Source organism: Humulus lupulus, chromosome X, assembly GCF_963169125.1.
Source record: "Humulus lupulus chromosome X, drHumLupu1.1, whole genome shotgun sequence".
NCBI classification, from domain to species: Eukaryota; Viridiplantae; Streptophyta; class Magnoliopsida; order Rosales; family Cannabaceae; genus Humulus; species Humulus lupulus.
Genome location: NC_084802.1, coordinates 22,557,528 through 22,629,616, shown reverse-complemented (window position 1 = coordinate 22,629,616; position 72,089 = coordinate 22,557,528). Strand labels below are relative to the sequence as shown.

Here is a 72,089-nt window from a genome sequence, read left to right as displayed (position 1 = left end):
TGAATAGAATATTCCTTTCCCACAACATCGAGCTGGGGAGGGGCGCCCTGATTGCCCGACCTCCTGCGGAAGGTGAGCGGAGCTGCGCGCCGCTCGACGAGGAGTTTGCGGCCTGGAGTGACGAGCACTTCAAGGTTGGGGCCTTCCTCCCGCTGGACCAATACTTTGCCAACTTCCTCAACTACGTGAGGTTGGCTCCTTTCCAGCTCCCCCCCAACTCCTACCGTTTGTTGGCGGGGTTGAGATATCTGTTCTTGAAACAGGAGTGGGAGGTCCCCACTCCGGCAGATATCCTATATTTTTTCTACCTCAAGGCTAGCCCGAAGCAGCGGGGGCGAGGCGACGGGTTCTATTACTTGACCCGATTCCCAAACACGGCTGCAGTCATCGAGCTGCCCAGCCACCCCAAAGACTTCAAAGACCAGTTCTTTATGTCCAAGGGGTTTCGCAACTGCGAACTGCACTACTTCAACCGTCCTCGTAAGTACCTTTTTCTCTTAGCTCGTAAGTTAAGTATTGGTTAGCTCCCCCCTTTATCCATTTCTGACTTAGAATAATTATGCAGCCATTTTCGCGAGGACAGACAAGTCTGTGATTCTCGGGAGTCAGTACGAGACACTGGCGGGTTTGCCCCCCAGTGAAAAGGACTACCGCCAGCTCGTAATAGACGAGACGATGTTGGCGTGCAAACTGATCTCTCCGGGCCAGACTTTGCCCCTAAGGAGACCCCGGGGGCTTCCCCCAGCTCGCGAGATGAGGCCCATCCCCGAGGAGGAGGCCGTGGGGGATGAGGACGAGGAGGACAAGGTGCCCTTCCTAAGGACGAGGAGGAAGCGGGCACTGGAGGTCGCCCAAAGAAAGGACGAGGAGAGGATCCGGTCCGGAGCAGTCGCAAGTCCCTCTGGGCAAGGTAATCCTTACATGTTCAGGGGCTTAGATAGGGCCACCACCGATCCTCGGTTAGCTAGGTTTAATTCCAACACCATCGAAACAACCCCGACCTCGACGTAACCCTACTCCAGTGTGTCGACTGGCTCGTGCTGGATTACGAGAGTAGCAGCCCTAGGGGTACCGTAGTCGTAGACAACACTTTAGCCTTTAGGTCGACCTTATTTGAGGAGTATGGGACCAATCTTCGGTCATGGCCCTCGCTCCGGGAGGGTATCGTAGCTCCGGGTCTTAGGCAATACGTAGAAGAGTCTAGTCCTGAGCCAGTTTCGGAGCCAGAACCTGTGCCAGCCCGCGAAGTCATTGTCTTAGATTCCCCCGCAGAAGCTCCGGGGCCGATGGTCGTGACCATAGATTCCTCTTCTAGCTCGGGGGGTAGGATCCCTTTCAATATATATACTTGAGTTCTGCTTTTCCCCCCTTATTTTTGTTCTTGCGTGAATGCTTACTTGTATATTAATGTTGTCTTTGTTTTGCCAGAGGAAATGTCTCAGCCCGGGAATAGAGACTTGCGAGCTATGTTCGCCGGAGGGAACTCCTCGGCTGGGGCCTCTGGGCCCAAAATGAAGAAGCTCCGGGTGGCGAAGAAGGCCGATGGGACCCCAACCAAGGCCCCTACAGAGGGGTAAGACCAGACCCCAGCTGCCCAGGCCAAGGTACCTCCACCTCCTGCCGCAGTGGAGAAGATGCCCCCGCCCCCTCCACGAGCTCCAGCCTTTGTTCGGGATTTGGGGGCGGAGCCCGGGATTTTGGCAATCGCAGCCCCCGAGGTGCGCATTCCGGTGGACCCCCAGGCCCTGGAGAAAATTCCCGACATCTTTCGGGGGACGGTGTACGAGACGGCGACCTACACCGTCGACCACTACTATGGCGCCACCGAAAGGGACCTGCGGGCGATCGAAACAAGGAGCCCAGAGAGTGTGATGGAGTCTTCACTGGGAATGGCTCTAACGGTAAGCTGGCATTACACTTTGTACACTTTGGTTTCCATACATCGTACGTTCCTTCTTTTTTCTTTTCTAAGGCAGTTGCCTCCTTGCTTTGCAGGGTGCCTTGGCTCTTCACCGGAGCATATCCAGGTCCAAGGCTCGCCTCGAGGACATGAGGGGCGAGCATCAGGCTGTTTTGGTCACCCAACAAACTACTTTGGCCGCCCTGAAGACTGCCCAAAAGCAGGAACAGGAGGCCAAGGATGCCTTGGCGGCCGCGCGGGCCGAGTTGGAAGCGTCCCGCCCCAAGTTGGAAGAGGTCGAGGCTAACAAGGTCGCCCTAGCTGCTGTAACGGCCGAACTCGAGGAGGCCAGGAATACCCGGGCCGCCCTGGACACCGCAAAAGCCGAGGCCAAGGAGGCTAACGCCACCCTTGAAAAACAGAAGGCGGCCTCCAGCTCCGCCATGGAGGACATGTTATACCACTGCTGGGTCTTCAACCCTGATGGCGATTTTTCCTTCCTAGGAGCGAAAGTCTGGGAGCCCTTCCTGGAGGGGTTCAAAGCTCGTCTTTAGCGAGAGGTGCCCTCTGAGACCGGGGAGACCTTCACAGCGGCCGAGCAGGAGGGCGAGACGGCAACCTCAACAGAGCAGCCCAGTGGAGCCTAGAGCCTTTCTTTTTCGCACCCACATTATTATTATTTTTTTTTGTAACTTTTGTATGAGGTTTTTCCACCTCGAGACATTTGGCTTTATCAATTTTTGCATTTAATTGGTTTATTTCCTTTTGCCTCTACGTATTTTGGTCATTGCTTTGAAAAACTTAGTCCGTGTTAATTCTTGACTAATATTTTGTGCTTTTTAAGAAAAACACCAATTAATCAATTTGAATTAACTTCTAAGCTTTATGACCTGGTTATGTCCAGGACGTTAGTTTGAAAACTTAGTTCGCGTTAATTTTTATCAATATCTCGTGCTTTTTAAGAAAAACAACGATCAATCAATTTGAATTAACTTCTAAGTTTTATGACCTGGTTATGTCCAGGACGTTAGTTTGAAAACTTAGTTTGCGTTAATTTTTATCAATATCTCGTGCTTTTTAAGAAAAACAACGATCAATCAATTTGAATTAACTTCTAAGTTTTATGACCTGGTTATGTCCAGGACGTTAGTTTGAAAACTTAGTTCGTGTTAATTTTTATCAATATCTCGTGCTTTTTAAGAAAAACAACGATCAATCAATTTGAATTAACTTCTAAGTTTTGAGCCGACTTGGTTATATCCAGGATAGGACTTATTTCGCGTTAATCCTTTATCAATATCTTGTGTTTTTTAAGAAAAACAACAATCAACCAATTTGAATCAACTTCTAAGCCTTTAAGGCGACCTGGTTATATCCAGGATAGGACTTAGTTCGCGTTAATCCTTTATCAATATCTTGTGTTTTTTAAGAAAAACAACGATCAATCAATTTGAATCAACTTCTAAGCCTTTAAGGCGACCTGGTTATATCCAGGCACCATATGCCCCCCAAGTAACTAGGAAATGGTCTTTCGTGGTTACTTGAGATTACACCCACAAATATACACAATAATAAACAAAGATTTAGTTCTCATTTCTTAACAAAAAGTGGCCTTTAAGCCTTACAAGGGTGCTACTGATAATATTTCTTCAAATGAATGGCATTCTAAGTTCATGGGACTGCCCCTCCATTGAGTCGAGCTATTTTATAAGTTCCTTCCTTAATGACCTCGGTGATTTGATATGGCCCTTCCCAGTTCGGTCCCAATACTCCATCTTTGGGATCCTTACCAGCCAAGAAGACCCTCCTGAGGACCAGGTCGCCAATGCTAAAGGCGCGCTTTTTGACCTTTGAGTTGAAATAACGAGTGATTTTTGCTGGTAATGCGCGAGCTGAAGCTGCGAATTTTCTCGTCTTTCATCAATCAGGTCGAGGGAGGCGCAAAGTAGTTCGTGGTTGCGGTCCTGGTCATATGCCTGGACTCGATGCGAAGATACCTTAATCTCGACAGGGAGGACTGCCTCACTCCCAAAAGTCAGAGAGAAAGAAGTATGACCCGTAGGAGTCCGATGCGAGGTCCGGTATGCCCACAGAACCTGGGGGAGCTGTTCTGGCCAGACCCCCTTGGCTTCGTCTAGTCTTTTCTTAAGGCTCACCCTTAGCGTCTTATTGACAGCTTCGACCTGGCCGTTCGCCTAAGGATAGGCCACGGAGGAGAAACTTTCCACGATTCCGTACCTTTCACAAAATTTGGTGAAGAGGTCGCTGTCGAACTGAGTCCCATTGTCGGATACAATTTTCTTCGGTAGCCCGAACCGGTGGATAATGCTCTTGACTATGAATTCGAGAACTTTCTTGGAAGCTATTGTTGCCAAAGGTTCTACCTCAGCCCACTTCGTGAAGTAGTCGATGGCCACCACAGCGTAGCGGACCCCGCCCTTTCTAGTAGGGAGGGCGCCAACCAAGTCGATTCCCCAGACTGCAAATGGCCACGGGGACGAGATCATCTTTAGCTCGACTAGGGGAGCTCGGACAACTGTGGCGAATCACTGGCACTTGTCACATTTCTTGACGTATGAGATCGAGTCCTTTGACAGAGTGGGCCAGTAATACCCTTGCCTTAAGACTTTTAGGGCCAGGCTTTGCCCCCCAGTGTGATCCCCGCAAAAACCTTCGTGCACTTCCTACAAGATGGCCTTTACTTCGCCTAGTAGAAAACATCATAGGAGAGGTAGGGAATGCCCACGTCAGTACAACACCCCATCTACCATCGTATACCTTGGAGCCTGGTACAGTACCCGCCGTGCGTCATTACGTCCTTCGGGTAACTTCCCTTTTGTGAGGTACTTGAGGATGGGAGTCATCCAGGTCGGTCTGGCATCAATCATCTCGACCTCCGCCCCGACCTCTTCTATACTTGGTTTTTCCAGGAATTCCACCGGTACTAACCCCAGCGTCTCCTTCTCCCCGGAGGTAGCGAGCTTGTCGAGGGCGTCTGCGTTAGCGTTATGCTCTCGAGGTATCTGCTCGATTGAGCCTCGCTCAAATGCGGACAGTTCGACTTTTACCTTGGCCAGGTAAGCAGCCATCTTGGCTCCTCATGCTTGATATTCACCTAGCACCTGGTTTACCATGAGCTGGGAATCGCTGAAGCACTGAACGGAGCTGGCCTTCAGCTCCTGGTCTATCCTTAGCCCAGCCAGCAAAGCTTCGTATTCGGCCTCGTTGTTGGAGGCCTTGAATCCGAATCTCAACGTCGAGTGGAATCTATGTCCCTCTGGGGATATCAAAATGATTCCATCCCCTGAGCCGTTCTCATTGGATGAGCCGTCCACGAAGATCTTCCAAGACGTCTGGGCCGAGGTGACCTGGGGTGAGTCTTCCACAAGATCCTCCCTGAATCTTGTGCACTCTGCCACAAAATCGGCCAGGGCCTGACTTTTTATAGCAGTTCGTGGGGTGTACAAAATCTCGAACTGATTGAGTTCGATAGCCCACTTTAACAAGCGTCCCGATGCTTCAGGTTTTTGCAAAACCTGCCTTAAAGGCTTATCGGTCATGACGTGTATTGAGTGGGATTGGAAATACGGCCTGAGCTTTCGGGAGGCCGTGATAAGACAGAACGCCAATTTTTCCATCAACGGGTATCGAGACTCAGCCCCGAGAAGTCTCTTGCTGATGTAGTAGACCGGTTTCTGAACCCGGTCTTCTTCTCGGACCAATACGGCATTAGCTGCATCCTCTGTGACAGCTAGGTAGAGGAAAATGGGCTCTCCTGCCTTTGGTTTGGACAATACGGGCGGCTCGGCCAGATGTGCCTTCAGGTCGAGGAAAGCTCTTTCTCACTCCTCTGTCCATTGGAATTTCTTGTTTCCTCGGAGCAGGTTGTAGAATGGCAGGCACTTGTCGGTGGATTTTGAAATAAACCGATTTAGGGCTGCCACCCTTCCTGTCAGGCCTTGGACGTCTTTACGCGACCTAGGTGAGGGAAGCTCGAGCAATGACCTGATCTTATCGGGGTTAGCCTCGATTCCTCTAGTGTTGACAATGAAACCCAGAAATTTTCCAAACGCGACCCCGAAAGTGCACTTTTGAGGGTTAAGCTTCATGCCGTATTCTCTTAGTATCTTGAAGCATTCTTCCAGGTCGGAAACATGGTTATCGGCAGTCTTTGACTTAACCAGCATGTCATCAACGTACACTTCCATGTTCTTCCCGATTTGGTTGGCAAACATTCTATTCACTAATCTCTGGTATGTAGCACCGGCGTTCTTCAGCCCGAACGGCATGACCTTGTAACAATAGACGTTAGTCGGGGTCATGAAGCTGGTATGCTCCTGGTCCGCCGGATTCATGGCGATCTGACTATAGCCTGAGTACGCATCCATAAAGGACATAAGCTCGTGCCCCACAGTGGCATCCACCAATTGATCAATCCTTGGGAAGGGAAAACCATCTTTGGGACAGGCTTTATTCAGGTCGGAGAAGTTGATGCAGGTCCGCCATTTCCCGTTGGGCTTCGGGACCAGCACGGGGTTGGCAACCTAAACCGGAAACTTGGCTTCACAGATAAAGCCGCATTTCTTGAGCTGGACTACTTCTTCTTCTAAAGCCTCAGCCCGAGTTGTTCCCAGGCGCCTTTGCTTCTGGGACTTTGCAGGAACGCTCTTATCCAAATGAAGGGTGTGCATGATGACATTTGGACTGACTCCCACCATGTCCTCGTGTGACCATGCAAACACATCCAGGTTATCCTGCAAAAACTTGATCAGCTTCACTTTCCTCTTGCCACAGAGGTTTTTCCCTAGCTTGACCATTCGTGAAGGATTTTGTGGATCGATGTTCACTTCCTCGAACTCTTCAATAGCTTGGAGCTCGGACTTGTCCTCACCTATTCGGGGGTCAATATCCTCACTTAGGATGATACTTTCCCCTCGGTGCTCTGAGGTTTTTCAATCTCAGGATTAGTCAAAGGTTCTTGAGATTCCTCTCCTCCACCTTGGATAGCCATCGTTAGCTGCCCGGGTTTCGATTTTCCCTTCATGGAAATGTTGTAGCATTCCCTGGTAGCGAGCTGATCGCCACGCACCGTGCATATTAGGGCTGAGCATTGGGTGGGTTGGTCGAGTTACAAGGCATTTTTACCCGTCCAATGTCATAATCGGGTTAGCAAAAGTGACCCGTAACTTGCCCAATTAAGAAAAAAAAAAAATTTAACCCGTCCAATAATTTGGGCGGGTTGGTCGGGTTAACCCGTCCAAACCGAAATTGTATTTTTTTTTGGGTGGGTTGGTCGGGTCAACCCACCCAAACAAAAGTGGTATTTTTTGTTTTTTTTACATTTTTGTAATTTTTTTCTTTTAAATACTAGTACTAATAATGTGAAGTTTATCTTTTTAAGCTTAAAACAATATTTTAAATTTATAGTAAAAAAATTAAAACAAAACTTAATTAATTTATATATTTATTTGAATATATTAAAAATAATAAATTCTTAATTGGGCGGGTTGGGTTATATTGGGCGGGTTGATAATTATTTTCAACCCACCCAATGTAACAATTGGGCGGTTTAAATTTTGGTCGGTTTATTCGGGTTGCGTTTTTTGGCGGTTTTTTCGGGTTGGTTTGGGCGGATTGTAAAAATTTCTGCACAGCCCTAGTGCATATTCCCGTGGAAGAAGGGAATTTCAGCGCGAGGTGGCAAACATAGGGGATGGCTTCAAAAGCTATAAGTGTGGGTCGGCCCAAAATAGCATTGTATGCGGCGAGGCAGTCGATAACCACGAACTCGAGGAGTTTTGAGACTGTCCGAGGTCCCTCTCCTAAGGTGATCACCAGCTCGATCGTCCCTATAGCCGCTGATCCTTCTCCCGAAAAACCATACAACATCATGGAGGTCGCCTTCAGCTCGGCAACAGTCAAACCCATCTTCTCCAGCGTGGACCGGAATAGAAGGTTTACCGAGCTCCCATTATCGATCAGCACTCTCCTAACCCTCCGATTAGCGAGCTGCACTGTTACGACCAGAGGGTCGTTATGAGGGAATTGAACGTGGCCAACATCTTCTTCAGTAAAGATGATTGGTTGCCTCTCCAATCGCTGCTGCTTTGGCAGATGTTGCTCCGGGATGAACTCTACTCCATTATGCGCCTTGAGCTCGTTTATGTACCTTTTTTGGGCACCCCGGTTCGTACCAGCCAAATGCGGACCTCCCGAGATTGTGGATATCTCTCCTCCTATCACTGAAGGAAGGACGTCTTGATCGACCCGAGACCCCGGGGGTTAACTGATCGGGGCTTCCGGAGCAGGTCGGCCTGTTGGAACCCTATTCCGCGCGTACTAAGCCAAGGGGCCGGCTCTGATGAGAGTTTCGATCTCATCTTTCAAATGCCTACAATCATCAGTATTGTGGCCAACGTCGTTGTGGAAACGGCAAAACTTTGAGGTGTCTCTCTTCCCCTTCTGGTGCTTTAACGGCTCCGGCTTCTTCCAGGGGAGACGAGTAGAGTTTGCTAGGAAGATGTTCTCCATAGAGTGGTTGAGCTCTGTATAGGTCGTGTAGACTGGCTTAAATTTTTCTACGGACTTATTCTTCTTTGGGCCGTGCTGGTTACCCTCGCCGTTACCCTTTATTTTGCCTCCACCGAACTGGTTATTCTGTGTAACATTCTGGGTCGGTGTCACAACCTCCGTTCCCACTCCAGCGGGCTGATCAGGGACCTGGATGGTTCCTGCAGCTGAGGCTTGTGCTTCCTCCAAGTTGATCCATCCTTGGGCCCTATTCAGGAATTCATTTACTGAGCTGACTCCCTTCCTTTGTATTTCATTCCAGAGTCTCCCTCCGACAAGGATTCCAGTTCTCAAAGCCATGAGCTTGGAGCTGTCATCTGCGTCTCTGGCCCGAGCAGCGATGTTCGTGAACCTGCTCAGGTAAGCCTTCAAAGGCTCATCGAGTTGTTGCCTCACGTTAGCCAGGGAGTCGGCCTTGACGCGGGCGGCCTGGGAGGCTCGGAATGCCCTTTTGAAGTCAGCAGAGAAAGTTTTCCAGGAGCTGATTGATTGTTTCTTGCTTTGTTTGAACCACTGTCTGGCTGGTCCAGTCAGTGTGGAGGGAAATATCAGACACCTCAGCTCAGGGCCAATGTTGTGGGCCATCATCAGGGTATTGAACATCCCCAGATGATCCGACGGATCTCCGTCTCTGTTGAATTTGGATAGGTGTGGCATACGGAAACCGGGTGGGTATGTCGTTGCTACTATGCTTGGGGCGAAGAGCTCAAGCTCGCCCTCCAAATCATATTCGTCTTTCTCTTTCTCCGACAAGAGCTTCCTCATTAGCTCCTCCATCTGAGTCAGGCGCTCAAGGGTTTTGTCCTGATCTCCTTGGTTACTCCGGGGCTGTTCAACAGCTCCGGATCCATTGTATACGTTTGGTGGGTTATTGCCCCTCCTATCTTGAGATAGGTTATTTGGGGCATTCCCACCGTTACGTACCTCGGACAGGTCTCCCCCTGAGCGAGCATGGCTGCCACCTCCTACCGGGTCCCCCCTATGAGAGTTAAGGCGATCTCGTAGGTCGCCCCTTGGGGTGGCCTGAGGACTTTGCGCTGAGCTTAAGCGTTGACACAGGTCTCCGCCAGAAAGGTCACTCTGGCGACTGCCGGTCCAGTAGCTCCCGTTAGAGAAGCTCGGAGTCCGCCTCTGGGGGTGAGGATCCGGGCTCCCTCTGGGCGCCCTGCTACGACGGGAAGGTCCTGCGGATGGCGGGTTTCTCCTGCTGCTTCCATAAGCTGAAATATCTCGGATAGGCCGAGGAGGAGAGGGATATCTTATTGGTGATGGAGGATGTCTGACCGGGGATGCAATCCTGGTTCCGTCAGGGCGGATCAAGTTAGGTGGGGGCCTTTCGGCCCTACCAACCTGCGGGCCCCGCGCCTGGCGATCTGGACGAGGCGCAGGACAGCTGGCGGGGACGGGTTGGTGCTGTGAGCCCTCCCCGGATCTCCTTCTAGAATTCCCTCGAGCCCTCCTGGGCGCGCTCGAGGCTGGCTGGGAGTTGAAGTTCAGACCAAGCGACTATACTGTTGCTTGGCTCTGGGTATTTCTTCGAAGTTTGCTTCTCGGCGGTGCGATGAAGGAGTAGAGTTGGACGTCGGAGGTCTGTCCGAGCGGCTAGGCCTGGACCGATTTCCCCGGCGAGACTTACGAGTCTCGCCTTGCCTCTTTCCGACGTTATCGTCGGTTGTAAGAGGGGGTAGCCGGGCCAACACCTCCTTAATCTGCTGACTAGCTTTCGCCAGTTGGCTCCTCAGCTGAGCGTTTTCCATCTCTACCGCCGTGTGAAAATCCGGGTTCGGATTAGGTGGCCAGGGTGCCGAACTTCCAGTGTCATCCTGGCCTATCGGATGCTTGCCCGGCCGCTGCTGGACTTCAAGATTTTGCTCACCGAAGATGGCGGCATGATGAGCCTCCTGCCCATCATGTTGTTTCGCCTCGTTACCGTGTCTTGATCGAGTGGTCACCATAGTTGGATGTTTGCGATAACACCAATCTAACTAACTCTCAACGAAAGCACCAAACTGTTGACGCGGTTCTTCGCCAACAGGTAATTAAGAAAATAAGAGAAAGAGATTAGTGCTTAATAATGAACCGAAACAGATGAATGATCTTTTAATGGACTGATGACACAACTACGTTTTTAGGTGGTTCAAAGATTAAAATCCTTCCACTCCACCAACCAATATTATTGCTATATTTCTGGTATTCTTTACAGGATACTTTGTTACATAATAGAATCCAACCCTTTGCAACTCCCAGGGTCTCCATATTTATAGGAGAGGGTACCTGGAAGTTGGTAAGGGGGGTCATCCCGTGACCTTCTTACCCATCATGTCACTTCTGTGACATTCATGATTAATTCCTAAACCCTGAAAAATGAAGTGTGGTCTAATCAACAGGTAAGGGGGATAATGGGCTGCACGACCCAACCCAGTCGTGGGTGCCTGAATACGCACGTTCATGCTGCGTGTCCGAGAATTCAGGGATATATCACACATGTGATATCTGATATATGCACGTTTACATTGCGTGGTTGACTTTATGAAAGGTCATAGCTTCCAACTCCAGTTCGTATCCCGAGCTGGATGTCTTCTCGACCTGCGACCTTCATAGTCCTGACTCGGCCCTTGAGTAATCTTGATGAACATTTGGTTACCTTGAGCTAAAGAGGTAGGACCTGACGACGGCAGCTCCGGTCATGGGGTATCCACGTGGCTGATATAATTAGGCCATATCTCAGCTCGCTAATAGCCAATTGGAAAATCAGGGCGTACATGGTATCTTTTATATCTTTTCATTTTTATATGTCAATGTTTTTCAAATTTACATTAAAATTAATTTATTAATTTTACTTCTACGTTTTCTTCTTTGTTGTCTCACTCACCTACTGTTTTTCCTTTTACTTTTTCTTGAAAAAAATATTTTATTCTTTTCTTTTATCATATTTATATATTTATAGAAAAAGAACATTTTGTTATTAGTTGGCTTTCATTCGCATGGATACTTATTCTAAATAGCTGACTTTGGACACTTTTCTTGCAATGACAATTTTGCCTATTTTGAAGGTGAAGCTAATGTCTGCCATTTTTTTTTTTGTATCTTTTTCCCTATATTAATTTATATAGATATTTATATACTCATGATTTCATTTAAGAAAGATATTTACAACATCTAATGGTGAATTCTGTAATATATATTAATGAGTTTTTAGTATTCTCACAAAAATAAATTGATTTATAGGTAAGCCATCCAAACTAGTTAGAATTTGATTTACAAGTTATTCATCGTATAGAATAATTATTATAATCTCAACTTTTTTAGATTTATGTTATTCTCTTTATCCTTAAGAATTCTTTATTACTGGTTAGAAAGCATGCCATGCCATCTTAAAACAATCCTTATAGTCTATTTTTAATTATTTAGTGGTAAATTTTGAATTTTTCCTTACTTTAAAAAATAAATTAGAAACTTAAAAATTCATATGATAATTTCATTCTCATGCAACTCACGCAACCCACTATAACTTTAAATGTAAGCCTAGTGCAACTCAATGTAACCTAAAACAACTTTAAAAAACTCATTTGCAAATTTATATCATTGTGCAACTAATACAACTTACTGCAACTTCAAATGTAAGCCCAATGCAACTTAAAATAACCTACACTTCAAATGCAAGGTCATGCAACTCATGACAACCTTAAAACTCATATTCTAATTTCATTCTTATGTAACTCATGCAACTCATTGCAACCTCAAATGCAACTCAATGCAACGCCATGTAAACTTAAAAATTCATATGCTAACTTTATTTTTATGCAACTACAAGCTCTTGCAACCTCATAAAAACTTAAAAAATCATATGCTCATTTCATTCTTATGCAACCTCAAATGCAAGTCCAGGCAACCCAATGCAATTTAATAACTCATATGCTAATTTCATCCTTATGTAATTAATACAACCTCAAATACAAGCCCATACAGCCCAATCAATAACAGAGTCAGCAAAAAAAAGTCCTGGGGTCCACCATATGAAGTTATATATAATTTATAAAAAAACTAAAAAGAAAGACAAGAGCTTGGGGGAGGTCACGTCCACCACTAATCCTGTTAGTGAACCCAATGCAACTCATGACAACTTAAAAACTAAAATGCTAATTTCATCCTCATACAACTAATACAATCCATTGCAACCTCAAATCAACAGAAAATGAACATATTATTCTCTTATGCAACTTAAGAAACCTAATATGTAACTAAAGAATTTTAAGCAATCTCATTTGTAACTAAAACAACTTAAAAGAATTATATGCAAATGAAAGAATGCTAAGCAACCTCATTTGCAACCTAAAACAAGTTAAAGAAACTCATTTGAATGTTTTTGGAACTTAACCAACTATAGCATCATCATTATGCAAATTAATTATTCTTAAACAATCCATGCAATCAATATCAACTTATAAAATCTTATTTTGCAAATTAAACACTTGACCTACCTTTACTTATTGGCATTGCCTTTTTCTTAACATTATAACTCCTTTTTTTTTGCTAAGCTTTTTGTTGTATGATTACCAATAAATTAAAATTTGAGTTAGTACATGTAATTAATTGTTATCTTTACTGTAGGGAACTAATTTATTCTTTCATGTAGTTAGAAGATATTTCTAACTTTATTTTTGTACTTTCTTGGGTTTTGATGAGCCTTTGAATATAGTGTTGCTTACGACATTAAAGATCATAACAAGGATGCTAATATATAAAGATTTTCAAATCAAAACTAAAGACTAATGCTTACTTTAGATTTTGAAATATTTGGAAAGGGTACAACAATTGATACACCAACTTATGTTTTGAACATTTATATTCATGTTTGTGGATAATAAAGGATACTAGTGGAATTCTTGAAGTTCTCACAAGGTCATATAGATGCACCCTCATCACCCTTGGTTAACACCATGACAGAATATGAGAGCTAGAGATCCTTTTGTTTATGAAATTGTAAATTTGTATCCACTATTCAATTACAATTTTGTCTTGAGAAGATAATTAAAGAGATCTCACATCATGACAAAATTGTCCAACATTCAAATGGGTAAGCTATAAATGCCTACAAAGAACTAATATCAAAATTACATGAGAAGATAATCAAAGATATCTCACATATCTAATTCTTGTAGTGCAGACCGCAATTTAAAAAATAAAAAAATAGGTTATATATTAATGAAATAACTTTTTTGCTTATAGCATAAATGAAACAAAAATTTCCTATAAATGTATTAATAAAAAAAAACCCTTAACTAAATAATATATACTTTTTTATTGGATTTAAATTTTTTAAATTAAATAATTAAAATTTGATTAAATAAAATTTTTAAATTCATAGTTTTAATTTATAAATTTTTAATATTTTATTACATTGAATATTTTTTCTAATAGAAAAAAAATATTTAATTTTAAAACTAGAATCACTATATATAATATATAAATCAAAATATAAAAAATACAAAATTTAAATTATTATGAACGCTAAAATTCAAACTAATAAACATCATCAAATAATTTACTTTAAAATTAGAATGCACCATATTTCTATATGTAAAAAGTGTATATCTAATATATTCTTAGTTTAAAGATATTTTAAAAATAAATTAAAAATTATCATATTTGTGAGAAGTATGTGTGCACATATATATCGTTACTATTTATATATATATTTGTTATTTTAACTTTTGTTTCTCCCTAAGAGCTAAACAATACACATAAACATAATATAAGATAAGAAGTAGAATAAAGAAAAGAACTCTATAAAATACCCTAGTGTTTTTATCTCTCGTTTTTGAGAGTGTTTTTGTCTCTCGTTTTTGAGAGTGTGTTTTTACTTTTTGTCTGATCTTGTCTTTGTGAATTCGACCTTGTACGCTTCTTCTCTATTGCCACTCTTTTTGGTTTCTATGGCTTCCAGTAGTAGTGTTGATGCCCTATTGTCCAAGCAATGGGCTGATATATGCTTGGATGAGGAAGAAGACCAGGAAGCGATCTTTGATGAGGAAAATGCAGGGGAGGGTGAACCCGAATTTGACGATAGATGGTGCCTAGTTGGCCGTTTGTTAACTGGAAAGGTTTCAGATTTCCAAATCTTTTTAAAACATCATGGCAGACCTATGGAAACCGGGAAAAGGCATGTATGTTAAGGTTCTTGAACAAAATCGTTTTTTATTCCAATTCTATCATGAGATAGATATTCAAAGGGTGATCACCGGTAGTCCATGGACTTATGATTGAAAGCAACTCATTATTGAGCGGATGAAACCAGGCGATAACCCAAGATCGATTATCATGAATAAATTGGACATGTGGGTTCAGATCCATGATTTGCAAACGGGCTTTAAAACAGACCGGGCTGTTCGTGAGGCCGCGCATTATATCGGCGAGTATATGGAATCAGATCCAAATAATTTCCAAGGTGTTTGGCGTGAGTATTTACGTGTCCGTGTGCGTGTTAACGTCGAATTGCCACTGGAAAGAAGGATGAAATTCAGACGACGGGGCGGCGAACCATTCTATGCGAACTTCAAGTATGAAAAAGTTCCCCCATTTTGCTTTATTTGTGGGATCATGGGCCACACCGAAAGGTTCTGCGGGAAGCTCTATGATACACCCCTTGATCAAATCGTCAAACCTTATAGTATTCAAATGAAAGCACCGACCAGACGTCAAAACTTTTTACTCGCCTCTCCATGGCTGCGTTCCGGTAAGGTTGAGATTCATGCCGGCGGTGATGGGAAGGAGTTTGACTTACGTGAAGTTAATGCCACTCCACAAGTTTTGTCTATATCAGGGGATGCTCTTGATTCTGAAAGATTGCCAGCTGTTACCAATGAGAATGTGGCTAATCCACATCGTGAATATGCGAAAAAAGATACTGTCTTCAATGAGCAAGTTATTGTGGTCAATGATAGTGCATCTACGTTTTCCACAGATGTGGTTTTAGAAATAACTAAATTAAAAAGAAAGAGGTTGGGCTTAGATTCTCTTCATGGGCCTTCAGTTTCAACAAGTGAGTCCATGGACACTGATATAGTAACTAATAATTTTTCCTCCAAGGATGTTGTTGAGTTACCAAAAAACGGGAAGAAGATGGGTCTTGGTGTCCAGGCCCACCAAGCATTATGAGCACTATTAGCTGGAATTGTCGTGGGCTTGGGAACCCACGGGCCCAACAATTCCTTGAAGACATTTGTGTCCAAAAGAAACCCAAGTTTTTATTTTTATGTGAAACATTATGTAAAAGAGATGTAGTGGATCGTGTTAAGACCCGTTTGGGCTTTGAAAATTGTTTTTCGGTAGATGCCCAGGGCAGAAAGGGTGGCTTAGCTCTTCTTTGGAGAGTTTCTGACGAGGCCCACCTTCTAAGCGACTCCCACAACCATATTGATATTGAAGTCAGAATCCCAGGTATGGTAAAATGGCGTCTCACTGGTTTTTATGGAGAACCAAATCGGAGCCTTCGAGAGCGAACGTGGAACCTCCTTCGCACTCTTTTCTCGGACTCAAACCTTCCGTGGTGTATTATTGGAGATTTCAACAACATTGCAAGTCAGGAGGAGAAAAAAGGAGGGCGCCCGTACCCGTCGTCCCTCATCTCTGGTTTTCAAGCAGTCATCAATGGCTGCCAGCTTCATGATCTGGAATTGCGAGGTTATCCCTTCACTTGGGAACGGAGCATGGGAACGAACAAAAGTGTGGAGATCAGACTTGACAAAGCTCTCACATCTCAAAGTTGGCTAGACAAATTTCAAGAGGTAATTCTTACAAATCTGGCTTTCTCTTCCTCCGACCATTCACCCATTCTTTTGGAGCCTGAACCTCATTGTCGTGGTACTGTGGTCAATCATTTTCGGTACGAAAACGCCTGGTCCCGTGAGCCTTTATGTGCCCAGATTGTCTTGAACTGCTGGGATCTACACAGCCAGCTTTCCATTGTCGAAAAAATTAAGATTTGTAGTTCAAAACTTGCAACTTGGGGCCGAACACTTATTGGCAATTTCAAGCAGCGCATCACAAAGAGTAAGAAGCTGATGGCTGAGCTGAAAAGTTCTAATGTCCCTCTTGATTATCCTATCTTTGCTTCCAAAAAGAATAACTACTTCGAGATTTTGGCACAACAGGAAATCTACTGGAAACAGAGGTCGAAACAATACTGGTTACATGCGGGAGATAAGAATAACAAATATTTCCATGCTATGGCTAGTGCTCGGAAAAGGTCTAATCAGATACAACAATTGCAAGATGAAGATGGTAATTGGAAGAATTGGGATTCTGGCATCGATCAAGTAATTATTGATTATTTCTCTGGTATTTTTCAAGCCAATGCTACTTCTTGGTCCTCGGTGGTAAGTGGTATTAGGTGCTCTGTCAATAATTTCCACAATGAGGAGCTGTTGAAACCAATTCTTGAAGATGAGGTTAAGGTTGCCCTATTTCAAATGCACCCCGACAAGGCACCTGGTCCTGATGGTATGGGCCCCGGTTTCTTTCAACATCATTGGGGTATTGTGGGAACCGATATTGTGAATATGGTCAAAGACTTTTTCGTCTCTGGGACATTGCCTATTGGTCTCAATGATACAAACCTTGTTTTGATCCCAAAAAAGAAGAATTTTTCAACAATGAGTGACCTTCGGCCCATTGCACTTTGCAACGTCCTGTATAGAGTAATTTCGAAAGTGCTTGCAAACCGTATGTGTGGCCTTATTGATCAGATTATATCTGACACTCAAAGCGCTTTTATACCGGGTCGTCTTATTTCAGATAATGTGATGGTTGCTTTTGAGGTAATGCACTACCTAAAGCGGAAAAGGAAAGGCAAGAAAGGTTTTATGGCCCTAAAACTCGATATGAGCAAAGCCTACGATCGTGTAGAGTGGGGTTATCTCCGGGCTGTCATGGTTCGTATGGGTTTTCATGAGAAGTGGGTTGATCTCATTATGACTTGTGTTACCTCTGTGCGGTACAAGATTATACATGGTGGCCATGTTATGGGTCCTATCTGTCCTTCGCGAGGGATTCGGCAAGGTGATCCTCTATCCACCTATCTTTTCATTATTTGTGCTGAAGGATTGTCCTCCCTAATTCATAAATTTGAAGCTACTCGGGTTCTTCAAGGCTGCCGTGTGGCTCAACAAGCCCCTTCAATTACTCATATGTTTTTTGCCGACGACAGCTATTTATTTTGTCAAGCAACGAGGGGTGCTGCTGAAAGTGTGCTTACCCTGCTTCACCTGTTCGAGAATGCCTCTGGTCAAAAGGTGAATACATCTAAGTCCTCAATTTTCTTCAGTCCCAATACTGACACTTCTTCCCGGACTCAGATCTGCTCTATTCTTGGCATGACCGAAGCAACTGAAGGCAGTCTTTATCTTGGCTTGCCTAACATTATTGGGCGTAATAAGAATGCAATTCTTGGGTTCATCAAGAACAAGGTCATATCTAGGATTAAAGGTTGGGAGGGGAAGTTTCTTTCTCGAGCTGGTAAAGAAATACTCCTCAAAACTGTTATACAATCTTTGCCTACATATGCAATGAGTGTTTTCCTCCTACCCATCGGCACCTGTAATGATATTGAAAAACTTATGGCTAGTTTTTGGTGGAAGACAAACTCAAGTAAAGGTCGTGGCATTATCTGGATGTCTTGGGATCGTTTGGCCGCGCCTAAGGACGAGGGCGGTATGGGTTTCCGACATCTTCATGATTTTAATCTTGCTATGCTTGCAAAACAAGGTTGGAGAATGTTGTGCAAACCCGATTCTCTTGTGGGGAGAGTCCTTAAAGCCAGGTACTTCCCTAATTCAGATTTCCTTTCAGCTAATCTTGGTCAAAATCCAAGCTTTGTTTGGCGCAGTATTTGGGGTGCTCAAGACTTGGTTCGTTTGGGAGTTGTTCGCACTATTGGCAACGGTGATAACACTAGTATTACTGGCCATCCGTGGCTGCTAGATTCGGACAACAGATTTGCTTCTTCTACTCACCCTGGACTGCTCAATCAAGCTGTCAGCTCCTTATTCGAAGTTGGGCGTCGTTGCTGGGATCATGAAGTCGTCCATGATCTATTCTCAGCTCGGGATGCCGGCCTGATTTTAGGAATTCCTCTGAGTGACAACGCTGATTCCGATTTCTGGTCTTGGTCAGGAGATCGATCAGGCCTATTCACAGTCCGTAGTGCCTACACTCTGTTGCAACTCCAAAAGCCTAACCAACCAGGTTCCAACAACTCTGGATTCTGGCGAAAACTATGGCACTTGAAGATCCCACCTAAAGTTACAAATTTTTTGTGGCGTGCCATTGCTGAATGCTTACCAACATGCTTCCACCTTGTCACAAAACAAGTGCAAATCTCAGCAATGTGTCCTGTCTGTAATAACCATGTTGAGACCACCACACATGCCTTGCTCACATGTGATTTCGCCAGCTCTTGTTGGTCTTCTTTCGAGGCATATTCTAGCATGGCCACACTGTCCACTTTTGGTAACTGGTTTGAGTATATACAGCAGACTTTCGATGCTGAGGAGGTTTGTCGTGCTGCTATGGTTTGTTGGGCGGTTTGGAAAGCCCGAAATGAAACTGTTTGGAAAAGAAAAACCTCCTCTGTCGAAGAGGTTATTGCATCAGCTTCTGTCACTCTTGATCATTGGCGAAAGGCTCAGGATAAAACAATCTTATTATCACTGTCTCTTGAAAACAATGATGCTAGGTCTGAGTCTTGGATTAAACCAGGAACGAATCAAATCAAGATAAATGTTGATGCAGTGCTTTTTCAACGAGAATGTTCGTATGGTTTTGGATTAGTGGCGAGGGATAGCTCGGGCAGACTTATTGAAGCAAAGACTTGCTATCAAGGAGGATTTTTTCCAGCTGAGGTTGTTGAAGCGATGGGAATTAAGGAAGCTCTTAGTTGGATCAAGAGCAAGAACTGGCATAATGTAGAGATTGAGACCGATAGTATGCTTTCTGTTCAGAGCATTCGTAGTAATCAAATCATGTCTTCTATTTTTGGTTTGCTTATTCAGGATTGTCAAATTTTGTTATCTTCTCTACATAATGTGCATTTACGTTTTATTAAGCGATCAGCAAATCGAGTAGCACATGCTGTTGCTAGACACTCTCGATTTCTTTCTGGTTGTAGCATTTTTGAGCATAATGTTTGGGCTGATTTACAAGCTCTTTTGTATTCAGAATGCTAATATTTCAATGAAGTTGCTATTTCATTTTCAAAAAAAAAAAAAAAAAACTTTGTTTCTCCAAGTCTCTGACTTAAATTTATTGTACTTGTTTGATATAGCTGTTACTTTTACTAGAACTAAGCCATAATTACTTGTTCGGATAGTCTATTTTAGAATATATTTCCTAATCACAAAAATATGTTTTAATATAATTAATTAGAATAAAGATAAAATAGAAAATTTATTATTAAAAAAATACATAAAATAGAACTTCCAAAAACAAAAAGTATATTTAAAAAAAATTAATCTATCGAGTCCCAAAATAGCTTTTAAAAAATTAATCTATCGAGTCTCAAAGTAGCTTTTAAACCTTACAAATATTTTCAATGGCATGCCAAACATGCTTATTGTATATTTGTTGGAATAAGATTTGAGAAAAATGAATATATACATAGGGAACAATTATGGTGTTAAAAAAAATTGGTTTCGACATGCGTATAGTTATAAATTCTATTATTTTATTATAATAGTGTATATTGTAGTCATTTAGAACTTTCCATAAAGTTTCAAGAAATTTTAAATAATTTATGGTGCAGAAAACAATGTTCTAATAGCTTCTTGCACACGTTCACTCAAAAGCAGGTATAAGTGTAAAATTCAACTGTTTGAACCTTGTATTTTGCACCGTAAATTATTCGGAATTTCTTGAAAATTTGTGGGATATTCTAAATGACTACAATATACACTGTATATGCTAAAACCAACTTTTGTCAACACCGGTGTTGACAAAACACCGTAGTCGTTCCCTGTATATATAACTAAAATTTATTATTTTAATTGCTATTGACATCATGAAAAAGGAGATCAAACTTTTATAAAGAGAGAGAGAGGTATAGGACCACTAGTTTATATTTATGATTATATAAGTTAATATTTATGTTTAGTATTTGACCAAATGACTTACTTTTTATAATTATTTTGCACAATAGTCTTGTTTCGAAATTTTTTTATAAAATAACTTTCTACACGCCCCAACACTCTATTAGGATTCCAAATGCCATGTAAAAAATTCCAAACCGTATTGTCAAAAAAATTTCATATATTGCTGAAAATCCCCAACATGCAGTGTTTAGAATCCACAAAAATCATTTTGCAAACAATTATTAAAAGAATGACATTGTAAAAAAATCTATTTTCACCAATCATTTTTTATTTTTTTGATCAAAAAGGAAAATTTATTGATCAACCAATAGATTACAAACAAAGGCCTGAGCAAAAATAAAACAATCTATAATATATTTTTTTGGTGGGATGATTTGTCCAAAATCATATCAAATTAAACTGACAAAAAAAAAGGCTTTACTTCACCCAAATTCATCAAATGACATATATATTGTTCTATGACTTGTGAGAAGTTGTCAAATTTTCATAATGAAATATTATGTTAGGGTTTAGTAGTTGAACCGCATTTTTACACTTGTATTTCATGTTTTTCAATGTTTTCATATCAATCAAAACGGACACTTTACAATTTTTACCAGAACATAGATACTAACATAATTTCATGTTCTTATTACAGTACTCTTTAAAATATTGTAAGAAATCAAAGAGAAATAATGTTTCAACTAACATATTTTACCCCCTTTTTTAATATTTCCTCTTCGAAACAGCCACAAGTTTCCACAAAAAATTTCTCACATCTACAAGGGTCAATAATATTGAGATTATAAATATTTATATCCCAATTGGATATGTTTTATTTATTACATAGAAAACATTACATGTACAATAAGCCGGCAAAAAAGAACATTTAAAATAGTTTCTCTTCCTACATTCTTATTTCCAAAAAAATTATGAAACTTGAGAAAGAAAAGAAAAAAGAGCTCATCTCTTTAGAATAACCTAAAATCCAGGCAACACTGAAAGATCAGCAATGCCTCTAGGAAGGTCAGCAATTTTGTTGAGCACGGCAAGCCTGTTGTTCCGAATTCTTTCGTCCTCCTGTTCATAAATTATGTTAACAACGGAGTTGTTTGGTAACACTTAAAAAAAATAATTTTTTATTTAATTAATTAGAAATTTAGAAATTAAACATAAAATGTGTTTGATAACTCTATTTTTATTTATTATTTTTTTTAAATTTTAACTAAAATTTATTAAATTTTGAAAATAAAAAAATTTCACTTTCAAATTTTTTTTAAATAGTTTTCATTTTTTCCATTCATTTTTTCTTCTTTTCTTCAAATCACCTTATATTGTTAAACAAAAAAATAAGAATAGAAATTATCAAACTCGTTTATTATTTTTTGTTTTTAAAAACAAAAAACAAAAATAGTTACCAAACATATTTTTATTTTTTAAAAATAAAAAAACAAAAATAAAATAATTTCAAAAACAAAAATTTTAACAAACACAACCAACGTTTTTCATTTTCATTCATAACTTGAAAGATGCAGCTTTCTAAGTGTGCCACAAAGTTTGTTTTTGCAACAAATTCTAACTAAATAATTGATGCCAAAATATATAAATTTCGTAAGAGAATTAAAAAACAGAAATCATAATTGCATAATCATTTTCTTTCTCATTTTATTACATAGGAATGAATGATATCAGTGTTGTAACTGGCAAGATAAGTGTTAATTCTGATTACCAATAGTGAAACACTATCAAATCCCACACGCCCAAATTTGTAAAATCAACATGAGATGCACAAATCAAAGCTTTGAATCTTTACTTCAAAATCCAGCAATGTGAATCTTGTTAATTTCTCCTTTTAGGAAAGCCTAACAAAGATGATTTTGATAGCATGCTATTGAGGGAGTGATGGGGATAAAAGTGACCTAGCTACTTTGAGTAGCAGTTTAGTTTGTACATTGGATGTTTATCTTAAAATAATAGATTATGCTCTTCTATTTTTATATAATTTTTTTTAACAATGTAAACTTTTTCAGACTATGTTATGATATTGAAGATCAGGTTTTCTCTCCCTCTTATATGTACAAAATAAACAAGTTGACAGAGACGTACCACCATTACAAAGACGTTATTGAAGAAATCCTCAAGTGGTTGAAGAAGCTCTGATGATGCATCAATAAAGTCATCGACATCAACACCTGTTAGACAAGAGAAGTAAAATATTAAGGTTACTCATATTGCCAGCATTATTTTGTTACCTGATGAGCTTCGAAACAAAATTTCACTATGAAAAGTTGAAAACCTAAATTACAAAACTGAAAGTACCCGAATTTATTTTGCTTCTAACTGATAGGAAAGCGTTCCATAGAGCTTTCTCCTCTTTTGTCTCAAAGATAGCCTCGTCCACCTGACAAATATTTTGAACAAACCGAAAGAATAATTAAGAAAACATAAACATTGTGACCCATTAAAATTATGAGATACAACATATATTTATCAATCTAATTATTTTAGACAAGCAGTAATTGTTGAAACTAGATGAGCAATTAGTAAACCATATTTACTCAATACATTTTGTTTTTCTTTCAGAACAATTTAGATAACATGTGGAGCAGAGGAAAAGAAAATCAAGATTGTAGACTCGTTCTAAAAATTTAATAGAATTAGGAGATCCAAATATGCTTGGGATGATGATGTAAAGCAATACTTTGTACTCGACACATCTCTAGAGAACGAAGTTGTTTTTAATCAATTAAGAATAAACCAAAAACAAGCTAAAAACACGCATGGACATAACTTCTAAACACATAATACAAGAAATCTATTCATATAATCTGAAATAGTACCTCAACTTCAGAGTCTGCATTCTTTCCACGAACAATTCTGGTGGGACGAGAATATGCTTCTATTACCTTAGGAAAAAGCTTCCCTTTTGACAAGGTATCCATCTACAACCAATAATTGTGGACTAGATTAGATTAAGAATACACAAGATTATACATTGTGCACCAAAGAATGTAAGATTATTAACCATAGAATTTGTCTATGTATGCACGGGGACAATCTATGAAATTCTATTGACACAAACAATCTGAACAATAGTATTGAATAATTGAGTACACCCCAAAATCTCATCCCACACTTCGATCTTTGCCGCAGTCGTCACAAAAGTCAAGAAATATGAATCTCTTGCAGAACATGAAATGCATGGCATCAGTCTTCACAAAAGTCAAAATCTGATTCTACACTATGATCTTTGCCGCAGTCTTTACAAAAGTCAAGAAATATAGAATCTCTTGCAGAACATGAAATGCATGGCATCAGTCCCTTCAGGTACAAATGGGACACTAAAGTTCTCTCAGTGGAGAACTTACTTAGTCCATACAAGGACCTATTAACAATAAAAATTCAGTAGCCAAGGAGTTTTAGAAGTGATTAGGTGTGGTGCAATGCAGATGTCAACATTTTATAATACCAAAGCTTAGAAAGCTTTAACAGCATAAAGATATTGAATTCTTGCGGAAAACAGTAACAGATTCAACAGCAGTGAAATAACTACCTTCACGATAAGGGAAAAAAAGTTACAGACATTAATCAGTGCATATACTAATAGTTAGCACAAAATCTAGAATACACATGTGGCTGCTGTCATTCAACAAAAGCTTCCTGTAGGTTCAGCAAGTAATTACAAAAGGAAAAAAAATAGGAGGCAAACATAGTCACTCACTTTAATTGCAGACTTTGCTGCCAGAGAAGGAATGTTGGCTCGCTCTGCGAGGATAGAACGAACCACTTCAGAACTTGTACCCTTGTCAACCTGTATCCAAAAGGTAAACATGTGCATGTAAATGATTTCATGGTCCAAATAATACTCATTACCCAGAATGCATCTATACACTAAATTGGAGAGTGAATAGAAAGCAACTTTCCAATCAAAAATCATAATTTGATAAATACTTCATGGTTTGTATCAATTTTAGAATGAGGAGGGGAGGGGGGAATTAGACAGAGGCAACGGAAGATTGGTATAAGTTGTTCAGCTTTAAGACACATCATCAAATAACCGGGGAATTTTAACTTATTTGGTTTTGGTTTGAAATGGGGTAGCCTATCAGAAGCAAGTAAGAAATTTCTGAGCTCCAAAACCATACTTGATCAGTCACTGCCATAGACTATGATAAGATTTTTTGTTTTAAGAAACAAATCTTAGGTCATTAATATGTAATTTTAACAAAACATGCATTATGTTCAGATATTAACGATGGGGCTCTCACACAGCAAAAATATACAATGGTAAAACGTGAGGGAAAAAAAAGGGAGAGTTTTTACACACCAAAAATTGCTCTAATCTACGGATGACAAATTGATGCGCCTGCAAAAGATAGGAAAAAACAATGAGGGAGCAACCATCATAATTGAACAGCATGAAGCATGACAAATAAACACAGTAATATCAAAGCAGCAACATATGAAGAAGACATTGTATGGGCTAGGTAAGCTTTTAAGAGAGTTGGATGTAAGAAGATATTAGAACAGAAAATCTTACTCATGCAAGTGCAACTAAATTTCAATTTCTCTTTACTTTCCAGGCATTGGACCCAAAATATGATTGTGCCTATTCCTAGGATTCTCACTCACATAAATCCATAATAGGGTCACCCTATTCATGTGTGCTAAACATATATGTGAAAAGGACTGTTAAGATAGATAATAAATTTAGGCACGCTTAAACTTAGGGTGAAACTAACCTCCTACAATGACAGACTGAGAAACAATAACCATTAAATTTTAAAGCTAACTAGTCAAGATGGATTCGTCGAGAAGACCATTTCTAATTGGCAGAGTAGTGCCAACCTCTCTCCTACTTCTTTCTAAAAACATGGTTGCTGAAAGCATTAAAATTAAAATTGTAACCATATTGAGTTTTGCAAAATATCTACAATAGTCCATTTCTCACATTATCTACAATATCAGCTTCTACTTTGAAGGACTGAACATCTGCAGCAAGTTGCAAAGCTTCTTTCAAGTCCAGATCTTTATCATTTTCTACCAAGACTTGGACCTGGAGCAAAAAAATAAAGGAGTTGTAAAGTGTTTAATTAGTTGACCCTCAAAATATCAAAATATCAATAATATCAATAATATCAAAACTACTTACAAGACCATATGAGATTCTTCGCAGACCAAATGGGTCATTACTGGAGCTAGGCTGACAGCCAGCAGCAAATAGGCCAACTAGACTATCTAATCTGCACAGGTATTCCCCGTTAATATTAGCAAGCATCTCATGTTGTTCATAAAATATCAGTCCAATCACTTACTTATCCAAGCAAAACCATGAATAATTATTTAAATAATGGGCTTATAAACTAATTTTATTAGGAAAAAAAATACAACCAAAGCTTGTAAGACATGAGTGATCGCTAAAGTTTACAATAAAACATATTTGGCAAACAATGAACTGTAAAAATCAAAGATTAAAGAAGGAACCTATAAATTAGGTGTTACCTGTCAGCGATAGACAAAACAATCCCAACATCAGTCTTAGGAAGTAAATCTCCTGAGAATCTAGGAAGAGTGATCTCAAACAAAGCCTCTGATATCTGCAATTATGAAATGCAAAATAAAAGAGGATTAATCCTAACTACAGATATACATAAAATACATATAAACAAGAATATTAGTGATAAACTACCTGCTCCGAATAGCCATCTCTAAGAGCATAATGACGGGCCATTATTCCAGAAAGAGATGTAAATTCTGTAACGACTGCAGTAGCAAGATCAGACATAGCAAGTGATGCTGCATCTTTGACAACTCGATGCATATTGTTATCAATTTTCAGGGCCAAACTTAGTTTCTCAACCATGTTTTGTACACGAATCATCTTGTCCAGCATTGTTCCTAGCTTCTCCTGTTTTATGTCACATTTTGGAATATAATATGAGGAGTTAGATAGCTTTATTCTTGGTTTAAAAATCATTCAACTGTTAAACTATCAAGAAAATATGTTTTCCTCTTTGAAAGGGAAATAGCTTACATGAAAAAGAATCCCTTTCAGTTGGCTTCGGAATTCTGAAAATCTTTTCCGTGTGTCCAACTCGTAAAAAAATTTTGCATCTTCGTAGCGCGCTCTGCACACAGTTATTGACCACAGTCCATTGGTAACACTTCATGGATTTTTTTATTTTTTTAAAAGAAACTGCCATAGAAGAGGAGTATATCCAGGGTCTGATTCACAATAGAGTTACTCAGCCATGTAATCCAAGAATGTTGAAGGTAGGGGATACAGCCAATCCAGTTCAACAATCTAGCTTTAACGTTAAATTAAGTAACACAGCTTCTCAATGATCCAAAACAGAATTGGGATAGAGAAAGCATTTTAATCTTTTCCATAAGCTAATAAATGCTCTTATGAGGTCCAAAACTAAATATGAAACTAGCGATAGATCAATGTCATTTTTTTTTCCACAGAAACAAATAAATGAATGTTGTGACACACTGTTTACCTAAGTACAGCTTCATTTCCTTTTCTCACCACCTTTTCATCAATTACTCCATTTGCCACCTGAGAGAAAATGTTAAGCTTTTATCACTACAAAGGCAACAACGAAGACATTAGGTTAACTCATATACAATGAGTGAGTATGTCTCACAGCAATGAAGTAAGGCAAAAGCTTTCCGTTTGCATCAGTTAAGGCAAAATACTTTTGATGTTTCTGCATAACCTGCATCATGTTAACAGATTATTTGTAACACTAGACATAATGATACAAGCAATTGCGACATAAAACCTAGAATGTAATACAAGAGAAACAAAGCATATTGTCTCACGCCGAGGAAAAATGCATATAAATGTTTTTGCTTTCTTGAGAGAATACAGCCACGAAAGCAGCTGTACCCAAGGAAAATTTTGTTTGTTTGGACTACTTACACCATTAGAACATACAGAAGACACCTTGCAACAAAACTAGTTCAAGTGATAACTTACCATAGTCAGAAGGTCACTTGGAAGCTCTAGAAAGGACTCTTTGAACTCTCCAAGGACAGGAACAGGGGCCTCAACCAGATTTGCAACCTAAAATATATTTTCTTGTTATTTTTAAATGAAAAGTACAACCCGAAGCCTTATCTGCACAATTCCTTTTTAAGAATGCATTCCAAACAAAGTTCCATTAACATGAAAAGCTCGCCTACCTCGTTAAGTAAGCCCTCCTGAAAAACCACATGTCCCTCTACACTTTTGGCTAATGCATTGGACTGCTCCAAAATTGTTTTCTTCCGTTTCTGAGAAAAATGATTTCAATGGATCATCACTGATAAACAAAATTTGGGACAAAAGAAAGTAAATACTAGAAGGTTACGAGGCCAAAATCACATTATAGTACCTCAATTTCAATATTTATTCCAGTATCTTTTATCTGATCCACATAAGATTCTGCTGTTTCTACCTGCAATAATATTCATCCAAGTATATTAGGTAAAGACAGCATTTGTCCCCCCCTTTTTTTTTTGACAAGCATTTGCCCTATTTAATACTTTAATAAATGTATTAATATGAAACATATATATTAAGAACAATATCAGCACTGATAAAGTACCACACCCATTTTCATTTTCTTTCCTTTCCTTTTCTTTTCTTTGATAACAAAGAGTTGATATTTTGCGAAAACATCTGAATAAACATAAATAGAGATTGCAAAAGATTTCAAGGATTTCTTGTTTGCTGATTTAGTTAGAGACTGGAGTTTCTTATTGTAGCCATGACATTGTATTTTGTATTTTGATGTGATTTCATTCGTACTATCCTTCTATTATTTCCTCATTAACAGTAATACAGTGTTGCTTCTTTTAAAAATATATACACACACAAACAAAACAAAGAAGAGAAAGAAGAAAGCCAAAAATTAAGCTCCATCTAGAGAGAAGCTCTACCCAAGGTTTTCTTTGAAATACACAATTATTCCATCAAACACATACTAGAAATTCTTGAAATGCATAAAAACATTTAAACAATAAAATAAAAAAACCAAGCTCAGTCCTTATAAACATAAAATATATCAAGAAGATTCTCATGCATTATATATATATAGAAAAAAGAAAAAAAGAACCACTTAACATATTTTTTTTAAATTAACAAAATGCTTCTTGACATACTTTTTTGCAATTAGGTCATTAAATCTTACATAACTTGGCCATCAAACTCAAAACCTATATAGTGAATTCACGAATTATTCAAAGGGAAAAAGTGTCAATAATTCATTTCAAAGTTAACAGTTCAGAGTTAACTGCTAGTTGCTACTATTTGTAAATTCAAGGGCATGATTTCCCATTTTGTCTCAACCACCACTATGACAAATTCATGGGGCAACTATGCCATAAACCTTTTCTTTACATATATATCATACCCCATAAGAAATCAGAGAAAAACAAACAGTAAGTCTACGACTACATTTAAAGAAAATGAATATAGAAATTTAATATAATGGAAAGTTCCCACGTACCATAAATGTAGCTGAAGGAGAGTTGCGAAGACCAAAGGAATTGTTCCCACTGTAATAGCATAAAATAATTATTATACAAACATTGTATCTTCATGCATAAATACACCAAAACAAACAACAAACATGCATAGAGTAATAATTTGTACACTTAAAAAAAACACAAAACACCAAAAAATTGTCAGCTAATAAGAAATTAGATAGATCAATGAATACTCTGTAATCAGCATAAAAGCAAAAAATAATTTTCATGACTACTGAATGTGCAACATGTTTCTGTAACAGAGGTGAAGTTTACTATGCATTTACCATAGTGGGCTTAGCCCGCAATAATAATGTAGATTGAAAACATCTTCACATGCATTGAGGTGAGACATAATTGAGCAAACAAGAAAGATCACCAACGACTTGACAGAAAGCATTCATTGCAAGTGCAATATGAGAAAAAAAATACAAACAAAAACAAGTTAGAAAAATAATATACATAAATAAATAAAATCTTGAGTTATATTTTACCTTAAAATTCCAGCAAATGTAAATGGCACAACTACATCTCCATGGAGCGCCAATATCCATCGAATGGGTCTGCTAAACATAACCTACATTAAAACAGCAGTAACACAAGCCATCTTTTATTTATCCAATTGAAGTAGGACAAAAGGGAACCAATCTACTCATTTCTAAAATCTTAAATATCCGAAAAGAGAACAAATTCCACCTGCAAGTGTATATATAAAGAATTTACTAAATAGGATTAACAAAGTTACTGATAGTTGATGGTTACTCATAAACCAAAACTCCAAAAAGGCAATAGCATAAAGCAAAACTCCGAAAAAGCAATAATTGCATTCAATTGGTAATACCCTATTCTGATGGGCAGATTACCCAAGGGTAAACAGACTTCTGAATAATATTGCCATCATCCAACAACTCACAAGTAAACAATCCACAACTAGCAAAACAAAGCCTAAGTGCTTATCAGAAGACATTTTTGGAATTTCAATTCCTTTCTTTGAGAACAAATTTACTCGCAATAGATATTTCATTACACTAGGATGGGACTTAAGAAAATACTAGGAAGCTTATGTTGTTTCCAAAGAATCCATGGCTATTATAGAAAATACTACATAAACATATTAAGCATTGGCCTGAAAATTGAAGCACATTGTCTACCATCCAAAAAAAAATACAAGATAATAGTTAACGTCCAATAAACCAAAACAAACCCAACCCACTTACTCTATCCCTTATAATATATTCATGTGCAACCTAAGTCAAGTAGTTAGCTTAATTATATATAAAATGAAACTTACACCTCAATATTTATGTTTTCACAAAGCAACCTTAAACTTTAAATTGTACAAACCTGAGAATTCCAGCGCATTGACTTTGGGAATGATATTTTAGCAATAGCATTAGGCAAATCTTCGGACAAAACCTTTATTGAGAAACAATGTGGACGGAGGAGGGAGAGAAAAAAAGAAGGAAAACATTAGTGGATGGATTTATATTGAAGGATTATAAGATTAACATTTAACACAGTAGTTTAGATCTAGAATACAGTGAAAACTCATCTGGTATTAATACAAGCTAGTCGGCATTATAAATTCATACTAAAGTGTAAGTGTGAGTTTGTGAAAGAACAAAATAGGTTATTAATAAACAAATCATATAATGAAGAAAAGGAGTATACAATGTCCTACAAAGAACAATAAAATGAATATAACAGAATCAAGAATCAAGCATACACCAAATTCTCCCACCCCGAAGAAAATTAATAGATGGAAACTGTTAAAGTTTTCTTCATTGGCTTTCAGCTTAATAATAAGGAGAAGAAACCGTTAGTAATTACTCATTTTGTTAATTTAGCCCAGCTGGGGTTTGAACCCCAGACCTCTTATACCCAACACACACACCCAACCACATGCTCTAGACTAAACTGGCCATTCAGCTCTTATTCTTAAGGTGTGTAATTTTGTTATCATGAGCAAATAAGACGTGAAAAGAGCATACTTATGATAGGAAATTAAATATTGTAGTGGGCATTAAGTGTTAGAAAGTCACCAATCATTAGGATTGGAGCTTCAAAAATTCATGCAGAAAATTCTAATGGACAATGACGTCTAACTTGTATATATTTCAATAACTGTTTAAAGAAAAACTTCTCAGCTCAAACAGAAATCCAATTTTAGCAGCAGAACATACAAAAGGAAAAGCATTTAAACCTCCACAGCATGTCGTGAAGACTCCTTAATACGAGCATAAAGGTATTCTGTTTTTCCTGCAATAGACAACAATCTCTTCAGAATCCATTATCAAGTCTGACGGGGCATGCAAATAGTATTAGATAAACTAAAGTTCAGGTATTAAATGGAGGTATATTATGCTTTCAAGGCTTTCCATAGAACTTTTTTTAATAAAAAAATAAAATAAAACCAACAAGATACAATATATATTTATATAAGCGAGTACACATGAGTTAAATTCACAACCAAGTGCTTATGAATCATTTTCATAGATACAATATATATTTATATAAGCAAGTACACATGAATTAAATTCACAACCAAGTGCTTATGAATCATTTGCATAGACTTACCATCAACCTTTCTATACAGTGCATCGAGTGGTACAGAATACCTACGACAAAAACCCACACCGGCCTGACATAAAATAACAGGTTAAACATTCAATTACCACTCTGAATAGCAACACAAAAGGGTGAATTATTAAAATAGCAAAAATAATAACACATATAATCAAATTTTATTGAAGCAAATATTAGCTTAATTTTATAGTACCACCAAAAGTTTGAAGATGAAACATAGGGATAAAAAAATAGATAAAGGAAACAGAATACAATATATATACTAGTGTTTGTGCACATCACTCCTACACTCCTAAAATGAATTTTCCAAACGTAGTAACATGCTTCTCATATGGGTACTGAATTTAATTGTGGCAATCAAATAGTTGAATGAAGCGAAAACCTTATCAAGCAAATACCTTGGTAAGATTTCCTTGATCATCAAATGCTTTTGAAGCAGGAGGTCCTCGAACCTCAACCTCATTCTCCTCTTGTTTGGTACAAAGATCCTCAACAAAAACCTGAAAATGTGAAAAGAAGTATTTAATATGTACATGGGTAAAAGCAGACTAACTTTTAGGACCAGTAAGGCAGGAACTGCGTTAAAAGTCCTGAAGCACCATCTAATCACATACACCATAAATTATCATAGTATGCTCCAAGAAAGAAAGGCAACTTTTCCTCTAACCACATTGTTTCTTACTAAAAGAAAAGTCTTTAATTGTCCAGAAAAAGCTGTGTGATAAGGTCCCAGACACGTCAAGTTATACTTCACACAGATAAAAATACAGGAAGTCACCCAAACATGACATTCAACCTAAGTGAGACTGTAACGAGGCAACCATACCACCAGTCTACGAGGCGTGCCAAAGGCTTCCACTTCTCCATGGCTCAATCTTTGCTTATCAAGGAATTGCAGCATTAAATCCTTTATCTGCAAAGACCAACTCAGTACAATTAATAGCATCCACAAGAGAAAAGCATTCAATTTTCACAGAAAATATATAAGCAACTCACAGAACTCTAAGATTTGCAAAACATGAAGTAATTGTACACGGGAAATGACAATCAGCTTAATTTTAAAAAATGAGATAAAAAAATTAGAGAAAAAAATAGATTGAAACAAAAGACGGATAATTTTGAAGAGAGAGAGAGAGATGCTTCAAATAAAGTGTAAACATACAATGAGCAACTGATCACAAATGAAAACTAAGACGAGCATCAATAAAAAATGTACATCACAAATTAAAAAGTTGTTGTGAATATGGGTATGTAGATCAGTGTTTCTCTTGCCGTTTTCCTTTTGTCCTCCTAGTGTAAAGCTAACCCAAGTTGTAACCTCCTTTTACCATTTGGAATAAGACTACTTTTACCAAAGTTTTCAAAAGGCATCTATCAGTAAGAGGGAAATATCTATCAATAAGAGACAGTATATCACTTTCTGCTTTGATTAGCAACATGAATCTAGGCCTATCCAATCCTTAACCTACTTCTCTACTACCCAAGCTATAGGACCCTATGATCCCTGAACATCTGAATCATACTACAAAGTAAAAATAAAAATAAAAATAGAAGACAAAACAGAAAGAAAATCAGATAATTCATTTTTTTTAAAAAAAAAAAAAGAGTAATACTTGCTGGCTTGCATCAACAACATCTTGAGGTGGTATCTCTTCAGTCCCAATTTCAAGTACAAATAACCTTGAATTATCACCAACCTGAGTCATTAAAAACAAAACTCTGAACAATAAGAATATTATCCCAAGTGACATTTGAATATCAAATATCAAATTAGACACAACTTTGACATGGCAAACAGTTCAATAATGGATGCATACATAGATATAACCACACGTGTTCATACATTCACTTAGTAAAATGCTACATAATTAGCCTGGTGTGTCACAATATCACACAACGCTTGGGCTATAATAATTATGGTCAAATAACCCATATCCTATTATTAGTTTTTAATAAGTCAGTAAAACCTCTCTATGTTGGCTAAACGAATTTTCAAGACAACCTGATAAATATTATTCGTGGGGAGGGGTGGGAATTACCTAAGACAATACAGATAAACCATGTTGAATTATATGACCATCTCATGATACAGCCAAAAACCTAATAATATTTAACTTGTATATATATAAACTGACCCTTTTCACAGCTGCCTCCAGAAGCTCTTTAGGACATACAAGACTAACAGGTTCAGAAACTACACCCAATGGATATTCAAGGGTCTCCCTGGTCTTCAACCATAGTTGTGCACACTGACGAGCTAAACTGAGAGCAACAAGAAGCGTAAGCATTGACACAAAAGTTAAGAGCAGTAATGAATGTATGCCAATAATTTATTCTTATTGAAAAGCATAATTACTTGTTGCTAAAGCATAGTTGTGTCAATATTCCAAAGACACTGCCTTAAACACCATTCCTCCAAAAAAAAAACATGATAACCATCAAAGCTGAGAAAGTAAATAATATAACTAACACACTACACTTGAACTTTAATTTTATATTTACTGTTCAGTTCTAAAAATACTTCTCTTTTAACGATTCATTTAAATACTTTGGATAAACAATCCTCTTGGAACTTAATTTAGATGAAATCTAAGTGATACAGAAACTGAGGATTTAATTTCATTGCTGACTGATTTGGACAGTTTCTCCAGTGGCTTCTATTTCTGAAAAAAGGGTTTGGTCATGTGAAAATTCTGGTACCTTTTCTTGCCATTTTGTTTAATGCTTTGACAAACTAGAATAATCTCCTTGTTCTTAAGCCTTCCAATCTCACTTGAAAATCATCAGTCCCCCCATAGCAAGTGTTTCCTTGGCTGGTTTATCTTAGAAATTCAATACGAATTAATTCAAAGCAAAAGGCCTCACTCTACTGCACTTACCACGTGGTGAATTTCAAAACAAGTAATGCAGAAGATTAGTTCCCAGCGATTGCTTGTGAAATATCTGAACCACTGTGGATCAAAAGGATTCTAGAGAACTAAAGGTACAGGTTTACAAACTATGAAAGTCAATTGTTAAAATAAATCTGCCACTGATATTTCCCATAATCCAGTCCTCCGTGATGGAACCAAACATGTTAAAGTTGACAAGCACTCCACAAACGAGAAACTAGATCATTAACTGAATTGTATGCCATACATTCCTACTCTTGACCTTGAGATATATGTAGACATGCTAAAGGCTCCCGAAAAGCAATTTGAAAAATTAATCAGCAGGCTGGCTCTGGAAAATATCTTCAAAGCAGCTTGAGGGATAGTGTTGGAAATCTTGTTGAATCCAATCAGATAATAACCAAGATTATCTTGGGGAATCTGGTCAAATAATGACTAGGATTTGTGGGATATTAACTGTGTATGCTTATATAAAATTGTATCTATTAGAAGATAATTAATCAAACAATTAGGTTGTATATATTGTGCAGGTCTGGAAGGCTGTGCCCTATTTTTCCTTTTTGTTTTGTTTGTTGTAAACCTCTATCAAAGAGGATTACGTACACGCTATTTTAAATATTAACAAAGATTACAAAACCTAAACTACTGGTTTATAGTCCCTAATCACACTGCTGAAAAATAATTTATTCTAGCAACGGTTTAGTTCTTTAAATTTTTATCCTTTTTTATTCAGTAAAGGTTTTGTTTCTTCTTCTTTTAAAATATATATATTTTCAAAATAAAACATGCTACATTAATTCAAAATTCTTGCTCAACTACCGATATTTTTTTTTTTAAAAGAGAGATAGAGGCCAATGTCTTATGCTGGCCCCTCTCACATATATAAATAGGCCTCACTTTTGGCAGAGGAAAACCGTAGTAACAAACAAAAACAAGCATAAAAGAAAAATGAAAAAACATACAACTCCAACTACACAATCAAGAAACTACTCCACTCCCTAATGGGATCCAAGAACGATAACCCCTCAAAACCCTTTGTACGATACACCCAAATGGCAACTCAAAACTTAATCCCAAAATAAGATCACACAGAGATGACTTATCGTCAAAAATTCTGCTATTTCACTCTAACCAAATTGCCCAAAAACAAGCCAATTACATAGCCCTCCAAATCTTATTCTACCACTTATCCCCCACTACACCACAACAAAACAGCTGACAGCAAGAACCCGGGAGGCACCAACTCAAACCAAACTCGCCCCACACTTTTGACCGTAACGACTGAGCCAAATCACAAAACAGAAACAGATGACTGAGAGATTCAACCCCTCCTTTACAACAAACACACCAACTGGGAGAAAGGCATTGATAAGGACGACGACGTTGAAGAATCGCTAAGTTTCTCACCAAAAAATAACCAACTGAACACCTTGACTTTCGAAGGAACTTGACTTGTCTACAAAATCTTAGCCCACAACACATCATTCCGTCCATCTGCGAATCTGAGCTTCTGAAAAGCAGACTTGCAAGAGAACAACTCACTAGAATCAGGCTCCCAACCCTCCTATCATCCAAAATCGTGGCAAGTTAACAAACTCTAAGATCCTTAGCAGCGCAACAAAGAAAGAACTTCTCTATCAAAAAGGGGCTTTCTAAAGCGCAAATCCCAATCCACTACAGCTCCCACCTCTCTAATAACACCCAACTCTGCTATTGGAGTGTTCCTAGCTTGGGAGATAACTGCTAAGTCTGGAAACCTGCCCTTCAGTGCTTGCCGTTCAATCCACACATCCTCCCAAAACCTCACTGAATCACCACGCCCCACTTTAAAATGAACCAACCCCAAATACTCACCATAAAGGGATGATATATCCTTCCACGGGCCCCTCATTGTAAATCTCGCCGCTGCCTTTGTATCCCAAAGATTCTCAGCCCTCCCGTAGCGGCTCAACACCGCTGCCTTTGTGCCACAGAGAATTGCATTCTAACGGGATCTCCACAGCCACTTCAAGAGGAAAGCTTTTTCCTTTCTTCTAAATTGCCTATCCCAAGACCTCTATGAAAGAGAGGTTTACAAACATCATTCCAGGCTATCAAATGCTTGGATCCTGAATTATCAGCTCCATCTCACAAGAAATCACGCATCAACCTTTCCAAACCCTTCAGAACACTTTTAGGAGCTCTAAAAAGCGACAAGTAGTACACCGGGAGTGACGAATGCACCGATTGAATCAATGTAAACTGACCCCCTCTAGAAAGAAATGCACACTTCCACCCAACTAACCTCTTAGCACACTTAGCCAAAACTGGCTCCCATAATGACTTAAGCCTCGGATTATCTCCCAACGGAAGACCTAAGTATTTCATTGGCCACTTTCCAACCTCACAGCCAATAATCGAGGCGCAAGAAATCACAACCTTCTCCGCCACATTCCCTAGCAATTGACACTTTTGCAAGTTAATCTTCAATCCATAAATGGTTGAAAAAGCCTTGAGAATATCAAGCAGGGCTTGAAGAGATTCCTCATCATTAATAAAAAATATCGTGTCATCTGCAAATTGAAGATGGCTCACTTCTACCTTATCCTTCCCCACTGAAAAGCCTTTGAATACTGACGACACCTTGACTTTGTCCACCAAACTACCAAGTACATCCGCCACAAGTAGGGCTGTGCATAAAATCCGAAGAACCGAAAAAACCGTATACACCGACCTTCCGAACACCGAAAAAACTGCCAACGGCGCAAACCGCCACTGTTCGGTCGGTTTGAAAATTTTGACCGGACCGACCGACGGAACCGAAACTGACCGAACAATATAATATATAATAATATAATATTATATAATTATTAAATAAAAAAATATGAAATTATGTTTTATATATTTATGTTTTAAAAATGCACAAAAATAGATTCCAACAATCCAAAAAATTTAGTTTTTTAACTAAAACTTTCAAAAAAAAAAATTAAATTAAAAAAAAATAAGAAATTCGGTTTGGTCGGTTTAACTGACCAAACCGCGGTCCAAAACGGTCGATTTTTTTTTTTAACTGGTTTGGTCAGTCGGTTTTTGGATTGCACCGATCCGGACCGAAAACCGAATTCTGGATTTTATGCTATGAAAAAACCGCCCAAACCGACCGATGCTCACCCCTAGCCACAAGAGTAAACAAAAAATGAGATAAAGGATCTCCTTGCCGAAGCCCACGTGAGGCTCCAAATTTACCTCTCGGCCTACCGTTCACAAATACCGTGAGGCAACCCTTCATCCACTTCCTCCAAAGAAATCCAAAACCTTTAAGATCTAGAACAAAATCCAAAAAAATTTCATTCCACACAATCATATGCCTTTTCAAAATCTATTTTGAACACCCAATCACCCTTCCCTTTGCTACGACACTCTTCCACCGCTTCGTTGGCCACTAGAACGGTATCTAATATTTGTCTTCCTTCTACAAAAGCACCTGGGGTGTCAGAAATAGTCTCCAAAAGCACCCCTCTCAATCTAATGGCTGAGACTTTCGAAATAACCTTATACATGCACATGACAAGGCTTATTGGTCTGAAATCATTAACCTGACAACTATTTAGCTTCTTAGGAATAAGGCAAATAAAGGTCTCGTTAGATAATCTCGGGATGGTACCATCTGCATGAAACCTCTTAAAAACCTCCACTAAGTCATCCTTAATAACATCCCAATTAGAGTGAAGCACAACCAACGAAAACCCATCAGGCCCTGGTGCTTTGTCGCCAGAACAATCAAAGACAACTTGCTTAATCTCCTCCTCCTCAAAGGGCCTCTCAATAAAAGAACCTAGGAAATCAGGTAGCCTTCTCCACTCAATACCCAGAATTCCTTTCCATTGATGCTCAACAGAAGAATACAATGTTGAAAAAAACTAACAATCTCATTAACAATCTCACCTTCCTCAATCAGCATAGTCCCGTCCACTTTCTCCATCCTGAAAATGAAATTCTTGGCTTTTCGAGCACTCACGATACTATGAAAAAGTCTAGAATTAGAGTCCCCATCTTTGGCCCACTGACACTTAAGCTTCAACCAGTTACCTATCTCCTCTTCTAGGACCAAATTCTGCCACTCCTTCTTAACTCCTCTTTCTGCGATTAGAGAAGCATCCCAAGTACCATTTTCCTCCATCCTATCCAATTCTGATACGCGTCTTTCAAGAGCCTGCTTCTCCAACTTCCTTGGGCCATAAACCCCTTTACTCCACACTTGAACCCTCCGCTGAACATCTTTCAATTTTGACATGAGATTGTTTCCAGATCCACCTCTCATCGAAGCACAACGCCACCACTGACTGAAATTCGAACGAAACTCCTTATGCTCAAGCCAAAAGTTGTCGAATCTGAAAGGGCTAGGCCCCCAATTAGGAGGATTAGAATCCAGAATCACCGGGCTATGATCTAAAACCAACCACACACACACTTCCTGTCTAACAAAAGGATATAACACCGTCCAGTTTTTAACAAAGAGGAATCTGTCCAACCAGCAACAAATGGGGCAATGTCTAAAATCTGACCATGTAAATTTCCCATTATTAAGTCTGGGATCAATCAGCTTAAGCTCCCTAATTAACTCATCAAATATCTTCATACTCCTCGTATTAGTAGTATTGTTAGCTTTCTCTTCCACCCAACGAACTACATTGAAATCACCACCCACACACCAGGTATCCCCACAAATAGAGCTTAGTCCTGCAATCTCGTCCCAAAACTCATCTCTACTACCATAGCGAACCGATCCATAAATCCTTGAGAACCACCAAGGATGATTACCTTTTGCATGAACAAGTATAGACACTGAAAAAGCACCCACTAATGAATCTAGGACCTTGATACTTCTAGTATCCCACACTACAACAGCAATAAAACCCACGCTTTGATAACATATATATTGATGGGATAAATAAGAGCTCTTTTTCAGTCAATAATTTCGGCTGGTCTTTGACTTTGGAGGGTGGGCCATACTCATTAAAAGTAGACTTCAGCTCTCTTTGGGCTCTCTTCAATCCAAGATTGGTATATAATTGTTTGGGCCAACTAGCTTTCAGTAAGCCCAATTCAAATTTTAAATTGGGGTTCACACTTCGGCACATGCAAAGACCACGTACTTCTCTCTCAAGAGGATCTATCACGTTTTGGGATGATACAGATCCTAGGCCTACTCCAAGGAAACACAGTGTGTTGGTTGAGAATTTGAAGGAGTTTGACTCAAAGTCAAATACGAATAGTTCTGGCTGGAAAGTCTATACCCGGAAACATCCTCAATTTAGTCCAAGAAGTTCTTTACTAGTTGAGGAATGGGAAGAGGGGACTAATATTAAGGACATGATTATGGAAGACGAGGACCTAATTTGTCCGGTGTTTGATGAGCTTGAGTCGGGTAGTTCGGACGATGACTTTGAGGAAAATGATTCAGAGGGAGAAAGAAGGGAAGGGGAGGATATTGTTTTTTCGGGAGGCTGTTTGTGGAATGAAGGAAAAAAGGAAGGAGAATTCGAGGTCATTGAGACTAATAAGGATGAGGGAGTGAGGCTGAATTTGACTTAGCCTTTAGCTATCAACAAAGGGGATCCTTTGCAAGGGAGGATAGGGGATCATGGGAGTAAGCTGGGGATGGAAGAGGTTGAGTCTTCTAGGCTCCTTACAGCCATGGATTCATTAGGAATTTCGGTGTATCCGAACGGTGTGGGGGAGAAGGAGGAAGGAGATTCTATTAGTCTTTCTCAGAGAAGCTTTCGTGAACTTAGAAAATTGAGTTTCAATGTTAATTATGAAAAGAGGAAGAAGAGAGGAGTGGGGTGCAATAATGATTTATGAAGATTCTGTCTTGGAATGTGAGGGGGTGTGGCAATAGAGATAAACGGAAGGCGATTAAAGAAACTATTTGTAAAGTTAGTCCAGATATTATCGTGCTTCAGGAGGTGAAAAGGGACAACGTAGACAGAAGTTTCGTGGGAAGCATTTGGCGATCCAGATTTCGGGCTTGGATTTATCAGCAGGCTACAGGTCGATCGGGAGGTACTTTAGTGGCTTGGGACACAAGAGCAGTTTCTGTTATTGATTCCTTAGTGGGAGACTTCTCCGTTTCTGTTTGTATTGCGGCAGAGGGGAAGAATCCTTGGTGGTTTACTGGTGTGTATGGGCCAGTGGTGTACGGAAAAAGAGATAGTTTTTGGGATGAGTTATCAGGCTTGAGTACTATTTGTGGTGATAAGTGGTGTGTGGGGGGCGACTTTAATGTAGTCAGAAAGGTGGATGAGAAATTGAATAGTGAGTCTAATACAAGAAGTATGAAGAGGTTTGATGCACTGATAAGAGAGTTAAAATTAATCGACCCAAACCTTCAGAATGGGCGTTTCACGTGGTCTAATTATAGACAGAATCCTATTTGTTGTAGACTAGACAGATTCCTGTACACTCCGGCTTGGTCAGGGTTACTCTTTTGTTCGGCAGGAAGTGTTGGTTCGTGTTGTGTCGGATCAGAGTCCAGTGGTGTTGGACTCAAACCCACCCTTTTGGGGGCCAAGCCCGTTCAGATTTGATAATGCTTGGTTGGACCATAAGGATTTTCCTAGCCTTTTCAAGAAGTGGTGGGGTCTGGCCAAGGGGCATGGGTGGCCTGGGTATCAGTTTATGTGCAAGTTAGACTTGGTCAAAGACAGAATAAAGAAGTGGAGCCGGGAATCATTTCGATTAAGAATGGATTCTAAACAGTCGATGGAAAGGAGGTTGGTTGCTTTGGATAGAATAGAGGAAGGGGGTCTATGGAACGAACAATTTCGTCAGGAGCGCTCAAAGTTGAAAAAAGAATGGCAGCAATTGATCTTGGAGGAAGAGAGAAGTGTGTGGCTTAAGTCCAAGTGTCAATGGGCAAGGGAAGGGGATGCCAATTCCAAGCTCTTTCACAACATTCTTAGTGCTCGGAAAGCTAAAAACTTTATTTCAAGGATTGAGCAAGATGATGGAACTGTTTTGGTGGACGACGTTGATATTGAAAAGGCTATTGTGGGTTATTTTTCCTCCCTGTATACGTCGGTCTACAGGAAATGGATTGGGGTGGACGGGATCTCTTGGGAACCTATTCCGTCTATGTTGGCTTCTTTGATTGAGCGGCCTTTTTTTTGAGGAGGAGTTAAGACAGGCAATGTTTGATTGTGATGGGTCCAAGGCACCGGGGCCAGATGGTTTCTCCATGGCTGTTTATCAGAAAAATTGGGACACAGTCAAATGCGATCTGATGAAGGTCTTGGAAGGTTTCTTTAAGGATGGAATTATTCAAGGGAGAGCCAATGAAACTTACATTTGCCTTATTCCCAAGAAAATTAATAGTTGTCGTGTGAAGGACTATAGACCGATCAGTCTTGTCACTAGTTTGTATAAAATCATCTCTAAAGTGTTGGCTTGTAGACTTCGAGGTGTTTTGGCCGATACAATAGCGGATTCTCAGGGAGCTTTTGTGGAGGGTAGGCAGATTTTGGACACTATTTTGGTTGCAAATGAGGCGGTTGAGGATTACAGGAGTAAGGGTAGAAAGGGTTGGGTCTTTAAAATTGACTTTACAAAGGCTTATGATTGTGTGGATTGGGGTTTTTTGGATTTTGTTCTGCAGAAAAAAGGTTTTGGAGAAGTTTGGAGGCGGTGGATGCAAGGATGTCTGTCATCTACGTCTTTCTCTGTGTTTTTAAATGGGCGTCCTAGGGGGAAATTTAAGGGATCGAGGGGTCTTCGTCAAGGGGATTCCTTGTCCCCTTTCTTGTTCACGTTGGTGGTGGATGTTTTGGGAAGAATGATTGATAGGGCTAAGAGTAGTTTGGCTTTTAGAGGATTTACAGTGGGAAGTGATGGAGTTGATGTTAGCCATCTTCAGTTTGCAGACGACACGATTTTCTTTGTTAATGATGATGAGTCACTGGGGGTGCTCCTTGACATCCTGAAGGTCTTTAGTGAGGTGTCTGGGCTATCTATTAATTTGCAGAAGTATCAATTGTTGGGGATCAATTTGCCCGAGGAGGTAGTGGATCTTCGTGCTAGTGAGATAGGGTGTGATGTGGGCCAATGGCCTATTCAGTACTTGGGACTTCCCTTGGGAGGCTCACCAAGAACCAAAGTGTTTTGGGAACCAGTGATGTCAAAATGCATTAAGCGGCTGGATGGATGGAAGAGTGCTTTTCTGTCTCGCGGTGGAAGATTGACTCTTATTCAATCAATCCTGTCTTCCATTCCGATTTACTATCTTTCCCTTTTTCGGATTCCAAAGAATGTGGCAAGGAGTATAGAGAAAGTTATGAGAGATTTTCTGTGGGAGGGAGCAGATCAATCGGGGGTCAATCATTTGGTTTCTTGGCAAGAAGTCTGTAAGTCTCGAAGTCATGGAGGGCTGGGTATTGGGAATATTGAGAAACGGAACAAGGCCTTTCTTATGAAATGGTTGTGGCGCTTTCCTTTAGAAAGAAAGGCTTTATGGTATAAGGTGGTGAAGAGTAGGTATGGATTACATGAGGGTCATTGGGATACGGGAGGAGGAAGAAGATTGTCGGTTCGTGGTCCGTGGAGGGATATTGCGGCATTGTATGAGGAGTACAGGAAAATGGTTTGTTTTAAGGTGGGGAAGGGCGATAGGATTCGGTTTTGGGAGGATGTTTGGCTTGGCGAAGATACATTGAAATCTCGCTTCCTGGATTTATTCTTGGTATCCATGGCAAAGAATTGTGCGATTAAAGATTTGGCAGTCTTGGGCGGGGAAGCGAGAGGGGGGGCCTTAGGTTGGAATTTGCGGTTCAGAAGGAACTTGTTTGATTGGGAGGTGACTAATTTCGTTCAATTGATGGATATGCTTCAGGTGGTGACTCTCCCATCGATTTTGGAGGACAGAAGGAATTGGAATCCCGATACCAGTGGAGTTTTTAATTGTAAGTCCGCCTTCCATTCCTTGAGCTATGCTCATTTAGGCCCTGAGTTGGATTGGGCAAAGTTTTTGTGGAGGAGTGTTGCTCCGTATAAAGTTAAATTGTTTGGTTGGTTATTATTCTTGGATAAGGTGAGCGTTCACGAGAATTTACAGAGGCGTAGACCTTTCCATTATCTTTCGCCGAATTGGTGCGTCTGCTGTAAAAATGAAGTAGAATCAGTTCGTCATCTTTTCTTAGATTGTCTCCTTGCAAGGGAGGTGTGGGTAAAAGTACTGACAGAGTTCGGGGTCTCTTGGTGTATGCCTTCTTCTTGTTCTCAACTGTTCCTGTGCCATCTGGGGGGCGGGCGAAGGATGGCTCGTTTGTGGCAGAGTACGGTTTTGGCGACTTATTGGGCAATTTGGCTAGAGAGGAATAGTAGAATCTTTGAAGATGTCTCTTCTGTAGTGGACAGCCTTTGGGATAAAATCAAGTTCTGGGTGGCAACTTGGGTGTATAGAACGATAGACTTTGACGGTTTGTCTTTTTTGGATCTTTGTAGGGAGTGGAGTAGTTTATGGGCGCATTAGAGTTTGTTCAGTGTGAGTCCTTGGGTGTTGGTTTGTCAATGTTTGTTTATTTTTGTTCGTTTGAGTTGTTTTTTATTGTCACCACGGTATTCCTCCGCCATAAGTGAGGGTTCTCAATTTATTTGAGAAGAGGTCACTCTCTGACCTTTGTCTCTTTTTCAAAAAAAACAAATGAGTCTCCACTCCATGCAAAGTATCTGTACAGAAATTCTTTTTATTACTCACGGCCAGGTCACTTTATAATCTGCTATAAATTCTTGACAAGTCAACTGAGCTTAAAACATTCCTTTTTAAAAAAATCTTCTCCTTATCCTTCGATTCGTATCTCGTAGATATCAGAGAATTGCAATTCGTTTCCTGAAAATCAGGAGAAAACTCGGTTGATAATTTTGTGGCTCCTCCCCCTTCCGAATCGGCTTCCCTAGTCATCGCCGACTCAACCAGCGCCGGCATCTAAACAGGAGGCCTAGTTCCTGTTTCGACACCTTTATCTTCTTGGGCTTCCTTCTGCGGCACACATCCTTCCTCTACTATTGGATTGGAACGTCTGTCTACCACTTTCCTCACCCAAACTCTTCCACTGCCACTTCTGGACTGAGGAACCGAGTCACCCAACTTGAATAATTTTAAAGAAATAAAACTTCCATCATACGACAGAGTGATTGAATCAGGGATGAATCCATTAAAATCTCCAACCAATCTCGACCGAGCATTAAACAATGGTCAGCAACCTTTTGCTATGTATCCTCACCGATGAACTTAAAATAAGAAAATCACTAAAGCCTAATAACCAACAAAGATATTACAGGCTCACACATTATAAACACATAATATTGGACTTCACTTCTCTAAATTAAGCACACAATACTACTTCAAAACAAAAATAAAACCCAGCTATAGAGTGAATATAGTACATTAGATTCAATATACAAAATTATTGGGGTAATTTTTATACAGCACAAATCAAGATATCTTACCTACGCATCCGACCAAAATATCGAGCACGCTCTGTCACCCCAACAAAGCCTCTAGAGTCTAAGATGTTAAAAGTATGTGATGTTTTCAGAAGCTGATCATACCTAGCATGTAAAGAAAGAAATACTCAAAAAAAATAACATATTAAAAATACCAACTCCTGAATTAAAAATAAATGTATATATATACAAATAAAAGCCTTATACATACGCAGGGATTGGTAGACCAGAAGCAAGCAAGAAACGGGATTCTTCCTCAAAAAAATCAAAGTGTTTCTGAAGATGTTCCACACTGGCATGCTCTAAATAGTATGCACTCATTTCTTTCCTGAAACAGATATACAACAGATATCTCTATGACTAGAAAGTTTCAATGACATGCAACTTTAAGGACTGATATGAAAGAAGTGATATAACAACCAAAAGGTCAACAAAAAGTAAAAAACAAAAGCTACTACAAGCTCTAACAGAAAAACATGAGCCCAAAAAATATAAACCCAGGTCTTCGAATAATAACAACAACAAAAGTAATGATAATAAGCAAGCTCCATTAATATTTTGATCTTCAAAGCATTATAGTACATGCACATAAAGAGAAATGGGAAACAGAATCATCAGGTGTGGTAGACGTTTGTAATATAGGTGTCAATGAAGGGAAACAAATGGTAAATTTAGAATTTCTAGTCCACCCCTTGACACAGCAACATAAGAACAGTAACAATTATGTAAAAATTTATAATTTTTCATACTTCGTTTGAAATCAAAATAACAATTAAAGAATTTATCCAAAAAAAAAAAACAATTAAAGAAACAAAAAGAAGCAGAAGCTTAATAGCTTATTTACTCATTCTCCATAAATAGCTCTCCATAAGTAATTCCATCCGCATACTGAATTTTCTTAAAATGGTCAACTCCCTGCAATAGAGTAATTAGCCCAACTAGGTTAATTGCAAGCAATAACTAAACAAAATAACAAGAGAAGCTCCCAGCACTAACCTGTAGTAACATGAGGATACGCTCAAGGCCATAAGTGATTTCAACAGAAATTGGTGACAATTGAAGACTTCCAGCCTGGCAAGAGAAAGACAAAAACATACAGATGTGAAAATGTGGAAAATAGCAAAATATAACCCCCACCCCCCAGGAAAAAAAAGCATTTGATGTACGGCATAGGTTTGTTCAATATAGAAGAAAGAACCTGCTGGAAGTAGGTGAATTGGGTAATCTCCATCCCATCCATCCATATTTCCCATCCCAGACCCCAAGCACCAAGCACCTAAAAGAGTTTTCCATCAGCATAAATAGAGCAACCAGGCTAAAAATAATCCAGTAATGCATCAATGAATTTTTAGCAAATAGTTCTTTATAGTAAAAGACTTAATTGTCAAGGTTACGCATTCACATAAACAAGCAACTTAGGTTTAAACTTAAGTTAAATTCCATATCACAAACAAAACAGAACTGCTAAAATTTGGCATAGAAAGAAAAATAACAATATATTACCGGACTCTCCCAGTTGTCCTCCACAAACCTTATATCATGTGCACGAACATCAATACCTGTCATGCATATAAAAAGTTTCATTAAATAAGTTGAATTACTGGATAAAAAAAAACAAGTCATAAAACGTCAATTCAAACATTCAATTGGAAGTCATGATAGGTGCACCCTATCAGACATTACTATAAGGATTATTATAATGATTATTGATTCAACAAACAAAAGACTGAAGTTACAACCTAAAGCTGAAAGGCTTCCAATAAAAAGGTCTTGTGAATTTCCTGGATCAGGCTTTAATATAACCTGACAAAAAAAAAAGAACAAAATTCACTGGAACAAGGGTTATAAAAGAATTCATATTTCACTAGACCAAAATTATCTTGGTCAATATATAGAGTCCAACTTACCTGAAATTGAGTGTGTCTTTGGAGCCTGTTGGGGTTTTCCCCATAGCGACTATCATCTGGTCGGATACTAGGCTCAACATATCTGTCATCAGAAGTTCATCACAGCATTTAACCACTTACACTAAGAACTCTCTAGAGCCTAGCTCCTCCAGCAATGCAACCATCAATTTAAATACCAAAGTAAGATTAAAAATTAAAATTGACAGAAAAAAAGGAAATAAAAACAAAAACCCCATAATCATAGAAAGTTGACAAATACAAACCAAATTAGCTCATGAAATTATGTTCAAAGATTTTAGAACACAGCAACAAGTCACTCAAGGGACAAATGCAATACAATATAATTACAGGCCAAGACTTGAAAGAAACACCTTCACATCATTTATAGGAGGTAACCTTGTAGAAGTTAACTTTTGATTTAAAAGTTAGAAGATTACAAAAACAACCCAAGAAGGACACATTGACCCAAAAGCCCAAATATATTCTTTTGAAATAATTTACAACACCCGAAAGATTTTTTTATCTTTTTGTACATATGCAAGGCAATCAGATTTGAGTACATACATTTATTTAACTCTAAACTGCACAAATAATTATTCTGTCAAAAAAGAATCAAGTTAATTAAAATTTGTGTGCATCTTTTCCAATATGATTACAAATTGATTGGTTTTTTCATAAGAAACAAACAGCTTTAAACTTTATTCTGCTCATGTCAAGGTAATAATAACAAAAATAATTATCATTCTATTTTTTTCGTTATTAACACATGACTTGGAACTTTGTTTTGCTTAAAACAACCAGGAAGTGTTAGCCCATACATTTAAAACAGTGGATTATAAGTGACAAAGCGCAAATACTGCTAAAAGGGCATAGCACTTCATTTTAGGTGAATTACTAAACAATTGAGTAACTGTATTGCCAATGTACTAGTTATTATAAACTTACGCATACTTACGCAACATTCCACGGTTCTGGACCAAGAACCCTTAAGAAAGTCAAAGGATTCATAGTCCCAGCACCAACCTGATCAATAGAACCAAGGCTTAGTAAGAAAAGACGAGTAAAAAACACTGATACAAGTAGATAGAAAACAGAAACTAACAGGTTCAACTACCAAAAATGCTTAAATAAGCCGTGAAAAACAAAAATACACACAATGCAGGTCATGTGCATAGACAAAGCATAAACAGTGTCATGATAAATTTTCAATTAACATGCATCAACAAGTGAAAATAACAATAAGCTGACATAATTTCTCCACTCCTTTTGTTTAAGAAAACATTACACACACATATTTGTAGAACGGAGCAAAACAACAACATTTAAAAGGGTTTAAATAAAAAAGATGGCCATGACAAACGTGGGCAAGAATGACATGTACCTCAGTGTTGCTACATTGCATTATGGCACATCCAACGGACGCCCAGTATTCCTGCAGATAAGCCAAAGCATGCATATAATATCCAATCGTTTTCAAAGGAAATAAAAAACCACATTCCACTACAAAAAACTCAATTGCTACTATTTAAAGCAATTCAGCTACTAAAAAAAAAAAGACTACCAACAATTAGAAAAGTTTTCATTTTCTACTGCCCTTTTTCTACAATTTTACCATGCCATGTATCAAGTCAAATGTCTAGATAAACAAACACTACAAAACTTTCCCACCAAAACGAAAGCGCAAGTGCAGTTCATACATTAAACAATTGTTCGTGCTGTAGAGGCAATTAGACAATACAAACAAACCTGGAGACGTTGAATGGCTTGCTGGAAAGTAAGAACGGAGGATTTACGTGGCTCCGAATTCGAATGCTGCGGCGCCTCCGCGGTGGCCGAGGAGGCACTTTTTGCAGAGACGGGAGTTCCTGCGAACCGGCGGCTTGCGGCGAATGGCTTGGGGAAGCGGGTAGGGAAGGACTTGGCAGCGTAGAGGTGGAAGGTAATGCGAGAGGCTTGGGGCTTGAGAAAGGAAATGACCAGGGGAAAGGCCAGTATAGCCATGGCTGCCTCTCTCAAATGACAAAACCTTAGCCTGAAATTTTTGGTCCGGTGTGAGTCATCTAGTATCTATATTTATAGGGTTTATGTTTATGCTTTGTTTTCCAAATTAATAAATAATAAGCATAATAAATAATTATTAAAAATAAGCTAACTAATTTGGTAAATTACTTATTCTTATTTCATGTTTCCATTAATATAGAATTAGGATAAATATTACGAACTCAATATCTATACCAATGATTAATAAGTGAAATTCTTATTTTAATAATTAACAAATTAATTAAATCAAGTAAATTAATTAAGATGTGGAATGGTAATTGAATGTTGAAACAGATTTCACATATGTCGGGACAGAATACGAACTTGTCACGACAGATACTGAACGCAGACCATACAAAAACAGTAAAGAACAAAATGAATTTTTACAAGATTTAGAAATTCATTCGAATAACCTACTCCTTAGGGTCATGTCTAGAGAATAAAACAAATTAATAAAGAATCACAAATACAATATATTGACTTAAACAAAATAAGACTCCCTCTTGAGATTTGCCGCGATTTTGTTGTACTTCACTAATTTGATTCTGATTAAAACTCTCAACCACTTAAACTCCCTTTAATGGCCAGCGAGTGCTTGCATCCTCCCGATGCAAGACTTGTAAAAATCTTCTCCCGAATACAATAAGAATTGTGTTCAAATTACAACTTGTATTCACTTATGAAAGTGGTATAAACTTACCACAAAACTAACACTTATTTTATTACAAGATTTCGTGAATACAATGATATTGAATACAAAATATGAACTCTCACAAATATTACAATTCGCTCACAAACAATGTACCAAATAGTTCATTTTTTATCAAGACCTTAGATGCCTATTTATAGAGTCAATTTCGTGCTCGGAAAGGTTGAGAAAGAATCTCCTAATAAAAGCAAGAATATTTTAAAATATTATTGATTAATGAAGATTTGCCATTTTTAGATGATTCTGATCCGACAGACACGGATTTTGCGGGGACAACTAATACATGTGTCAGATCAAATTTCTCAAGATAGAAATAACAATTAATTACTTCAAAAATTGTATTTTCTGAAATTTATTTACTTGAGCAACACGAAAACCAAAAGACAAATATTCCATAAACGAATTTGAGTAAGCACATAATATTTTCTTCATAAAACCAATATACAAATTCCTTTTATAAACATATTATGATAATATCAAACTAAATAAGGAATTATTTGTAAACCTTACAAATTAAGTCAAGATATTTACTTCTGAAATCCACAATAAAAGGAATTTGAAATTATCTTGTAAATAAAAAGATATTTCTATAAAATTTGCCAGTTTTAGGATTTATAATCTCCTCCTTTGACAATTTTATAGACAAGACATATCTATTTTTTTAAAAGACTCTGCATAAAACAAGTTAGTGTTTAAATCCACAAATAGTGAAAAGAGTCTCGAAATGACTTCCTGTAACTCCCACTTCTTTCTACAAATGCATTATAACAATTATGAAAAATAAGATAATATGTTTTTATTCATACTTTTGGGTGCATTACAATGTTAATCGAATGCTAGAGCTATTAAGTAAAGTGGAAGAATAACTAATGAATACGCAACTATAATATTCATGGGCATTTCATTAGTATAATACACATAGAATGATGCTAAATACAAGCAAACAATCACTAAAGTTATGAACAATAAAGAGAAATTCATGATTTGATGATGAATTTTATCTAGAAGGTTAAGAGATGAAGAAGTTGTGCAAGTAAATGGTTGAAGGAACAAGTATTTATAGGACAAAAACTAGCCGTTATGACCGTTGGTGAATAGTGATCTGACCGTTGGAAACAATAACCTGACCATTGGGGATATAGTTGTATTCTATTGTGGGATTTTAACAATTCTAGGTTGTTGAAGTAACTAACACATGAGAATAAATAATTTATGGATGTTAGAGAAATTTTTTCAGAAAAATTTGCGAGTAAAAAATGTTGGATTAAGTAATATAAGAAGATTGAGAAATTTTCATTTTTTTTACTATTCACCGGGTACTATTCATAGTGGGTCCCACAGTAGGGTCCACATGGGTCCCACAGCGGGGTCCACCCCATGGTTCCCATATGATGATGCAGTAGTGATACAATGATGACTTTAGCAAACCACCATGCTTAATATTTTGAATATTTTGTTATTCCACTATGCTTGATATTTTAAATATTTTATTAGCATAGTATCCCAAGTTTTTCCTATAAATAGCCCTTCCAAAACTCATTTTGAATCACAAAACCTAATTTTCTTTCTCTTACTCTACCCAAAAATCTTCTTAACACCCTTCTAAAGTTCTAAACCTCGAAGATCTAGACGAAGTTCCGTCCGTAACGCTAGCCTACGAAAAACCTTTTAGGTAAACTCTTTCCCGAGCCTTTCATTTCAGTTATTTAGTTATTATATATATACAGATTATTTTACTATGCTGTCATAATGCCAAAATTTATATACAGATTATTTTACTATGCCGTTATAATGCCAAAATTTATATATAGATTATTTTACTATGCTGTTATAATGCCAAAATTTATAAATAGATTATTTTACTATGTCGTTATAATGCCAAAATTTATATATATAGATTATGTTACCATGTCATTAAAATGCCAAAATTTATATATAGATTATGTTACCATGTCGTCATAACTAACAATGCCAAAATTGAAATATAAACTATTTTTTATGTATCTTTATAATACTAAACTTATATAGGCTATGGTCACACTTTGGACTATTATGGACTTTTATTATATGACCTTATTCCCTATTATTATGGACTGATACTATGACCTGGACATTTCCGTATGACCACGACCATGATCACGACTTTTAGACCGAGATCTTGCCATGGACAATTATAGTATAACCATACGCCTGGACATAAAATAAACAATAAAATAAGAAAAATAGAATAACAACAATTATAAACTAAAATTACATCATGTAGATTTTATGTAAGTTAATAGTTTGTGTTTTTATCAGGAAGCTAACAATTTCGGTTGTTTTATCAAGACGCAAGGTAAGTAGAATCCTCATCTACAATACAAGTCTTTTATGTGTCTTATGTGCATTTATATGCTTTATATGTTATCCTGCCATGTTATTATGCATAAGCACGCTTAATGTTCACAAACAAGTTATTGAAAGTGTTAAAGTAGAGGTGTTGCTTGGGAGACCTACGTCCCAAAAATGTAAGGAGGGAGATGTACTTCCCTATATAATGAATGTTTATGAGGGAGAAATTCCCTATTATCATGTTCATGTTCAGGTGGGAATGTGATTCCCTATGTAATGCCAGCACCAACATCCTCTAGGGCCCAAAAGAAAGGAAAGTGAAAGAAAGAAAATACATAACATGTTGCACGTTTATTTTAATGCATATGAGGTAACTATTCTGCTTACTGAGTCATAGCTCATCAGATAATGTTTTGTATTGTAGGTAAGAGGCCCCAAATATAAATCGTTGATGAGTATACGTGGAGCCAACATGACTGTACATATGGGGTTGACCTGAAGGGAGTGGAGTTCTGCTATGCTATTTTATAAATAAACAAGAAACTTGATTTTTTATTTATATTTCATAAAAAGTATTTTGTGAACTTTATAATTTACATAAAGCTTTAAAAGTATTTCATGAACGTTGTAATTTACATAAAACTTTTAAATTTATCGGTTTGGTACATCTCTAATTCTACGTTAAGGTGTAGTAACGCCACGAAAATTATTTATAAAAGTATTAAGATTTGTATGTAAGATAAAGTTTTTATTTAGTTTGTGGGTATTGTATGGTTTGAAGTTATGAACATTAGTTTATGTATTGTTTAATAAAGTTTTTTGTAAATTCAAAATTTCATTATTGTCGTATTCAGGTTAAACTTTGTTTTTACACTATATATGTATGTTAAGAAAGGAGGTCGTTACACTCCCTCTGCCAAAAATAACCAAAGCACATAACTAAAGCAATGAACAATCGTAGGACAAAAAAAAAACAAAAATAGAGTACTCTCTATCCCCTCATTGTCTAAGAAAATATCAAAGAACAAAGGAAATGAAACCAAAAGAAAAACCCAATTAGTGTTCTTTTACATTTATTGAAAGCAAATAAAAATAGATGGAGAGGAACTGTAACTGTCATGGAGCTGGAGTGGTAGATGGATTGATGATGGCCAAAGAAGCCAGAATTTGGCGTTGAGTATCCTCTATGGCAGTGAACCGCTCAGAGAGACTTGCAATACCTGTCTAGACAGAAGCGAGAGCAGTCGGAATAGCAGGAGAGTCAGGCTCGACATCTCCAGACCCAGAACCAACCAAATTAATGTCCTTGACCTTTCAAGTTGTGGTAGGAGCCTTGTCATCTTTGATATCTTTGACAGTGTAGGTAGGACCAACCAAAGGAGGAATCAAGGTCTTGTGTGACTTATTCAAAGGACGTTGAGAGTCCAACGGTTTGTAAATGACTTGTGGAAACATCAAGTGTTGACCCTTGCGTTTGGCACCACTCAAGACACTATTTGATCAAAAATAGAAGCAGCAAGATCGACAGTGACACCAATCCCAATTTTGAACAATAGAGAGGCCATATCTTGAGTGATGATCGAGGAGTGAGTGGTGGGAAGCCAATTGAATGTGGAAAACTTAAAAAGTGCACCATAGTAGTAAGGTCCAATACATGGAGAGATGCACTCGGTTCCCACACCATAGCTTGGCCAACTAATTTAGACAAAACTCGATCATTTGCAAACTCAATGGAATCATCAATCTCCACAAGAAATAGATTTAATACCTTATCAATTTCGGTAGGACTAAACTTATACCAATGACCTCAAACATAAACCTTATGAAACATAAAGGAATTCTAATCTAACAACTCATCATTCAGGTTTGCATAAAATTCCTTAACTATCCGAGGCACAAACTCATCAAAGCCAGACAAAGAACGTAACCAACCCCTTTATTCAAAAGTAAGCAAAACCCTAAAACACGATGAGGAGCAAAAAATAAAATTTTTTCACTAATGAAGTGACGATGCTCATAAAATTGCATATTTTTCTCATTACAATTTAAACAGAAAGTAAGAGATGAGCTTTGAAATAGGAACCTAAAGAACGGACTGGAGCACCTTTGTGTATGGTGCTTTTGGTAGACAATTCGGGAAAAGTCAATGGTGTCTTGCCCTTCGGGTCAGAGGCAACATGAGTGGTTTCTGATGGGTCTTCTTCAAATTCAGTCTCCTCCTCCAAATCTTCATGAAGAGATTCTCTATATGGTTCTTCAGGAATCGGTCAGAGAGAGGTCTAGCCCAGGCAACGAGTCTTCCATTTTAGGAGAGACATCCTCCGAGGAGGTGCAAGGAGGAGGATTGATTTTTGCCTTCGTTTTGAATTTGGATAAAGAAGTGGAATCAGAGATGGAGCTAGTACCTTTTGCTGGAGCCACTTTGGTCTTCTTGGTTTTCTTTGTCCCAGCGGCTTTGGGTTTGCGCTTGCCCTTTGCCTTGGGTATCATCACATCAGGGGAATAATTTCGACTTAGAGTCATGAGCAGATGGATCGGTCTCGACTTCGGTGGAGACAGACTGTGTAGGACTTGAGGTCAAGGCATTTCTTGAGTTTGGCAGGACCTTCGGGTGAGGCGAGTGGAATTGCCGAGGCTCGGTTTTGTTGCTCATCGAGGTCGGAAAAGGTCACTACTTTACTAGTGGCCCCAACCAAAGAGATCCCTTAAGCCCTGGAAGAGCAAGGACCTTCTTCCTTGTTGTGGTTTTGGGTCGACGACCCGTAGGAGCTAAGGCAGCTGAGAATGATGAGGCAGTAACAGGTGGGATTGATGCTGAAATGGGAGGAGTGGCTGAGGGAATCGTGTCAGGAACTATCTCCTTCTGAGACTTCACATGTTTGGAGGTGGAACCACGGCCTCGGGTCTTCATGGCTGTTGAAAGGCAAAGAACAACAAAAAACTAGAACCTTGGGCACAAGCGAGTGGGAAAGAGAAACAAGAACACTTAGAACCAAAGAGCCAAAGGGAACCCGAATATATATAGAATTCGATGAACAAATGAGGCAAGTTCGAAAATGGATAACCAAAAAAATGGGTAATCGAATTTAGTGTGATAAATGTCAGAATATCTCTTTTTTTTTTTAAAAAAAAATATTCTTTCACACCTCAAAATAAGAAACTTTTACATGATTTTGAATATAATAAGATAAAAAAAATTGCATTTTTTTTTTTTAAAATTTGATTTGTCTTTAGTACTCAGTAAAAAAATATATTTTATTATAAAAAAAATTGCCGAAAATAAAAGATTAAATTGTCATACCATATGTGTTCATGTAAATGCTAAGTCATGTTCAAGAGATACAAGATAACCCTTTTCTTCAAAAATTAGAAAAATGAATTATAACTAAAATACTAAGTGATAATGATAACCATAATTCGAAAAAGAATGTACTAATCACAAAATTTTTTTTAATCAATTCATTATGTGTATGAGTCTTACAACATTCTTACACAGTCTAGTCAACAGACATTTGTGTGTGCATGTGTATTCAATTTGGCGTTTCTTTTTGGCCTTTTAAAGCTAGGGTCATTGCTCATGTTCGACAATTGTAGCCTTTTTCAAATTGTACCCATAATGGAGGCTATAACACTTATACTAATGGTAGCCTTTACACTGGTAGAGTATCCTTAAATATAATTGCTAATTACCAGGTACAAACTTACTCAGTATCGACTTTCACACATCAGTATAGGTTGCTCTTTTCCAGAATGAAGCCTGAAAAAGAAACTGGATTAAGGAATGTTCATAATAAAACAAACATAATGATTTGATCAAATATAAATTTGAGGGTCTATAATTTTTCAAATATGGTTTTTATTCCTCATAAAGTATAAGAATTATAACGATCATTTTTCCAAAAATTGAAAAACTATGGTCAACAAATTTCTTCCAAACAAGACAAGAGATTTACACAATCACATATGCAAGGAAAGACAATCAATTATTGAAAATTTCAAATAAAAAAAACCCCAAGGATTTCTTGACGGAATCAAATTTGACTTTGTCTAAAGCTTTAGTAAAATTATCTGCAATTTGTTTGTTAGTCTCAACATATTCTAAAATTATAGTTTTGTTTTCAACAAGTTCCTTGATAAAATGATGACGAATGTCAATATGTTTGGTACGAGAGTGCTGAATAGGATTTTTGGAGATGTTAATAACACTTGTATTATCACAAAAAATGGTTAAAGTTTTAAGATCAAACCCATAATCAACCAGCATTTGTTTCATCTACAAAAGTTGAGTACAACAACTTCCAGTAGCTATGTACTCAGCTTCGGCTGTTGAAAATGAGATGGAGTTTTGTTTTTTACTATGCTAGGAAACCAAATTGTTTCCTAAGTAAAAACAACCACCACTTGTACTTTTGCAGTCATCTATGTTTCTTGCCCAATCTGCATCACTATAACACACAAGGTTAGAGTTTTTTTCTTTGGAGTACCAAATGCCTAAATCAAGAGCGTTATTGATACAGCGGATAATTCTTTTTACAACAGTCACATGATGGGGTTCCCTTGGAAGCGAGCACACACTCCAACACTGTAACTGATGTCTGGACGACTAGTAATCAAGTATAGAAGACTCCCAATCATACTACTGTAAAGAGTTGGATCGACTTTCCTCCCATTCTCATCTTTAGATAGTTTGACAGTGGTTCCCAAGGGAGTTTTAGTAGGTTTAGATGCATCGAGCCCAAATCTCTTCACCAAATTTCTGGAATACTTGCTTTTTGAAATGAAAATTCCCTCATCTAACTGCTTAACTTGGAGCCCTAAGAAAAAATTAAGCTCTCCCACCATGCTCATCTCAAACTCTTCCTGCATTTGTTTCACAAATTTCTGCACTAGAGAGTCATTAGTAAAACTGTAACACCCCACACCACTATGGCTGCTTCCTGGAATGACGATTGACCCTCCAAACTAGGAGTGAACATTTGACCCGAAAAACCCGCAACCCGAAAACCCGTTTTTTGGGAAAACCCGTCGAATTCGGGTTCGGGTTCAAACTCGAAATCTGAAAAAATGGTATTTTTGAAAAAAAGCGTAAAAAATTATATTTTTGAAAAAAAAGGTATTTTTACAAAATTTGGATTTTCGCCCCAAAACCTAATAGGCCCAGCCCAACCAGAAATCAAACCCAAAATCTGAAGAAAAAAATGGTATTTTTGAAAAAAAGTGTAAAAAAATGGTATTTTTGTAAAATTTGGCTTTTCGGCCCAAAACCCAATAAGCCCAGCCCAACCCGAAACCCGACCCGAACAAACCTGAAACCCAAAACCTCACAAAAACCTGAATTTTTCGGATCGGTTTTGGTACAGTTTTTCTCCACCTGAAACCCGCAAAACCCGAACCTGATGCACCCAAAACCCAAAAATCTGACCCGTGTGCACCCCTACTGCAAACCAACACCAGTCTTTAAAAATATTAGTTCTTTAATAATTTATTATTTTCAAATAAATTTATAGAAAATATCATGTTTTATCAAAGATGATATAATGAGATAATATATGTCTAATAATAAATTTAAACATAAGTAGAAGAAATAATACTTCAATGCATCATTTTCAGTATTGTTGACCCTGATTTTGGTCAACGACATGGAGTCTAGAAAATGATATAGAGCTTGAAAATAATCTAATGGAAAGATAAAGAACACAGAGATTTATAGTGGTTCGGCCCCAGTGATTGGTAATGACCTACGTCCACTTAATACTATTAATAATATTGAGCTCCAAAGGTGTGATCAAAGAACTAGGGTTCCTGAGTTTCACAGACCTTAGAAGAAGAAAGCAATACAATGATGGATAATAGTAGTATAATTCCGAAAGAAAAAGATCGATCCCCTTCCTTGAGCTATTTCTTGTATATTTATAGGCTCAGGAAAAGTTACATGAATTAGGAAATAATATCTATCCTTAATGATCGGATCTGGAGGTCACAATGAAGAGATATTCTCGGATATCATCACAACTATATAGATCTTTACATAAATGAACGAAATATATGACCAAGCTGGTCGTATATAAAACTTGATCTCTTCTTGTGGAAATAATGATGGTCGATAGGCGAGCCGTATCTCTGCTACGTGTCCGCCACGTGTCGAAAATCCTTGCCACGTCATCAACAGCTGATTTATGGATAAACATTTCCCCCCAAGTTTATTTATTGCGACCAGCAATAAGTAAACTTAAGAAACTAACTTTTCGTATGCCCCACGAAATCTGTCAGAGCTCTCGTGCGTTCTTGAAAACTGTGACCTAATCATGTCCAATCATGCCTTCTCAGTTTTCAAGAAACCATTCTGACGGTTGTTACACTCCCCCATTCCTTGAAAAAGGTAACTCATGATTACCCCTTTTCGGCACACCTCAGTTTCTATAAATAATCCCCACATTCTTCTTTTAACTCTTTACACGCCATCTTTTTGCCAAGAACTATATTCCAGAGCCCAGAACTTCAAAGTTTTCAGTCGCTTTGCTAAGGATCTTTCGCCTGCAAACCCAAAGCTACTCCTTTTCAGGATCTCCAATCTTCATTCAGGTAAATTTTCTTTGACGTTTAACCCTCTAAGATGCCATGCATGCTGCTTCTGTGCTCTGAAACTTTTTGTGTTCTTGGGTAGAAATTTGTGAAGATTTTGTATATACCGTTTGATGCTTGATAGGGTAGTGTAGTTTTGCTCTGTAAAAGTTAGGAATCAGTTTAATAGTCAGGATCATGGGTTTAGGGCGTAAAATCGAAGTAAAAATCTTTTGATTTTTAGGCTAGCTGAAAATTTGGGTTTTTTTCGCCCCTTTGGAGTTGAAAAAGCTTTTTTTAGAAAACTTTTTACTTTAACTTTTTGATCTGTTTTTCAAACTGCTCGCATAAAACTTAGTGTTTCAGTTAGAATGCTGCTGGTCGATAGACACGAGCAACGTTATTCTAACTTTCAACATAAGCTCCCAGGCTGTGCATCTTATCTCATCCTTTGTCTGTTTGTAGTTTATATGCAAGACCCGTGGGGAGGAGAAAGACCCATCGACGAGGATCTGCTAGCTCAACTGCTCGAGGACGAAGAACAACCCTCGACATTGATACCCGATATTCCCTTTTCTCGTATTAATCCAAACACTTCCCCAGTCTTGACCCGAAACATGGCTCGCACCAAAACCAAGCCCAGAAAAGAAAAACCTCCGACACTTCCCATCAGCCTGCTGCTACGGCTGATGCTCCCTCGACCAGTGGTCGAGACGAAAATGCTCCTGACCCAAACATCCAAAGACATGCCCACCCTCGACACGCTATTCAGCTGGATGTCGAGTGGCATGTAGTCTCTGAAAGTAGGGTGACGGTCAGAATGATCATCAACTACTTAAGGAAATACGGTCTGCCAGGGGTGACCCTACTCAAGCCCAACCCAAACCAAAGAGCTAATTTGCCTGGAGGCACCTATAGCGCCTGGTCGCGATTCCATATTGAGGCAGGGGCCACTTTGCCTCTTCACCCATTCTTTCAGGGGGTGGCCAACTATTTTGGAGTTGCCCCCTTTCAAATAACCCTGAATGGATATAGGGTGCTTGCTGCACTCTATATCCTGTATAGCCAGAAAAAATGGCCCGTGCCATTGCCTCATGAGGTCAACTACCTGTTCGTCCTCAAATCTAACCCCAACCATGAAGGCACAGGGTTCTTCCACCTTTGTCATCAGGAAACTGGGTGCACTTTCTTGACTGACATGACCCATATCTCAAACGTGGGGAGGTACTACCAAGAGTACTTCCTTACGGCTGACCTGGTCGTAGACAACCTGGCTTTCGCACGAAGAGGTAAAACTTTCGTATCGCTGGCTGACTTCTTCACTTAGTGTTTTCCTCCACATTGTCTTAAACTTTTGATGTCTTCCAGGCCCGTGGCTGCGACCAAACCCAACTCCGGGAATGGAGTCGAGATCGACACTCTTAGCGAGCATGCCAGATGCTAAAAAGAGTGTCAAGAATCTGGTTACAAAGGCTAACCTTAGGTTGGCTGGCCTCTGGTCCCCTCAATCGGATACGAGGGGGCATTCAGCAGGGAGTGCTCGCGCCGAAGAGGAACCCGAGCAGCAACCTCAAGCGTCACCTCCACAGAGGAGACCGACTGGGGTCACGATCATGGAACCTGCTAGCATTCCTCGAGCAGAGAGGCCCTCGGCCCCCTTAGCAGAAGGCCACCGAGCTTGTCGACCTCTTTGATGACTCGTTGGATGACAACGGTATAGTAATTTCGCTTTTAAACAATTTGCCAATTCCCTGTCATCTATTCGACGGGGACGACAATTTTAAATATGCTCCACACTTAGGGCCAGACTTCTTCGTGTCAAAGAATGAGTGTAAGACTAGTAGAGTCTGTAGTGTAGTGACTAGTAATTATAGCTCGGGTATTGGACTTTGCAATCCTTCTTTGTTTCTTTTTCTGATGTAATGTGCTTGGCTATTCATGCTATCTCACTGTTTGACTTAATTCTTGTTTTTCAGGCATGGACTCCACCAACGTGTTCGATTTATACAACACCCCAGAGGTTGATGCTGCCCCTCCAAGAAAAAAGTAAACCAGTAAGAGACATACTAGGGAGAGCAACAAGGAGCCTCAGGCAAAGAAGGCCCGGAACACAGGCTTTTGGAGGATAGGCCCTCTGCCACCTCGACTCCGTCTTCTCCCCGCGAGCAGCAGACTCCATCTGCTGTGGCCGGGTCGACTCCTTCTCCCGACCCCCCATCTGACCAACCTCAGCAGGAGGATCCTGCCTCAGCCGGGAACCTGATGGTTGGTCGCGCCTTTAAGCTGATCAAGGAAAGGGTCACCAAAATCGCGAAGCACGAACGCTGTCGAGAGGCAACTGCGGCTACGGAGACGATGGGTGTTGACCCAATCCTGAACCGAGCCCTGAATGAGTTCACTAGTGTAAGTTATCTCCTTTTGTGAAATCAGGTCTTCGTTAGTTTACTGTTCATCTAATTTTTTGTTATGACTGCAGGCCATGCTAACCCTTACTGCCGGGCGCATCCGCCTGGGTGCAGTCACCGAGCAGGCCAGGACCTCGAAGCAACGGCACGAGGATGAACTCAAAGCTGTTGAGGCCAGACACACTGATCAGCTGGCGGCAGTGACTGCAGAAAAGGCCCAACTCGCTAAGGAGTTGGAGGAGAAGCTGAAGTCTCTGGAAAAAACCCGCGAGTAGAGGGACCAATACAAGGAGTCCAACCGCTCTAACTACAAAGTGGCTAAGCAGCTCGAGCTAGACTTGATCGCGAGCAGGCAAGAAACCAGAGATTTGGAGGATCGAGTTAAGGACTTGGAGAAGACCAACACTGCCAACTTAGAGAGGTACAAAAATGCCACCCTGAGATGTTTCTACAATTTGTAGAAGCACAATCAGGGTGCCAATTTTGACTACCTTCCTGAGAATGCGAGGGAAGCTGAGCTGGCTTGCTGCGTGGCTCAGCTGGCTGAAGAAGAAGGATCGAGGGTCCCTGCTTCCCCTGAAATCTCGCTGGTCGCCGGGATGGAGGGTGCAAACAACGAAGCTGTCGACCAGAATCCTCCCCAGGATCCTCCAGCTCCTTAAGCTCCTTAAGCTCCTTAGTCTTTTCTTTTTATATTTCTTTCTTTTTTAACTACATGACCTACGGGTCGTGATGTAAAGACAATATAATTTTTCTTTGGTTTTGCTGCATGGGCAGCTCTTACTTTTATTTTGAACAATTACATCCAAGCAGTTACTGCTCGCGGTGTAAAAGGATCGCTTTGATATTATAATATATTTGCATATTATAACATCTATTTGTTCGCATGACCAAACTTAGCATAACACTTTGGTTTGATTTAACAAAATATCAAAATTTTGAAAAATACTCTAAGTGCCCAGCATGCTTTCACTTATTTTGCTCATGTTTTTACATACCTTTTAACGATATGCTTTGCTTACTTGTACCTTGTATGCCCCCCAAGTGATCGGGGAGCTTTAGGTCCTCGGTCACTTGCCTTGACTAGAACCTACCCGAACATTACTGCTCGTAGCAATGCGATTAGAATTATAATACAACAAAACAACACACATAATGAGCAAATACTTGTAATAAATACAATAGTTGGCAAGAAATGACTGACTGAGCACAGTCCCTTTTATTCTCATAGTAAATGGACTAAACATGTCTTTACGAGTGATCAATAAGATTTTACACAAAACTTGTAAAAAGTAAAATTTTTACAAGCCAATTCTTTAAGAAGAATTGTTCATTGATAATACTTGCGCAGGTGTTCTCCATTCCAATATCGAGGAACAAGATCTCCGTTTAAGCGTGCAAGTTTATAAGTGCCTGGGTGAAGGACTTCATCAATTTGGTAAGGCCCTTCCCAATTTGGCCCGAGTACTTCGCTGCCCTAATGGCAACATTATAATACTTCTGACTAAACAAGTCCTTAAACCCTTCCCAAGTCAATGCAGAAACATCTCTGGTCTGTGATGCCACCTCCCACCAAATTCGGGCATCCTCCCTCAGCATATAAGTGGCACAGGCCACCCTATCATGTCCTTCTACTCTCATAAAATCAAGTATGGTAGTAATCATAGTCATCCACTGCTCAGCCTTCAGTGGATCAGGTCCTCCCTCAAAGATCGGGGGCTGCTGCTTCCTGAACTGCTCATACAACGGTTCCCACTTGTTCCCAGCCTCAACTGGTTGCACCACTGGTACCACTGCAGGTGGCACAACAGGGGCAACACTCCCAGATGGAGCCTGCTGCAGAATTCGAATCTGTTCATCTTGGCTTTGAAGCCGAGCTTGCATGTCTGCCATTAACTGCTGCCAATTCTCAGGGATTGGCGGAGGGGTCTGGCCCTGATCATCATCTCTAGCCCCAGACCTGCCGGCTAGTTGTGTGGATTTTCTTGAACGCATAACTATTCAAGTCAATCTGCAATCAACGACTCGGAAATTAGGCTATGATGATAGGGTAATAATCCTTTTATGATCCATCACTAGAACTTCAATCATTCACAAGCAATCAATTCATAACAATTCATCCAGATATTCATTCACATGCACAGCAGTGCTAATAAGCACGCCTCAGTAGTATCATGCAATAGTCAAGGGCCAGGCCCTATCAGTATCTCATGCTCCCTATTCATCAAACAGATATTAACAATCATATCTCACTCAAATCATTTAAGCACATAGTCATGTATACACAATTACCAAACTCTGAGTTGAGCTTGTCTCTCGCGGCGAATGTACATATCCAGCCAGTCTTCAGGACCCATAAACCTAGGATGCTCTGATACCAAGTTGTAACGCCCTGGATAGCCAAGACCGCTACACTGTGTGTTTATAAAGTGCTAGACTTGCTAACTAAGTTAATTGATTAAAAACATGTTAATGAAACTATAAAGGAACTAGGGTTAAAATGTTTCGGTCTCAAAAGTCACATTTTCATAAAGAAACATTTCATGTTTACACGGGATCCCAAAAACATTAAGTTTAAAGGTCGTTTACAAAATTCATAAGGTTTAAATACAATATCAAGCCATATTAAGGCAAAACAGACAGTTAGGCAATCCTTGTCCTGATCCACTCCTCGACCATGATGATCGAACAACTGGCTATGTACATTCAACCTCGCAGCTCTCCATCTCAGGGTTGGTCTAGCTTGCCTTTGCCTTTACCTACACCACGTAGCACCCGTGAGCCAAGGCCCAGCAAGAAAACACAACAATAGAGCATAAGCAATCAACAGACAAATCAATATCACATAATACATCACATGTTCTCAACCATATAATCATTAAGTATAATCAAGTATTCAACATACTAGACAAATCAACTCATATCATATATCAGTTCACAAATGATAACTAGGGCTAGCGCCCTTAGGCCGCTCCCTCCGTTATCCCACTGACTCCGGCCCGCTTAAACCGAGCTCAGTGCATATTAAGCTGTCCTCGGCTACCAGTGGCTAAGCCGTGCCCTGTGCGCAAATATTGTGTACAACACTCTAAGGCCTCTCTCACATGTCCCATGGCATAATACCATCATTGACATAATACAAATATCGGGAGCACTTAGTCCCGTCACAAACATATAACCGGGTGTATTTTTCTTACCTTTCATTTCGCTAGCTTTGATCACTCGACTCCTTGAACACGATCCCTCTCGAGCCCTAGCGCTCACCTAAACACAATCATAGGCCAAAGTCATCATTAAACCTTAAGTCCAAAACCTAGCCTCGGGACCAATCCCGAGCCCCCCGGGAAGTCCTAGTTCCATCAAACGAGGTGGTGGAATCAAACCCCAAACCCTTGCAAACAACCCTAAAATCCCTTTCTGGAAACAGGGCAGCGCTATAGCGCTACAAACAGAAGAAAAATCCCCTCAGCATGCATGGCCTAACGCTACAGCGCCCAAAGGCTAGCACTGTAGCACTAGTCACAGACAAGCAAACTCCAAATTTCCCTTCCTGCGATTTCCTCGAACCAAACTCAACCAAAACTTCTCCAAACCTTCACCAAACTCAAAAAAAACCTTGTGAACATACTCCACTCATCCCAAGCACCCCAAATACTCAAAACCCAATCACATGCATCTCTAATCCCAAAATTCATCATAGCTGACCCTAAGCTCAGAAATTCAGCAGAAACCAGTCAAAACATCAGAGTTAGAAGCTTAGAATTCATACCTTTAATGGGATTTCGATTTCAATACAACCTCTACACCTCCTTAGCTTGCTCTCCCTCAACCTTTGGCCTGAGTTCCCTAAAGTTCCCATCAAACTCAGCTTATACACCATAGTTCAAAAACCAAAACCAGAAACTGAAGAAATTATAGAGCCTTACCTCAAGTTTTAGGGTGTTCCTGCTAAACCTCTGCCAATTCTCCAAGCCTAGCTTAGGATTCTTGATGCTCAGCCTAACTTAGCTCCTCCTTGAGCTTTGCTCCAAAATTCTCAAGAAACTGATGAAGAAAGCATAAACCGACCTTAGAGAAAACCAGCTTTGTTTCCTCCCTTTCCTTTTCCTTCTTTTCTCCCTTTCCTCAGACTTCTATATTTTTCTACAACTTCCACTAACATAAAGCCTTAACTTATCTATCTCTGAGATGCCAATTGACCAAAATGCCCTCCCTATTAATTCCAAACCCTTTAGTCCACTTAGGGCCATTTTAGTCATTTTACCCAATTCCCGCTAACTCCTCGAGTGTCTCTAATATTTCCTGCTTAACTCCCGATACCTAATTAATCACCAATAATATTCCTCAGTGTCAAAATAGACCCCAATATACTCACTAAATTCCCATTTATACCCCTAGGCTCACCCCGAGCCGGGTATAAATCCCCGCCATGACTTTTTCGCTACTTTGCTCACTAGGATTGTCTCGAGTCACAGATCACAAATATATCCACATAATAATGTGGTTTCGACAATTATCACATATATCAAAGCAGTTATGCCCATAATGGCCAAAATTACGATTATGCCCTTCTAACCTAATCAGGGCCTACATGCATACTAATACACATAGTCATGCATCTAAAATATTCAAATAGTCATATATCATGCTTTAAATCATAATCATGCATTTACTCATCAAAGTCACACATAATTCCCATTATGCCCTCCAGGCACACTAATCAAGGCCCTTAAGCCTTATTAGCGAATTTGGGTCGTTACAGTATCTCTGCCACGTGTCGAAAAATCCTTGCCACGTCATCAGCAACTGATTTATGGATAAACAAGTCTCAAAATTATAAATTAACTAGAAAATAAAATTGTGTTTTGCGTAGTATGTATAATAATTTTACAATCATATATATTTAAATAATTTTATATTTGTTTAATGATGTGTTTCAGAAAAAAAATAGTATTTATATGGATGTAGGAAAATCTATATAATGTCTTTTTCATTGAATAATTTTGTGTTTATTACATTTACTATTTAAATTAAAATGTAACAAAAATGGTTGTTTATTGATAAATGCTAAAAAATCAATTAAGAAAACTAGATAAATGAGAAAATATGAGATAAATAGGAAACCTATATCAACAAAATAGATAAATAAGTTTGGAGAGATTTTAGAGTGTCGCATCATCTCATTGGGGCTCTCCTTTATATCAATATATAGATAGATAGATATATTGATGAGATTAAACTATTAAGTTTCATGTGTTTGAATGAAAATCTAACTTTGAACTCTTTGTTTTATTTTTTTTAGATTATTTAACTTTCAACTAGTTTGGTCCACTTATTTTATAATAAGGTCAAAATGCTCTTAATTTAAAAAAAAAAACCATATTTAATCTTTCTTCTCTGTTGACCAGTGAAATTGGCCAATGGTCGTATGTATGATATACGACACATTTTGAACGATATAAATGTAACTATATGATAGAGTACAAATATCTAAATAAAAACACACAGAAATTTATAGTGGTTTAGCCCTGTTATGATGAACAGTAATAACCTAATCCACTTAGTATTTAGTATTGAATCAATCAATTGACAATTACAAAGATGAACTAAAGAGTTCACTCATCATAGATTTTCCCAGAAGTTAATCCAAATGATCGATCCAAAAGTCTCTAAATCCGTCATTCCCAAATGAAGCCCTGGGTTCTTTATTTATAGTACTCAGTGGCTGTTATATGATCAACAAGACTGGAGATTGTGGTTTGGTACACGATCATTGAGAGTGAAGATACGTGTACACCTTCCCATGATTATGAGATCATGGGTCTTCTCGTCGTTTCTCTGGATCGTGGTTGAAGATGCACGATTGAATCCTTCGGGAAAATGCTAAATCTTGGTTAGTCTATGAGACTTAGGTGCTATGCCCGATGACACTTTAGAGTTTGGGTGCTAGGCCTGTTGATTTTAACTTGAACGAGCGTGAACTTTATCCAAAAAAGTGTATTTGGGAGTTTAGGCCGACCACCCTATGAAGAATAGGGTGGGTCGACCACCCCATGTGGTTCTTAGGCATGCTAGGCCGACCACCCATAGGGGCTAGGGCCAGGTCGACCACCCTTAGGGGGTTTAGGCCTGGTTGACTTCCCTTTAGGTCCTGGACCTATCCATCTTTGTTCATCAGTCTTTTTCAATACTTTGTCATTTTTTTCCATGACTTATGATGCCATGTGCCGCTTTCTCATTTTCCACGTCATCTCTTGAATTTTGAGGGATAACATTTTCCCCCCAAATTTATCGTACTGTGTCCAATATTACGGTAAACTTGATCTGGCCTGAGGAACATATCGTAGCAGTACTCTAACAACGAAGTCCCTCGGGACCTTACGTAGTACTTTATCAACTATCAATAATTTTCTCAACACGTATTTTTCAAGGATTATGATCCTAAAAATAGCTATATTTTTCAAAGAATTTGACTCCTAAAAACATAATCTATTTTTAAAGGAATTTTTTTAATTCTTAAAAACGATAATATTTTTCAAGGAATATTGTAATTCCTAAAAATAATCACATTTTTCAAGGAAAATTAATTTCCTAAAAATCTAATATATTTTTCAAGGAATTTTGAATTCCTAAAAATATAATATATTTTTCAAGATAAAAATACAAAATATTTTTCATGTAATTTGAATTCCTAAAAATATAAGATATTTTTCAAGGAATTTGAATTCCTAAAAATATGGTTAACCTGAGAGGTTATAAGTAGGGACTCACTCATCAAATCCCTGACCCATGCACCTACTTCAGGGAAATTCTAAGCTGTGAAATTCTCCAACTCTTCATCAACCCTGCGTATCTTCTCTTGGGTAAGTATTCTCTCCCAATCTTTATGTCTTTGATGAATCTGTCTGAATTTCCTTGCTTTTCTCTATTTTGATTTAAAACAATTGACTTGTTTGAATAAAAAAACTTGTTTTAAATCAAAGATTGGCTTGATCCTTGCTTATTTTTGCGTGATGCTTTAGGGTTTAGAGGCATGTGGGCCGACCACCCTTAGATTTTCCTTAGCCTAGGTGATTTCCAGGCTCACAAATCCATCATAGGCCGACCACCCCTAGGTTTCCCTATCTTGGGCGATTTCCAGGCCTACAAATCCCATCATAGGCTGACCAGCCTAGGGTTTCCCTAGCCTGGGCGATTTCCAGGCTTAAGGGATTAGGGTACAAGCTGACTACCTCTAGGGTTTTCCTAGCCTGGGTGATTTCCAGGCTTATAAACCCTATGATTGGGCGATTTACAGGGTTTCAGATCCAAGCATGGGCGATTTTCAGGGTTACAAATCCAAGCCTAGGTAACATTTCCTATGCCCTGGGCGATTTCCAGGGTTCCCAGGCCTGGGTGGTCGGCCCAAACTTTAGCATAGGTCGACCACCATTGTAATGTCCCAAAATCCCTAATGTGGTTTAATGTTTGGATTAGTAGACCGAGAGGGCCATAATTTTTTTATTATCCCATTAAATGATTAGATGCATGTTTATGTGAATTATCTTGTAATATGATGTTAAATGCATGCATGTGGGTCCACATTTGATTATAAGGGTATTTTGGTAATTTGGCCCGTTGAGGCATATTTGTATATTTTGGTGCATGGTTGTGATTAATTGTTGAGGCCACATTATAATGTGGATTTGTTCGAGCTGTTCCGCATGAGATGATCTTTGAATATAAACTATCGGTTTGGTCATAACAGGTTTAACCTCGGGGCTCGGGGTGAGTCTCAGGGTGTTTTGGTGATTAGAGCGTTATCGGGAATTAAAGGGTAACGGGTTATGAATTATTGGTATTTGAGGATATCGGGAATAACAGGAATTGGAGAACGTTAAGTATGATTAGTGGGTTTAGAGGATAAATAACTTTTTTGCCCTTACTAGCCTTTAGAGGGTTTTATTTAACCTAGGGGCAACATGGTCTTTTGGCAAGGGTTATATGGGATTCTAGTATGCTGTAGAAAGAGCTGAAGCAAAAACAGAGCAAGTTCCCTTCCTCACGTTCATCATCTTCCTCTTTTCTCCTTTGGAGTTTTTGGTCCCAATTTGAAGAACTAAGCTAGGGAATCAAAGTTTGGAGCTTAGGACTTTAGTTCATCCATTGAAGAGGACTTAAATCTAGCTTGAGGTAAGAATTCATCCATGAAACCTTAGTTATACTCTGTTTTTCTATTGGTTTTTAGTTGAGAAATTTATAGTGTTTAGATGAGAATTAATGGAAGTTTTGGAGGAAATTCACTTGGGTTTTGATGCTTGTATGCTGGATAAGTTGTAGTAACAATTGGTGGCTTTGTTTGGTAATGTTGGGGGAGCTTTAATGATGTTTTAGAATGAGTTCGAAGGGATAAAAGCAGTGTTTTCAGCTGAGTTTAAAGTGGGGCCGTGACTTTGTTCTAGAGCACCGCGGCCCAAGCTTGAGAAAATGGGAGGAAGAGGTTGAAGGGCCGTGGCATGGCCAGGGAGGGCTGCGGCCCGTGCTGGGAGCTAAAGGGAGGCCGCCTTTGGTTGAGGGGCGGGCTGCGGCATAGCCAGGGGGGCCGCGACCCTTTGTGGGCCAAAAGTTGGTTTTTCGCTTGGGGATTCAAGCCTTAGGCCTTGGGATCGATCCTACTTCCTTGTTTAGTAGGATTCGATGTCTCGGAGGCTAGGTTTTGGTTCAGGAACCTTTGTTATTATTTTTACTGATGGAATCCCATAATTGGTTATGACTAGGTGACCGTCAAGGAACTAAAAGGCTGATCATTCTCAAGGGTCGTTCTTTTATTAACTCTCGCTCAAACTAGAGGTAGGAAAAGTGCACCCCATATGTGACATGCATGGTTATTCATGAGGCATATTGAATATTTAAATGTGGACATGGGTTGAATATTGAATGCTTAACAAATCTTGCTCACTTGTGCATGGTACTGACTGAATAGTCAGAATTGGCAATGGTGTCAGTATCAACTATGAAGCTATGACTCATTAGTCAAGTTCCGCAGTGGTACTGAGCACTGGTCACATGGTATTGACTCATAAGTCAAGAACGACCTTAGTGTGTCTAACGCAAGCCAATAAATATTAGATCTAATCGACATCTGCATTGAATGACTCAAATGAGCATTGATGCCGGACTGACCTCAAGTTTGATGAAAACTAAAATTGCTTGTCTAGCCAAAGGCTAGTCATTTAGAGCCAGGGCCAGCGAGCCCTGGTGACTGTTTAGTCATGCTATGGGTGCTAAGCCCCATAGTGATTTACCCATCAGTCACTCATTTGTTTAAGCTAGTGACTTGCTTTTCGGTCATTCATTATGGTTTACCAGAACCTCAAGTGTTAAATCACTCATCTAACTAGAGTTATAAGCTCCTTCATGGTTAATGTAACCACAAAGTGATATTCACTCATCTGTTCAGAGCTATAAGCTCTATGTGATTATAATGATAATCATTTGATAATATTTATATGCATTATTGTGTTTTCTTGCTAGGCTTTGGCTCATGGGCGCTATGTGGTGCAGGTAAAGGGAAAGAAAAGCTCACCCAGCCTTGAGTGGAGAGCTTAGGTGGTGATGTGTACATATGCGGCTGCTTGAACACCACGACCAAGGAGTTCTCAGAGGAACTAGGGGGTTTACCCTATTTTTGCTGCTTAGATCGATGAGTTGTAAATTTCAAACTATAATGACCATTTTGTATCGTAAATAACTTGTAAACGTTTTTATGGGCCCATGAACGATTTTATGTTTTAAATAAAATATATCCTTTCCTTTTGATTGATTTTCTACCTTAGCCTATTAATAACACCTAGAAGCACGTTTTTAACCAAAGAACTCGATTAGCGAGTTAAATTCACGGTTCAACGTTCACCGTAATGGTCTTGGGGTAACCAGGGCATTACAACCATACTCCCTGGGCGATTTCCAGGGACCCAAAATCTAGGGTGGTTGGCCAAATCATCGGCCAACCACCCGAGACCCTTAATTTTTTTTCCTTTTTATTGATCTCCTTAGGGTCTTCATTGTTCTATATGGTTTATTAAAGACTTGACCATTAGCCCTTTGGCATTATTCTGAAGTTTGCATCCTAAGGTGGTCGGCCTAAGGTGGTAGGCCAACCACCTATGACATTTCCTTCTCGTTTTGTAAGCTTAGGGCCTAGGTCGACCATTCTTTGTGACTTAACGACTGCATATAGCTCATTTTTCTCTGCGTTTCTTTGTCAGCACATTGATCGGACCACAACCCTTGATTTCTTCACTTTTGCTCCTTAGTAATAGATATGCCCCCAGCTACTGGCCTATCTGATTCGTGGTAGGGAGCTTCATTACGACGATATACTAACTTTACTTTTGATCATTTCTTTGTTGCAGATGTCCAACTCCTCTTCGTCTAACAAGTCTTTGAGCGAGCGTACTCCTCAAGAGCTGTTGGAAATGGTGAAAATAATTCTTCTTTGTTTTGCTCTATATTTATTCAGTAAAGAAGATTTCTTGAGAAGGTATAGCCCAATGGCGAGAGTAAAACAAACAACTCGACAACCTTCCGAAGATGATCCTCACATTGCCAGGCACATCACTCAGGGCTCTTCGCCTGGCTCTTCTCAGATCTCTTCTCAGCATAGTACTCCCCGTGGCTCTCAGGGCACATCTCATCGAGGTGCATCTCAGGCTCTCCGACATGGTACCACTCTGCCTAGTGGTACTTCTGTGCATCGAGGTCATTCTTCTCAGTGGAGTTTGTCTGGTCAGTGAGACTCCTTGCAATGCCCTTCTCATCGGGATACCAGTCGGGTTCCCCATCACTCTTATTCTCAGCGAGAGTATACCAAGGGCTCTCATCGCCAGGCTATTCACCCTTAGGAGCATTCTATTCACAAGTTTTTGCCTAAGGTGGCTCGCCCTTCTCCCAAGAGGAAGATAGTCTCACCAGCTGCGCAACAGCAGAAGAGACGACAGAAATAGTTCCATCCATCAGGTTCCGGGGCCACCTTTGCTAGAGATATCATATGGAAACCGGTTAAGAAGCCTCGCCCTGCTGATTATGA

General features: G+C 39.0%; 1 protein-coding gene across 2 annotated transcripts; it reads right to left on the bottom strand.

The window, feature by feature from the left end:
- Nucleotides 1-21,375: 21,375 nt before the first annotated feature.
- On the bottom strand, nt 21,376-49,025 carry LOC133807219 (glycine--tRNA ligase, chloroplastic/mitochondrial 2). Of its 2 annotated transcripts, XM_062245403.1 has the most exons (36): nt 48,722-49,025; nt 48,357-48,407; nt 47,931-47,998; nt 46,976-47,057; nt 46,808-46,871; nt 46,572-46,627; nt 46,267-46,344; nt 46,065-46,139; nt 45,913-45,983; nt 45,280-45,396; nt 45,072-45,173; nt 33,834-33,960; nt 33,312-33,395; nt 32,525-32,611; nt 32,097-32,198; nt 31,690-31,753; nt 31,316-31,371; nt 30,457-30,528; nt 29,607-29,689; nt 29,094-29,142; nt 27,978-28,040; nt 27,787-27,876; nt 27,581-27,667; nt 27,246-27,317; nt 27,099-27,157; nt 26,630-26,723; nt 26,285-26,503; nt 26,098-26,192; nt 25,748-25,838; nt 25,547-25,651; nt 24,923-24,961; nt 24,317-24,406; nt 23,436-23,537; nt 22,915-22,996; nt 22,702-22,787; nt 21,376-21,675 (listed from the first exon to the last, which is right to left on the bottom strand). In XM_062245403.1, exons 1-36 carry the CDS (start codon nt 48,974-48,976, stop codon nt 21,577-21,579), a joined length of 3,216 nt encoding a protein of 1,071 aa, XP_062101387.1. In that variant the 5' UTR covers nt 48,977-49,025; the 3' UTR covers nt 21,376-21,576. The 2 variants fall into 2 exon arrangements, with proteins under 2 accessions (XP_062101387.1, XP_062101388.1); XM_062245404.1 differs by lacking the exon at nt 48,722-49,025 and having other exon boundaries at nt 47,921-47,998; nt 48,357-48,413.
- Between the last annotated feature and the right edge of the window lie 23,064 nt (nt 49,026-72,089).

Coding starts and splice junctions, on each gene's coding strand:
- LOC133807219 (XM_062245403.1), bottom strand. CDS start 48,976: ATGGCTATACTGGCCTTTCCCCTGGTCATTTCCTTTCTCAAGCCCCAA. Junction 27,318..27,580: donor CAAGTGACCTTCTGACTATG/GTAAGTTATCAC, acceptor AACATGATGCAG/GTTATGCAGAAACATCAAAA. Junction 26,504..26,629: donor TGAAAGGGATTCTTTTTCAT/GTAAGCTATTTC, acceptor GACATAAAACAG/GAGAAGCTAGGAACAATGCT.